General features: G+C 38.6%; 3 protein-coding genes across 3 annotated transcripts; 2 read left to right on the top strand and 1 right to left on the bottom strand.

Annotated features, from left to right (window-relative positions):
* Nucleotides 1–23,803: 23,803 nt before the first annotated feature.
* On the top strand, nucleotides 23,804–43,286 carry LOC127427957 (DNA topoisomerase 1-like). The gene is made up of 21 exons (XM_051675931.1): nucleotides 23,804–23,929; nucleotides 24,329–24,353; nucleotides 29,789–29,885; nucleotides 30,141–30,258; nucleotides 30,412–30,458; nucleotides 30,876–30,965; nucleotides 31,899–31,980; nucleotides 32,079–32,176; nucleotides 32,381–32,496; nucleotides 32,858–32,979; nucleotides 33,064–33,186; nucleotides 33,282–33,469; nucleotides 33,544–33,688; nucleotides 34,468–34,611; nucleotides 34,856–35,041; nucleotides 38,952–39,020; nucleotides 39,134–39,248; nucleotides 39,373–39,500; nucleotides 39,663–39,757; nucleotides 39,871–40,020; nucleotides 41,854–43,286. Exons 1-21 carry the CDS (start codon nucleotides 23,897–23,899, stop codon nucleotides 41,954–41,956), a joined length of 2,274 nt encoding a protein of 757 aa, XP_051531891.1. The 5' UTR covers nucleotides 23,804–23,896; the 3' UTR covers nucleotides 41,957–43,286.
* A 146-nt stretch (nucleotides 43,287–43,432) lies between these two features.
* On the bottom strand, nucleotides 43,433–54,848 carry LOC127427956 (zinc fingers and homeoboxes protein 1-like). Its single transcript, XM_051675930.1, has 3 exons — nucleotides 54,579–54,848; nucleotides 45,446–48,549; nucleotides 43,433–45,026 (listed from the first exon to the last, which is right to left on the bottom strand). The coding sequence occupies exons 2-3, from the start codon at nucleotides 48,385–48,387 to the stop codon at nucleotides 44,993–44,995; spliced, it is 2,976 nt and encodes a 991-aa protein (XP_051531890.1). The 5' UTR covers nucleotides 48,388–48,549; nucleotides 54,579–54,848; the 3' UTR covers nucleotides 43,433–44,992.
* A 4,191-nt stretch (nucleotides 54,849–59,039) lies between these two features.
* On the top strand, nucleotides 59,040–65,580 carry LOC127427986 (protein FAM83D-like). The gene is given in 5 exon segments (XM_051676007.1): nucleotides 59,040–59,371; nucleotides 59,373–59,618; nucleotides 61,663–61,830; nucleotides 62,258–62,382; nucleotides 64,316–65,580. Coding segments are annotated over 5 exon segments (1,701 nt in total). The 5' UTR covers nucleotides 59,040–59,143; the 3' UTR covers nucleotides 65,250–65,580.
* Nucleotides 65,581–72,089: the final 6,509 nt, after the last annotated feature.

Here is a 72,089-nt window from a genome sequence, read left to right as displayed (position 1 = left end):
ATGATTAGAAGCTTTTTTTGCTGACATTATCCATATACTCACTGATACGCGATAAATGGGATTATAAAAGGCTGAATATTAAGAAAAACTTAAAGGTTTGCTGGAGAGCTGAGAAAACTACATGTGCTTAGCCCGCCATCTTGTTGCCATCGTTTTCATAACAAAAGTGGTTCAGTCGTTGAAGTGGACCTTTCTCCTTCCTGTTGTCAAAACTAAGGTAAGTGACTATGTGCAGAATATATATAATAGATATCAACAGTTCTTTTTTTCACTGTTTAAAAGGCTAATTCTTGATGTAACGAATGGAATTACTACCAGTTAAAGTAATTACATTTGCACTCGTTAAAACATTATTTCCTGCAAAAAAATGACGTCATTACTCGCAGAAATAGCCTATGAATTCTGTAACTGCATTTTCACTAGTTCAAAACGCATTTTCTTACTAGTTGAAATTCCAATTTCACATATCAGCAATGCACTTTATTCTAATAAAATGATTTTTAAAATAATATATAAATAATTACATTGTTACTAGTGCAAATGTCCATTCCTGATTTCAGCAATTGAATTACAACTTCTTATATATACACTATATTGCCAAAAGTATTCGCTCATCTGCCTTTAGACCCATATGAATTTAAGTGACATCCCATTCTTAATCCATAGGGTTTAATATGATGTCGGCCCACCCTTTGCAGCTATAACAGCTTCAACTCTTCTGGGAAGGCTTTCCACAAGGTTTAGGAGTGTGTTTATGGGAATTTTTGACCATTCTTCCAGAAGCGCATTTGTGAGGTCAGACACTGATGTTGGATGAGAAGGCCTGGCTCACAGTCTTCACTCTAATTCATCCCAAAGGTGCTCTATCGGGTTGAGGTCAGGACTCTGTGCAGGCCAGTCAAGTTCTTCCACACCAAACTCGCTCATCCATGTCTTTATGGACCTTGCTTTGTGCACTGGTGCGCAGTCATGTTGGAACAGGAAGGGGCCATCCCCAAACTGTTCCCACAAAGTTGGGAGCATGGAATTGTCCAAAATCTCTTGGTATGCTGAAGCATTCAGTGTTCCTTTCACTGGAACTAAGGGGCCAAGCCCAGCTCCTGAAAAACAACCCCACACCATAATCCCCCCTCCACCAAACTTCACAGTTGGCACAATGCAGTCAGACAAGTACCGTTCTCCTGGCAACTGCCAAACCCAGACTCGTCCATCAGATTGCCAGATGGAGAAGCGTGATTCGTCACTCCAGAGAACGCGTCTCCACTGCTCTAGAGTCCAGTGGCGGCGTGCTTTACACCACTGCATCCGACGCTTTGCATTGCACTTGGTGATGTATGGCTTGGATGCAGCTGCTCGGCCATGGAAACCCATTCCATGAAGCTCTCTACGCACTGTTCTTGAGTTAATCTGAAGGCCACATGAACTTTGGAGGTCTGTAGCGATTGACTCTGCAGAAAGTTGGCGACCTCTGCGCACTATGCGCCTCAGCATCCGCTGACCCCGCTCTGTCATTTTACGTGGCCTACCACTTCGTGGCTGAGTTGCTGTCATTCCCAATCGCTTCCACTTTGTTATAATACCACTGACAGTTGACTGTGGAATATTTAGTAGCGAGGAAATTTCACGACTGGACTTGTTGCACAGGTGGCATCCTATCACAGTACCACGCTGGAATTCACTGAGCTCCTGAGAGCGGCCCATTCTTTCACAAATGTTTGTAGAAGCAGTCTGCATGCCTAGGTGCTTCATTTTATACACCTGTGGCCATGGAAGTGATTGGAACACCTGAATTCAATTATTTGGATGGGTGAGCGAATACTTTTGGCAATATAGTGTATATATATATATATGTGTGTGTGTGTGTGTGTGTGTGTGTGTGTGTTAATGTATTTTACAGATAACAAATGTATGTTAAATTCGGTATTTCAGGTACTTGGAAATGGGTTTCAGATATCAATCAATTGGACAGTAATTAAAAATATCTTAATTAATTAATTTTTAATTAAAGGGGTCATGACATGAGAAATCAAATTTTCCTTGATCTTTTGACATATAAGAGGTCAAAGTACTATAAAAACATACTGTAAATTTAGAACTCTAAACTTCCTCCTCAGTGCAAAATGAGCATTTGGTGAAGTGAACTGCCAAAACAACTCGTTCTCTACTTCCTCCACATTGTGATGTCACACTTTGGTAGACATTTGCATCTGATCACCTTTACAACAACACATACAATGTCCAAAGCCCTTTTGATAGGGAAGCCTACAAGGTTAGCATAGATAGATTAGCATAAAGCAGCCGTTCCATAGACCCTGCATGGTGGTACACTGGCGAGGAGACGAGATGCTGTTTTTTTTTTAATGTATGTCTATGGAGGAGATGCTTCACAACTAAATAAACCGCTTTTGTGAGGAAACAGCTCATCATTTAATGAATTGTTTTGTACAAAAAACATGTTTTACACTAAACAATCCCTTTGGAGTAAACTATGTGTGGAGTTTACTATGATAAAATTGCTGTTTTAAAAGAGAAGTCACGGACGATTTTACATCCGGAAGCTGTCCGTTTACAGATCTCTCCATTCATATGTATAGCATTAGCAAACTGTCGTAAAATGCTAGTTGACCGTTACAGCCATTATGCTCTCTCCAAAGATAGAATCGCGAAGGTTGTTATCTCAGGTCTATAAGATCTGTGACCATATCACTTCCGTAGCCACGGCCAGTAGCGGCGAGCAGTGAGATGGCAGGTCAGTCAAGAGCAGAGAGCCAATCATACCAGTGGGCGTTTACTGTCAAATCTTAAAGGAGAAGCAGCACCAAAACCGATATGTAAAATGTTACTAACATTATATGTGAGCCTCAAAGAATATATTTAAATACTTTAAAAAAAAAAAGACATGTTATGACCTCTTTAAAAGACTTTCTTTACTAGTTACAATTCCATTCCAGATTTCTCCAGAGAAAAACAAATTACAGATATCAAAAATGAGCATTTTTACAAGTTGCAATTCAGTTGTTGATATCAGCTGTTTGTCCTGGTACTTGTCATTGAATGTGATTTATGCGCTTAATTGTAAATCGCTTTGGGGAAAAAATGTCTGCTTCAAATTAAATTGTGAATTATTCTCATCTGTAAAAATTACAAGAGACACTGATTATATGTTGATCTTTTTTCCCACATTTGTTTTCAACAATAATAGGCTATTTTATTATGGAACTAGCAACTCTGGTTTGCTAAATGGCTGAATATTTAATTGACTTTCTTTAATTTCCCCCAGTCATTTATTTATATACAGTTTACAGTTCATACAGTTCACTGATTTGCTTCTTTGTTTCTTGGTGAGGACATGATAGCCCTGCAGCATAAACACAGCAGATATGAACAGGGCATTTGAGTGCAGCTGAGACATAATCAAAGGTGTAACAGACCCACATGGTGTGGCATCATTATTTAATACCCACCTGAAGCTGTATTTGTTGCTACATATATGCAAAACCCTTTTTCCAATATTTTGACAACATTACAGAATCATGTTACAAAGTGCAATTCATTTGCCTTAATAAGTGGTAAAATGATGTAAAGGCCATCCTCACCAATTGCATAACAATCTTTCAAAAGATCTCCCAGGACATGCTGTCACGCAAGTGTAGTGAACACCTCCCTGCTTTAACACACCTTCTTAGACATCACTTGATCATCCGATTGCAAGATAAATTTAAACATATTTCAACAATGCCAAGTGGCGTGTTTAGTTATCTGAGTTTTTTGTTTCTTTTTCCTGTTCATAGCCTCTCAGTTTAATCTTATACTGGCAGAGAGAGCAATCAGCACATGAAGTGGGTGCGTGACTTAAGATGCCTCGTGTTGGCTTGTGACAGTTGATAGTGGTGTCATATTCTTCCTAGAAGGAAGAGGATGTTAAACTGTGATAAAAGTTGATGGGGTCTACATAAATGCAACTGCATGCATTGTTTTAGATTACCAAAATCAGTTAGTGATAGTATTTTAAAAGTTAATTCCTATAATCCTCCAAAACTTGACCTCCCCTGGAGGGTAGAGTGGGGTAAAAAGAGCCATATGTTAAGTTAAAGCAAACCCAATGGAACTGTGCATAATGTTTATGTGACCATATACTACTTATTTTAGGTTATTTAGGAAGTGCCCATCATTTTCAATTCTAATTGTTTGTGATTGAGAGCACATGAAAGCAAAACGTATATAAATATGCTAAATCTATTTTATTATTATTATTATTATTATTTGCATGTCAAAGTAAATTTTCCACATTGCGCCAAATTAATAGCTACCCCACTACACTCCTGCAGTCCGGAGCGCCAATAAAGCGGCGTCCACCACCATTCTTCCAACAATCGCGATCTCGCCTAGGGTGCCAAAATGGTCAGAAACAGCCCTGTCAACAAGGCACTCAAAATATATTTCCTTTTCAAGTGCATAGCTAGTGTTGAACTTAACCTTTCATTTATGGAAAAAAAATCCTAACAACTGTTCTGTTCGGCGTAAAAAAGATTAAGTAGATATATGGCACACCAATCTTTTGATTTTAAACATGAACATTGATGTAGGCTTGTTTTTCACACTGAACACAAGAGTGCCGCCTATGTCACAGTAATGGTATTATAATTTCACAGTAGATACACAGTAAACCCTTCATTTTGAATGAAAATTTCAGAAGGTCCGGACGGCAAGGGAAAAATGAGTGGAAAAATTCCATAGACTTCTATTAAAATGGTCCCCACACATATCAGGTATCAGTGTATCTGAAATTTGGGGATGGACTCTTTTGACTTGGGCTGTAAGCAACCATCTTGCGACCATTTAATAATGCCCTAGCAACCACTCAACAACGCCCGAGTAACCACCCAAAACACCTTGACATTACATAAATAAATAAATATAAACAGGTATCATAAACATTATTATTATTATTATTATTATTATTTACTTATTTATTAATTGTTGTGGAGAATCAAAAGGCATTTTGACCAAATACAAGATTAAGATTAGTTTTTAACTTTTTTAACCTTTAAACGAGTCAAAACTGACCCAAACATAAAGGGGGTAAATTAACATTTAGAGGTTGTGTCTAAAAAACTAGTGGGATGGCTACCTAGACAGCATTCTGTTTTGTTTTTTTGGCATCATAGACCAATTCTGATTCAGCTGAGCTGGTGTTCAGAATAAAATTCATGTTTATATTAATAAATAGATTTTTTTTCAATTCAATTCATATGTAGTATGTGCACTGATTTCCTGATTTGCACTGACGTCATGAAGATAGGACATTTTTATTGTCAAATGCTTTCCTTGTTACACATGTCAACAATGGAATGTGCATGACATCACAACCAGCGCATATATAAAAGACTTCTCACTGTCTTCACAGGGCGACTGGTGTCATATAACAAGCGTACTGCGAGGAGCAAACATTGTATATCTGAATACTCATTTTTTAACATGGAACTGAATGAAGAACAAAAGGAGCACCACTTTATTGTAATAAGGAAGACCAAGAAGGGCTTAAGTCAGGGGAGTATTGGGTGTGCAGATGCAGAGACACCAGCAGGAGATCTCATCGGGGTGGTTTATGGAGGTGGTAGTGCGAAGAGTAGTGGCCCGGTAAAGAAAGAGGACACATACCCACTCTCGTGCCATCAGGCTCAGCTACTTGTTTGTTTCTCCCGCCAGCAGGCGAATGGAGGTCCTGTGCAATGTTCAGCTTTTCAGTGCAATCTGTGACCTTGCTCGAGATGATCTTGTGGTGGTTAGATACCAGAAGGGCTTTCAACCATGTCAAGTCAAGAGTTTGATCCAAATAGCCAAGAAAGGCAACGCAGGGGACTTGCAGATGCAGAGCTTGAATAAGTGGTAGGGTATTTTTTTTTTCTTCTTCATTACATTATAGACAAGTATTTCTTTTTTTGAAATGCCAATAATGACGAATACTAAAACATGCAGTTCATTTGCATCTAAGGTATTTTAGTTTAATTTATAGTGTATTAATTTAGTTGTTTTTGTTGTAGAAAATTAAAATGCCCCCAAAAAGTATTTGCACTCTTAAGGCACTTAAAGTGTATGAATGACGTTGCATGAGATAACAAAATAGAAGTGAGAATTATTTTAAAGAAAGATAGCACAAGCACACTTTTCAAGCAAAACATTAAAAAAAAAAAAAAAATAAAAAACATTATGTATTCCAACACTCTCTGGTTGTCAACCATTAGTGGACGATGTCCATAGATAATGTTAGGAACTACACCTGTTTTTTCTGCAAGGATACCTGTGTGAATTTAAAGGAATATTCCGGGTCTGATACAAGTTAAGCTCGACTGCATTTGTATCATAATGTCGATTATCTCAAAAAGTAATTGCAACTTGTCCCTCCCTATTGTAGGTTAAGAGAGAGATCCTGTGACTGCAGTAGTTTTACATTTTTTATTTAGTTTTATTTCTATTTAATTTAACATTTTTAGCTCCAATTTAGTTTAGTTTTCGTTTTGTTTGTTAGTCCGTTGTTAGTTTTAGTTTAGGTTTTCATTACATTTAGTTCTAATTTTAGTTTTTATATCAAGTGATACATACAGAATGGGGAAAACAGGCATTTGTGCAACGTGGGTCATATAGCTGGACACCCACATGTACAGTTTGTAAATAATACTTATAATATTAAAAATCAAATTTTAATAAGACCAACTGAATTTCATTACTGATATTACAGTAGAAAAAAAAAACATATTTCTGTTTTAAGAATGCATTTTTTATTGAACTTTAACCTCATAGTCCTCTTTAGTGCATTTGACATGAGAAAGTCTTGTCGCAACTCTGAAAACTGAACATCAAACAAAACTCCATACCAAATTCCAAATTAAATGAAACAAATCACTGATTGACGGTGTAAGATAGAATGAGTGAAAAGAATGTGTGTGTGTCTGTTCTTTTTATTTCAGCATCATGCATTGGCAACACAACGAACAGTAATTCCAATAAAGGTTCAGATGTGTCATAATTGAAATCCCAGACACATCTAGCGCATTTTCTATAGTGTGACCAGATTTTGTCTCAAACTGGGACACCTGGGGGGTTTGTGATACATGCATATATATATATATATATATATATATATATATATATATATATATATATATATATATATATCCATCTTCCTCTTGATCACATTCCAGAGGTTTTCAATGGGGTTCAGGTCTGGAGATTGGGCTGGCCATGACAGGGTCTTGATCCGGTGGTCCTCCATCCACACCTTGATTGACCTGGCTGTGTGGCATGGAGCATTGTCCTGCTGGAAAAAACAATCCTCAGAGTTGGGGAACATTGTCAGAGCAGAAGGAAGCAAGTTTCTTCCAGGATAACCTTGTACGTGGCTTGAGTCATGCGTCCTTTACAAAGACAAATCTGCCCAATTCCAGCCTTGATGAAGCACGCCCAGATCATCACCGATCCTCCACCTGGTCGTCTGTACATTTTATTGTCATTTGTTTCATTTAATATTTAGTCGTTTCAGATGGAAAACATTTATACATATAAATGATGTGATCCAAAGTGCATTTGAACAGCAGTGAAACACTTTCTTATAATGTGTTACATTCATACGAGCAGACAGAGAAGTAAGTTTGAAGTAAGTTTGGAGCAGAAGAAATAGAAATAAACCTTGTGTAAATTGTCAGCATTAACGCTAAGCTAAAATGCTATTTCTAGCCATTTTACATGCACGTTACCACGTATGATCATATTTTTTTATCAAGAAAATTTACGATTGATCATAATTTCTTTTTTTCTAGTAAGATCTTTGATATTAGGGCAAAAATCGTATTCTTGATAATAATTTTTGTATTTTCCTGTAAAAATATCTAAAAATCCTTAAAACAAGATCAATTTGATTTATCTTGTTTTAGAAACAACACTGCATAAGATATTTAGGTTTTTCAGAGAATGTATTTTTAACATGTGTATTTTGTCTTACTGTACTGGCAGAGTTTTTATAGTCACAACAAGTGAAAAAATCTACCAGTGCTGAAGAAGTAATCCAAAGTATTTAGAATACGTTACTGACCTTGAGTAATCTAACAGAATACGTTACAAATGACATTTTACAGCATGAATTCTGTAATCTGTAGTGGAATACATTTCAAAAGTAACCCTCCCAACCCTGTATATATATATATATATATATATATATATATACATAAGTAAATAAATACATTGTATTAAAATATGTACTTCAATATAACATCTTTTAGTATGCGAAATGTTATTTTATTTTATTATATATTGTTTTATATGATTTTAACCACATTTTAGATATTTGTAAAATGTAAAAATTCCATATAGTCTATTCTGTCCATATGATGTCATATTGCATGTGTAATAATGGTATGACTTGTCAGTGCTTGAAATTTCTTGTAAGCTACACAATTTTACACAAAATGTGCAACATTGGAAATTAAAAATTTAAATACAATTCCAAATTTTCACATTTAAGTGCTTATACTTTTGTTTTTTTGTTTTTTGTTTTTTTTAAATAAATACAGCTGTATGAATATGACCTGCAATCTCTTATTTAACACTGTGGCAATGGGAAAGTGAACACTTACAGTGACAGCAAAACATTTCAATTCCATTTTTACGTGTTGTGCAAAGAAACAGATCGGCTTCTTTCAGCTTGTTGAACATGCATTTTAATTTGCATTGGATGATGACAGAGAGCATCAGAGAGCAACAAGCGCGTGAGTCGTTGTCATGATAACCAGATAGATTCTGAGTGGATTGCTGTAAAACTAGAATGAAAGTATCGTCAAATCATCGTGTAACGCAATAAAATATCTTCCCTTCCCTGCAATCGCTACCAGATATGATACCAAGAAGGAAGCTGAGGATATTTAATTTCAAAGGAAAAAAATCAGTGAGCCTAACAGCTGAAACTGGGATATTATTAAATTTGTATGACGGGACACACCTTGTAAATCCAGGACCGATTTCTGGTCACCCTAGTTAACTATCTGCTTTGCTTCTTTCCATGATGTACTGTAATGATTCCCTCCAACTCTGTCTTTGCTCATGTAATGAGGGCAATAGACATCTGCTAGTGCCATCGCCCCCTAGTGGCATCTTCATGTTAAGGCGATAGCGAGTTTAAAGGATTAAAAACCTATCGCAACAAAAACCAAAACTAAATATTTTTACGATTATTTTTATTTTAGTTGAGTTTTTTCAAGAGCCATAAATGTTATATTATTTTAGTTTCAGTTTTTCCAATTATGTTTACGAAAATATTTTTTTACATTTAGTTTTCGTTTTAGTTTACGATAATAACCTTGGACTGTACCACGTAAAATATTGTAATCTTAAAATCTTAGCAATGCTATGTCTTAAATCATTGTGAAAAATTAATTGTCAGAGCTTCTAGCATACTTCAAACTTAAGACTTTAATGGGGTCACACGACTTAGGAATGAAGTCGCACGTGATGATACCTCAAGTATAGATATCTTTAATCATGTGATTTATCTATTTTTTACCCTTTTTAGGTTTAAACAAGAAAGCTGTTTCTCACATCAATTCAATGCCAGCTCTCAACTCACGCAATGCAAGAAAAAGAAGTACACCCTCCAACCAGGATGTGTCCATTAAGGTCTTGTCCCATTTTCCGTTGGAGGTTGGATCCATGATAGAGGTCCTATCTGGGAATGGACTGACCATATATGGTGTGAATGATCAGGTGGATTGGAGTTCCAGAAGGAAATAAAAATTGCTGGGTGGGACTTGAGTTGGTGAGCTGTTCCATCAAGTTTTTTTTATCTTTTTTTTATATGTCCAGTCCTTTCAGGACAATGAGATGACAACTTGTTTAGATGGGTTGTTGGGTACCACGTGGTATTTCACCTGTCAAGGAAACAGCATTGTTTGTGCCACTGGACAGTAGGTTTCAGCTGACTTTGTCCAAGATCCCAAAACCACCTGAAACTCCCTCAGGTGAGACCCTCAATTCTGCTGTTAATTTTTTTTAAAGTTTTCTAAACTTTAAAGATGATGTGTGTAATTTTTCAATCTTAAAATACTTTCTCATCCCAGTTTAATATGCAGAGACAACTGTAGACTATGATCAGCCATTCATAGACTGATTTCCCTGAAGAGTATAAAAACTGTTTGAGCAGCCCGAAATAGCAACCTTGGCTCAACCAGTGGTGTAAATTTGGGGTGGGTCTACTCGTTTATCCAAGCAGTAACAAAGAGGGGAGTGTTTGGGAAACCTGTTTGAGAACAAGAATTATTTTTCAATAAAGCGCAATAGTCAGTTCCAGATAAAAATACCATTTAGTTTTTCCATAGGCAAATTAAATTTAAATGATAACTTAGACAGACCTATATCAAGCTCCAAAGTTGTTAATCAGTGGTATATGCTTCTGTTAAAGCCTTCAGTCCATGTTATTTCAACTTTATTTTTTAGAAATCATGTTTAATACCGGAATTCCTGGTGAAGAACTACACTACCCATAATCCTGAAGAGAAAGCTCCACCAATCAGAGAATCGCAGCCAACAAAGTGCACCAAACAAGAACTGCAGCGACTGCCCATTCTCATGATGCACTGTGAATGATACAATCAAGTCGGTCTTCCTTCACTTATAACTACTTATATATTTGCAAATATCTGAATGCTTTGCAATAAAACTAAAATATATTGTTTCTATACTTATAATCAACAAATTTAAATCAATAGTTTTTTTATTTTTCCATAGTTTTTATTTGATTATGTAATTCGCAATGCATGATTATGTAATTCGCAATCGTGAGATTGTAGTTCATTCCCTCATGAAAGACAGTCTTGGTACCTTTGTTTTTTTTTGTCCAATTTTCAATTCCTTTTTTTGCTTCAAATAAAATTTTGTAATGTCATGATTCACTTCAGTGCTGATTGGTTTGGTTCATGGCTCAGAACTCGTTATAAATGAGTTTATGAAATGCCTATGGAATAAATGAATGGGGAAAATACTCCTGAAATCAAGATGGCTAAAAAAAGTGGGAGGGCATTGCTTCAGTTTAGCTCATCTGTTGCCAGTAGTGGACCAGAAATGACACACTGCACCTTTAAAGTAGTCTAATTGTTCTACCTACACTGCCCTGTGAAGGAAAAATGCATTAACTACACATTTTGTCCAAATTGAGTAATAACCAAAATGGGTTCATTTAGGCAATGATCTGTCCCATGACCATCGAGTTTGGCTCCACTATGCTCAGATTCAAAGGAAACTAATAAAGGCAATGTTATTATCCACATATTGCCTGGACAATCAAAAAACTTTGAAGCAATTATTTTCACTTTAAGTGGGTGTAGTTACTACATTTGGCTATGCATGATAGTTCAGTATAGAAGTTCTCTGAATGTTCAGACTTTGTTCAGGCCAAACCTTAAACCCCTTGATATCTATAGTGTGATAGTACATAAATCAAACTAGTGAAATCAAAGTGAGAGAATTAATGCATAGCCATGTGTGGACCTTGAGTAAGCTCACGTCATAGGGGTCTGTGAGTTTATAGTCATCAGTGAATTCACAGTTCATTACATGCGATCTCTGCCTCTCTCTACAGATCTGGCTTTGTTCCAGCAGAGACCGTGATGAACTTTCGTAAACAGCTTGGCTGCAAATCTTTTGCCACAGAAGAAAAAGTTATTCCTTGGATCATAGTGGGCTATTTCCTTGTTTGATTTATTTTGTTATTTGTTGGCTGATTTTACAATTGTAACTGGTCCTGCTCGATCTGCTCTGAACGGGACTGGAACCGGCATCTCTGGCATGGAAGGCGGGCACGCTAACGAGGAGGCTAAAGGCTACAGTCGCTAATGCGTCTCTAGAGGCCAGAGAAGTGAGGTTTACACACTGCATAGCTACCAAACCAGCTGGCTACCTTTACACTCACCCTCTTAAACCTCACTCCCATCCAGGTCATGGCACCACTGTAATCAATCCTGCTCAACCCGCTCCAAGCAGGATTTGAACCAGGGTCTCTGGCATGGGAGACAGGCACGCTAACAAGGAGGCTAAAGGCTACAGCCCCTAGTGTCGCTCGCTAGTGCGCCTCTTGAGACCAGGGGAGTGAGGTTTATACACTGCACAGCTACCAAACCAGCTGGCTACCATTACACAATTATTTTATGAAAAATGCTTCCTGCTCAGGGATGGAACAAAAGTAACACTAGCTAATACTGATGGAACTACTGTGGAGTACATTGTTCATTCAAAACAAGTAATAAACTGAATAAAGAAAAGTGTCAGCCCTCTGCAAATACGTATTGTGTATAGTTCCAGACAACCTGCTGCATGTGCATCACATACCTTGATATCAATAGATGAGGTGATGTGTATAAAGTTGTACAAGTTAATGGATAAGTAATTGTTTGTTTGGTAAATATTGTAGTTCCACTCTAAAAGAGCTGCAAAATTTTCAACTGATAGTTCACCCAAAAATTAAAATTCTCTCATCATTTACTCACTGTGGAGACGGGAGTGTGGTCGAGCGACACCAGAAATTTCCTTCTACTCAATTCTGACAAAACAGAGGTACTAATTACTGGACCAAAAACCTCTAAAAATAAGCCCCTAAAATATAATTTAACTCTTGATGGACGTACTGTTACAATGTCTTCTACAGCGAAAAAATTGGGTGTTATATTTGATACCAGTCTGTCCTTTGAAAAAATCAAATTTCCAATGTTTGTAGAACTGCATTCTTCCACCTCAGAAATGTTGCTGATGCCGAAAAACTATTTCATGCGTTCGTGACCTCAAGACTACATTATTGTAATGCATTACTTGGAGGATGTACTGCAAGTTCAATAAATCAACTTCAGTTGGTTCAAAATTCAACTGCCAGAGTGCTGACTAAAACCAAGAAATATGATCATATTAGCCCAATTTTATCATCATTACATTGGCTACCTGTTAAATTTTGTATTAATTTTAAAATTTTGTTAACTACATACAAAGCTTTGAATGGTCTAGCTCCACGGTACTTAAGTGACCTTCGACCATGCTATATTCCATCACATTCATTACAATCGCAAAACTCTGGCCTGTTAATAGATCTTAGAATATCAAAATCCAAAAAGGAGGTAGATCCTTTTCTTTTTTGGCTCCAGAACTATGGAATAGTCTCCCTAACACTGTTCGGAACACAGACACACTAACTCAGTTTAAGTCTAGACTAAAAACTCATCTATTTAGCCAGGCATACAACTAATTTATCCATCAACTCACAATTAGGCTGCTTTAGTTAGGTCTGCCAGAACCAGAAACATCCATCATGATCTATAACTCTGCATAAAATTGAATGGCATCTACGCTAATATTATTCTATTTGTTTCTCTGTCTCAACCTCGGGATTCATATCCAGAGGTTACCAGAGCCGGCCAGATCCAGCTCCGTTCCTGCTTGGTGTCGGACTCCACTGCTACGTGTCGTTGAGTGATGATGACAAACTACAGCCAGCGCTAGCCAGACATCACTTCAGTCTTTTATAATGGACCTCAGAGGATGAACTGATGCCAACTCCAACTGTAAGACATCGGATACTTCATATGCTACTGCCTGAACCTCGGACTTAGGATGAACCCACCGAACCTCACCGAAATTACCTGCCAGTTGTACTGCGATGCACCTCATTGATCTCTGCCTGCATCACCTTTGTTTATTGATGGACTACACTCTTGAAATGGAATACATAGACTATCAATTAATTGCCAACAAAAGCCAACTAATAAATAACATTGCATCTACAGTATGTGAACTTCTGCAGTTAATCCAGGATGGACTTCAAAGACATTAGTCATTAATCTTACAGTTCATACAAAATATTTGTTTAAACACTGGCCCTTAACATTTACTTAGTTTACTCATTTTAAACCATGGCTTGCAATGCACATAAATAAGTAATACTGGAATTATATTCATGCTGTTTAGCCAGAGGGGAACTGGCCCCCACATTGAGCCTGGTTTTCTCCATTAACCAACATCTTATGGAGTTTTGTGTTCCTTGCCACAGTCGCCTTCGGCTTGCTCACTAGGGTTCTAAATACAATTATTTTTTAACTATTTAATTATTTATTTTTATACACAATTTACAATTACACAATGATGACTCTAAGACTTTATAGATATTACAGTTTTCATTTTCTGTTTTCTGGGATAAGTGGCTCAAGTCCCTTTTATGTGCAGTTCGAGAGGTCCCGCAAGCCTCCACAGGGCTTTCCCCATTCGAATTACTATGGGCGCCGACCACGCGGCATGCTCAACGTCTTACAGGAAAATTGGGAGGAGGGACCTTCAATTAGTAAAAATGAAATTCAGTACGTTCTTGACCTGAGAGCAAAACTCCACACACTGGGGGAACTAACAGGAGAATTTGCTCCTGGCTCAGGAACGTCAAACTCGGCTCTGTAATAGGGGCACTCGACTACGGGAATTTACACTGGGAGATAAAATCCTTGTATTGCTCCCTACATTGATCTCTAAATTACTCGCCAAGTGGCAAGGGTCATTTGAGGTCACACGATGAGTTGGGGAAATCGATTATGAGGTGAAACGAACGGATAGAGGTGGAGCACGTCAGATTTACCACCTCAACCTCCTTAAACCATGGAGAGAGGCAGTTCCCGTGACTTTGGTGACGTGGTTCCGGAGAGGGAAAAGCTTGGGCCGGAGGTGAACTTAAAAGTCACGATCAGATCACCCCGGTTACTTGTGGAGACCACCTCTAACCGCCCCAAGTCACGGAGGTTGTCAGGTTGCAGAGAGAGCTCTCCAACGTGTTCTCTCCTCTTCCTGGTCGCACGAATCTCATAGAGCACCATATTGAAATGACCCCAGGGGTAGTGGTACATAGTCATCCCTACCGATTACCCGAACACAAAAAACAGGTGGTACAGGAAGAATTGAAGACCATGCTAGATATCGGGGTAATAGAAGATTCCCACAGTGACTGGGCTAGCCCAGTGGTTCTGGTTCCTAAGAGCGACAGCTCAGTTCAGTTCTTTGTGGATTATAGAAAAGGCATTGCGGTGTCTAAATTTGATGCGTACCCAATGCCTCAGATTGATGAACTGCTCAATCGGTTAGGCGCGGCTCGTTTTCAATTGACACTGGATTTGTTCAAAAGACCCAGGTATTCTCAGATGTGATGGATAATTCTGACTAATCAGATTGCTTGATGTTACTGCAGCCTCACGTGCCTGAAGTGAAAATAGAACGTGAGCATTGAGCAGATGCAATGTAACAAGTGAGAGTGAAAGGTTTGCTAACTTCACTCTAGTTTAGTTAGTTTAATAACTGTTCTTTTAGCAGTACTTTTGAGTTTACCCTTGGGATATGGTGTGTGTGCATGTAAAGTAAGTGCAAGTGGACATTCTGTTCTTAATTAAGATCAGTTGTTTGATCTGCAGCATCATAGTATTAAACTAGCGACATTCCACCTTCATTAATATTCAATCTAGAATGTTTATGAGTGTCTGAAGACTGTGCTTCGCTGTACCTTTGAATCTGTATTGCACACTATTATTTATTATTGATTACATGCAATCCAAGGTGTTGTGTTGAAGATTACTGTGTAGTTTCGCAATGGTCAGTTAGTTGCATAATGTTCACGTCTACTGTTGTTCAGATAGACGCTATTCACATTTTAGTGGCGCCACCCTGTTGGCATATGAAGAATAACCACCCAACTTATTATTATTATTATTAATACCTTTGTTCTGGTAGTCAATGTAGACATAAAAGGTATTGCTATATATTCAATTGGGTATTTATGTTGTGAATAAGAATGTGTTACTAAGTTTATTTAATGTGTTAATTTGTTTCAGAACCACACATGTATGCCCAACAAAGTGATATTCAGTAAACTCATTGAAAGAACTTGGAAACTGCCTGGTGATTCTCTTCAAATAAGTGTCATCACATACAGTTCTGACCGACTGTCTGCAGCGTTTTGAATCCATCCGAATTAGTGCCTAAATCTAAACCCCCTCTATTTCAGGATTTAACGAAGGTATATTGGCAGATCCCCTTAACTCCCATGTCCTGTGAAAAGACAGTGATTTCCACACCGTTCGGTTTACACCAACACGGTTTACATCCGGTTTGTTCAGGGCCCCAGCTACGTTCCAGCGACTCATGGACAAGATTCTCAGTCCCCATGCTGCTTATGCCGCTGCTTATCTGAATGACATCATTATTTACAGTAATGATTGGCAGCGGCACCTGCAGCATCTGAGGGCTGTCCTGAGATCGCTGAAGTGGGCGGAACTCACGGCCAGCCCAAAGAAGTGCATGATTGGATGGGTGTAATTACGGTATCTGGGCTTCCACTTGGGTCATGGGCAGGTGTGGCCCCAAATTGATAAGACCCCAGCTATTGCAGCCTGCCCGAGACCCAAGACCAAAAAGGAGGTGAGACAGTTCTTGGGGCTGGGTGGCTATTATCGTAGGTTTGTACCTAATTATTTGGATTTCACCAGCCAGCTGACTGATCTCACTAAAAAAAGGAGCACCAGACCCAGTCCAGTGGAAGGAGCCATGTCAGCAGATTTGACGTAAGTGAAAGCTGCACTCTGTGGTGGGCCGCAGCATCTGAGGGCTGTCCTGAGATCGCTGAAGCGGGTAGAACTCATGGCCAGCCCAAAGAAGCGCGCGATTGGATGGGTGTAAGTACAGTATCTGGGCTTCCGCTTGGGTCATAGGCAGGTGTGGCCCCAAATTGAAAAGACCGCAGCAATTGTGGCCTGCCCGAGACCCAAGACCAAAAAGGAGGTGAGACAGTTCTTGGAGCTGGCTGGCTATTATCATAGGTTTGTTCCTAATTATTCAGATGTCTCCAGCCTGCTGACTGATCTCACTAAAAAGGGAGCACCAGACCCAGTCCAGTGGAAGGAGACGTGTCAGCAGGCTTTGACGTGAGTGAAAGCTGCACTCTGTAGCGGACCACTCTTACACTTCCCTAACTTCTCTCCCCCTTTTATCTTGCAGACGGACGTGTCGGATAGGGGGTTGGGAGCAGTGATGTCCCAGGTGGTGGAGGGGGAGGAGTGCCCCGTGCTGTACATTAGTCGGAAGCTCTTGGTAAGGGAGACTAAGTACAGCACAATAGAGAAGGAGTGTTTGGCCATCAAGTGGGTGGTCCTCACCCTCTAGTACTATCTGTTGGGGCATGCTTTCACCCTCTGTTCAGACCACGAATCGCTCCAGTGGCTCCATCGCATGCAGGATGCTAACGTGCGGATCACTTGTTGGTATTCAGCCTTTTTTTTTCTTTTTTTTTCTCCAAATTTGGAATGCCCAATTCCCAATGTGCTTTTTTTAAGTCCTCGTGGTTGCGTAGTGATTCGCCTCAGTCCGGGTGGCAGAGGACGAATCCCAGTTGCCTCTGCGTCTGAGACCGTCAACCCACGCATCTTATCACGTGGCTTGTTGAGCACGTTGCCACGGAGACATAGCGCGTGTGGAGGCTTCACGCCATCCACCGTGTCAAAAACCACGCTCAACTCACCACGTGCCCCACCGAGAACGAACCACATTATAGCGACCACAAGGAGGTTACCCCATGTGACTCTACCCTCCCTAGCAACCAGGACAATTTGGTTGCTTAGGAGACCTGGCTCAGACCTGGAGTCACTCAGCACGCCCGGTATTCAGCCTTTTAAGTACTAGGTTGTCCACAGGCCAGGGGGCAGATGGCTGTCGTGGATTTCCTCTCTATAAATGGGAGGTAGGTGGTAGACCAGACGGCTCCCCGGTCTGAGTCAGGCAGTGGAGGTATGTGGAGATGGGGGCGAGGTCGAGCGATGCTCTGTGGAGTGCGAGGCCGGGAGAGGGAAGCGGTAAGGATTTACACATGTGGGGAATGATTTCTAACAGCTGTTTTGTGTTACAGTGAGAGTGGGAGAGAGATAAAAGCAACCAGAGCCACAGATGGGCAGGAGAGAAGGACCTGAATCCATGCACCTGCATTTGAGAGAGCATTAATTTATGATTATTGAGCGTTTGAGTTTTTATTTGTGTGTATGCTGAAAAGCGGCAATCTCAGAGCTCAAGCCCAGTCACGGGCACCTTTGTTATGAACAGTACGGCAAATCCATTTACCTTAATGATCTCTAGGATTATATGAACCAGTGAACTCATGAAACTCCAATTCTCAACTTCTCTTTTTTCCTCTGGCAGCTCCCAGAGAGTGTTTTCTATGTGGCCGTTTAGCTGAATATGAGTGTGACCAGTGCTTGACTGACTGTAAACTTCAGACAGGCAGAATCTAGCAGTACTGCTCTATCTGCAACACACAAGTAATGCACCTGAAACTAAAAGTGAATACTACAATTTCCTACCTAGAGCCTCTTTTGTATTGATATAGTATTATAGTATTTCTCTTGTTTTTTTTTTTCACTTTCATTTTGTACTGTCCCCTTACTAACTGTCAAACCCAAACTTTTTCACTCTTTCGGCAGGTTCACATGCATCCCTCCCATCAGGGACACATTCCTCACAAACTTACAGTCCCAGATCTGATTAGATCTTTTAGCAGATGCACCTGTACAGAGACACCAGATGCAGCTCTTTGCAGTTCTTTGTATTAACACCAGCCATTATGTCTCTTTTGTCAAATACGGCCCTGACCCACAATCTTGGATCTTCTTTGATAGCATGGCTGACCAATGTGGTATGTCATATATGCTTAAGCACCAACACATTTAAATGTATTCACTCTATTTATGTAATCTTCCAAGGATCCTTTGTTCTGATGTTTCATAGTTACTTATTTAATAACTATCACTCTGTTATTGGCTGTACATCTATCTTATTTTTATCCTTATGCAACGATAACAATGGATTCAATATTCCAGTGATCATGGTCTGCCCTGAGGTTGGAGACTTTCTTTCCCAGTCTGAAGAGGAGCTGTACACAGCAGATCTGAGTCAGTGTAGTGAGCTGGTGCGCAGACTGGTGTGTGATTCATACATGTGTCTACATCAAAGCACAGATGATAACCTTCAGTATCATGGATGAGCAGAGACTGTTTTCATTACAGTCTTATGATATATTTGGACTGCTGTGTCCAAGTCTCTGTTGTGTCATTGCATCATAATAGTTTACACGTGAAGGGCTCTGATGTTTTGTCTGTTCGATTAGAGTCAACAAATTGTTCTTATTTAATGGAAAGATATAGAAAACAAAGGGTTCTGGCTAAAGTATTTTATCAGGCAGATAAATAAACCTTTGATGCTGATTTAAAGGTTTGGGAAGGGGGCATATTAAAATACAATTTCATTTTGGTATGACAAAAAGTACCTTGATGTTATATGAGGTTTCAGTATGATTGCATGACTTACAGTATTTGTGATTGCATGGCTTCATTCAGATTATTTATTTGTACTGCCTTAAGAAACTATAGAATATTTTTTAGAATATTTGAGGTTTTGAATTCATTTGTGTTTGTAGTTCAAATATAAATTTTTATTTCATACAAATAATCTCATTTGTCTTAAATGTAACATTTTAGTTAATTAGTTGTAGGATGGAGTGCACAAATATGAAATTATTAAACATGTAACAGATGGAATTAGATGAATTAGATAAATCATTATATCCATAGATAAATCATTATCTAATCCATAGTTAATATTAAAATGTACTGTTGCAGGCAAAGAGTAAGTTTAACTTGCATTCTCTCTATACTTTTTGTGTCTGCCTAAATGTTGACAAATATAAGAAACGAATTGCCTGACCTCATGATAAAAATGTGACGGGTGAAATAGAAAAAAAATAGAACATAGTAATAAAATCTGAAACAGAATGAAGTGGTAGAAAACAAATACTAAAGTGATGGATTGTGAGGTTGAGTTGAAGAGACAAAATGGCTTAATAAATGTTGTAGTCTGTAATTTTAAAAACATGTCTACTTTCAGCCAATCCACCACCTATGAGCAGCAAACATTAGACCTTTACATGTGTGGTGCAATAGGAACAACAAGCAGGACTATAGTGACATCTAATGGAAATGTCAGAGCATTGACTGTTTAAAGGGTTAGTTCACCAGGAAATTAAAATTCTCTCATCATTTACTCACCCTCATGCCATTCCAGATGTGAATGACTTTCTGTCTTCTAAAGAACACAAACAAAGATTTTGTAGAAGAATATTTCAGCTCTGTAGGTCCATACAATGCAGTTAAATGGTGACAAACTTTGAAGCTCCAAAAAGCACATAAATGCAGTGTAAAAGTAATCCATAAGACTCCAGTGGTTTAATCCATGTCATTTTAAGTGATCTAATCGGTTTTGGATGAGAACATACCAAAATGTAACTTCTTTGTCAATGTACATTTTGCCATTGCAGTCGGTACGATCAGGATTTCAAGCTCAGTTACACTTCCTAGTGCTTGACACATGCACAGAGCGATAGATGGCACTAGGAAGTGTAATCAAGCTTGAAATCATGATCACCAATGAGACTGCTGATGTCAAGATTTATAGTGATCATGGAGTTATATTTTGGTCTGTTCTCATCCAATATCAATTGGATCACGTAAGGAGACATGGATGAAATCCCTGGAATCGAATGGATTACTTTTATGCAGCCTTTATGTGCTTTTTGGAGCTTCAAAGATTTGATCATTCACTTGCGTTGTATGGACCTACAGAGCTTAGATATTCTCCTTAAAAACTTAATTTGTCTTCTGCAGAGTCCTACACATCTGAGATGGCATAAGGGTGAGTAAATGATGAGAGAATTTTCATTTTTGAGTGAACTATTCCTGTAACAGCCATGTTTACAAAGGCTTGATCACATTCTAATGTTGTGATGTCCAATTCTCTTTTATAGATCAGTAGTTTTTTTCAATGAATCGGTTGAAATTAATATAATATAATTAGATATTTATAAATAGTTTGGTTTTATTGTTTTGTTAAAACATAAGCTTACCAAACATTTGGGGGGGGGGGGGGTGGCGTAAACTTTTACAGTACAAACAAAATTAAGTTTGTTTATTGTAGGCCTACATAAAGCTTGTTAGTCCCAGCTGTTCGGAAGAATCTTTCCTGATCCTTTACCTATAAGTTGTAAACTGTGTTTGCTATCATATTTAGGTTAAACATTGTTTTGCCAGTTGCTAAAGACACAAAGACCATAAATAACATAGTTGCAAAATGCTAATTTCCGCCTTTGTATCTTACATCTCTCTTCTGCACAGAAATAGGCCAACTGCATGTGCAAGACTAAATGTGCTCATTTGGCTAAACAAGGCAATATCCTAATTAGCAAACACACACAACATATCATTAGGGTGTCAACAATAGCAGATTCAATAAACAAATATTTTTACTTAAATTTGGTAAACCAATAAATAATGTGCTTAAGCCTTATTTTGTCTTAATGCATTTCTGTTATATTCTAGAATATATAAACATGCTGAATATCAGTAAAAATGGCATTTAGAAATGGCCATTGCTAAACGTAACAGTCCCGTTGGATCTGAAGAGCTTTTTTACAACTATTTTATTAATCAAGTAGGCTTATAATATTAAAACCTTTATTTACTGAGCTTACTCCTACAGCTCATTTTACTTGATATAGTATTCACTTAGTAGGTGAAAAGGTGGAGGACACATAACAGTTATTTATTAATGGTGCACTCAGTTATTTTTATATATGTAATTTTGGACTTAGACTGACACCTAGGGGCATGGATGTAGCATCATTCAAATGTAATAGTTTTCAGTTAGCATAGCAATTGTAGAAATACATTTTTCACAGTCAGCTGTGATTTATTTAATCCATGAGTGAAAGTGTCCAATAACAGGGAGGTTAGAGATAAGCATGTAGTATTATTCGGCTGGTCATGTGATTCTAACATCTCTTTATATAGAATAAAACAACTTTTATAAGGTTTCTGATATGACTGAAGTCATCATCTTGTGTAAGTGGTCATGGTTTTATGCATATTTTTCAAAATTACAATTCATTTCTTCAGGAGTAAAAGTTTTTAAATTATGAAAAAATTACAGAGTGCACCTTTAACAGTATGTTCGATACCAAATACATTTGACCTGTGAACTGAAAAGTGACTGAAGAAATCTGTTAACCCTTAAATGCATGGATATTTCACCAAACATTATTACATACTCAGGTCTTTAGAGACCCAGCACATATATCTGTCACAAAAGGATCCACAAAATGCCCAGTTAGTGTAAACTTTTCAAAGCATAAATTTCAAGACAATTAGAAATCAATAGAATAGAATATACAGTATTTTGATGTTTTATTTTTCACATATCAAAGAGATGAAGTAACAAATTAGGACAAATCTAGAACAGCATTCATTACTTTCAAACTGGAATTTAATGAGATGCAACTGGTTGTCAAACACTGAACAACACAGAACACATAAGCTATATATATATGTATTTTCTCAGGCACTTTTTGTGTCTAGATAGACGCACAACTTACATAATTTCAGGACTACACACATATAACAATAGCTAAATCATACTGTTCAAGTGTTACACTTGCTGTAGTTTACTTCCATGTTGTTTCTTCATCATATAGCAATGTCAAATGTAAATCAAGTCAATCACTGACACAACAGTGCCACCTTGAGTAACAAATAACATGAGTAATATGTGTACATGCAAGGGATACTGATAATTCACTGTTGTTGCACAGAAAATCAACATGATATTGTAGCAATTTGTATGAATTTAGTACTCATTTGTCTTGTTAATAAACAAAGAAATAGATATCCTGTGATAGTAAACTTATATAGACATGAAATAATTGTGAAAATATGATTTACGGAAGCGCAATTAAAAAGCGAGACTATTAAAGACGGGTCTCTAATGAGCCTATACACTTTTGCTACTTAAGCGATTTTAAGCAATCTATTTTTTATTATTATTATTTATTTTTATTTATTATTTATTATTTTCCATTTTTTTTGTTGCAATTTTGACTTTATTATTATTATTATTCTATTTATAAGAGAAAGTATGAGGAATACTAAAGAGGTGTGGGCACAACTCCAAAAAAATAAATAAAATAAAATAAAAAAATGGATGAGGTCAAGGGCGGAGATTTGGCTTTAACATGGGGGGGATACACCCTGGAATCCAGATACACCCTGGAATCTACACCCCTGGATGAGGTACATGGTCACTCCAGGTGTGTGTTTAAGGGTTAATAAACATTATTTCCTTGAACTGACCACTTAACCCTAGAGGACTGCAAATAGTGTATCATCATTGGTCTTAGACAAACAAGTGTAGGCTATTCTGAAGTGAGGCATTCTCGATTATTCCTATTTTTATATGAATATTTCAGGCAGTGGTGGCTCAGCAGTTTAAGGCTCTGGGTTACTGATCAGAAGGTCGGGGGTTCAAGCCCCAGCACTGCCAAGATGCCACTGTTGGGCCCTTGACCCTATCTGCTCCAGGGGTGCTGTATCATGGCTGACCCTGCACTCTGACCCCAGCCTAGCTGGGATATGTGAAAAAGAAGAATTTCACTGTATATGTGCAAATGTAAATTTGTGTGATAAATAAAGAAAATTAATTAATTATTTATCTTTATAACTTTCACCAAGCCTCTCTTATCACTGGTACCACGTGGCTATTGCAAGTGCGTGGTGACGGCGTGGAGCGGAGCTGTGCGGGCACGCTGTATGGGAGGAGCCAGAGGCCGGACTAACGTCTGACATGCGCAGTGCTTTAAATTTCGTGCTTGGTCTGTTACACAACTGTTTCTTTCTTCATTCTGCACACAGCTCCTCGCCGGCATTTTACTTTAACAGGCTCTTAACTGTGTTATTTTAAAATCATACCCATAGAAATGAGTGGGGGCCATTCCCACAACGATTCCCAGGTAAAGTGTGTGTGATTTAACGCAGTCAATTATTTATTTTATCTTGATGGTTTGAAGTCAGTAGCTCGGCTGTTTAAATTCCATCCGCAGCGGCAGTTTTTCCTCAGTATGCTAACAGACACAAGAAGTCGGCTTTGAATGTAATAATTATATCTTTTCGGTCCGTTTTTGCCCTTTACAGATTTTCTTACATAAACGTTCCCTAACGAATGCTTTATTAGGCAAACAAAAACTTTACACAGCCCTCAGTCCTTCGCAGCGGTGGTATTTAAACGCTATTTTATGAACAGGCTTGTTAGCTCGAGCGCTAACGCTCTGACTAACATCAAGTTGAAAGTTAGCAGCATTTTGACATGGCACGATTTCACATTAACTTATACACCACTATTTGTTCCGCAGATCGACTCGGGATCCAGATATAATGGTGAGTGGGACTTGTCAAATCAAAACACTATCATAACATACCATTTTAAGGGTTTTATCTCTAACCTGATCGCTCAGCAGCTTGCTTGACGACCAGTTAGTTCTAAGGACAGAAATGGCGTCCCAGAGACTAAGTCCCGTCTCGCTCTCTGACAAGCGCCTATTGTTCACATTGAGCCCTTAAAAAGCATACTTATTTGGTCTTTTTGTCCACGAGAAAGGGTGGTTTTGAAAGAGAGAGAGATTTTTTACCTATAAGTGTAGCTTGATTGTTATTTGGCGTGAGAAAAATATCGAAAAAGGCTTGTGAAAGTGAGGGTTTGGGGGTTGAGGACTTAGTCTCTGCGCCATTTTCTTTTTCTCTGTCTAGCGGTTTGAGTGAAGTGAACGTTAAGTGCACATCGTCGTGATTATGGAGGCGAAGGATTCAGAAACGTGCGTGACGCACGCACGAAAATAAACACGAAACCTCAAATACATGCTTGTTTGATTTTATGAAATGCACGTTTAACAATCAAAGCGCTAGACGAAATAATGGAGGAATCTAGCATCTATTAAAACTAGTTTCTTTTTAACGAGGTCTGTTGTGGTCTAAGCTGCATCGCAAAATTAAAACAAAATATAAATCGGCCACTACTGGGGATTTTATTGGACTTATAGTCTTCACGATTTCACACAAGTGTCGTTGTGTGGGAATCAGTGGGATCAATTTAACCATGTAGAAAAACAAAGCAGAGTGTATCAGTCAGAGGTTTGCTGAAATCATAGCTTTATTATGGGTTTAGTTTGACTTTTGCTCCAACAGATCTTGATAAATAGTGAGGACTAATTGTTTTCCCCATATCTATACTGTTTCAAACTTTGTCACGTCACAGCAAGCAATCCCACAACACCTAAGCACCGTGACACTCTAAATAGTTTTTTCTTTCATTTGCTCAAGACATTTAAGCATACTAATTTTTAAAAGTTTTTAATTAGTACATGTAAAAAAAATTTTGGTTTGAATTTTCTGTGGTGCACAAACTGCATAAGAGCACAACGTTGTACTTTGGATGTGTGCTGATGCACCAGCTGCCTACTAGCACCTCACATGAGGTTACACATTGTTTTATACACTTGGATAACTTCACATTCTGAGTAGCAGCTGCCTGTGGCTGTGACCCCACGGAAAGATTTACCCCAAACGAGTGCTTGTTGGCATATGGGCACATTGCTTCTTTTTCGATTTGTACCCATGCTCTACTATGTTTGCATGCAAAATATATTTGACAAACGATAGAATATCTCTGGGATCATATTAATATGTAGTTTTACAGTGACACCCATAAAAATAAAATGTTAAATAGCCAACGCTAGATATATAGATCAAAGCATGGCTGGGGATTGGGAAGGGCATTGCCCCTCTAGATTTAACTAGATTTGCAGATGGCAAACAACCAAGGGGGACCCCCGTAGGTCAGACAAGAAGGTAACCTATTGCCCACACTAAAGGTCAAAATGCCCACCCAAAGATCAAAGGGGAATTGCCCCCCCCCCCCCCCCCCTAGATTTTCCTTGTGCCCCCCAGTCCATCTTAGTACCAGCCCTGGATCAAAGTACATTATATGGCCAAATGTTTGTGGACACCTTCTAATTAGCGAATTTTGTTACTCCATTAAATCCAGTAATGAAAAATCTTAATATTTCTTTATGTAATGGCTTGGGCTTTGTGTGCTTCCAAATTTGTGGCAATTGTTTGGGGATAGCCCTTTTCTGTTCCAGCATGACAATGCCCCTCTGAACAAAGTGAGGTCCATAAAGAAATGGTTTACTGTGTCTGGCGTGGAAGAAATTGACTGGCCTGCACAAAGCCCAGACCTGAACCCCACTGATCACTTTTGGGGTGAACTGGAACAGCAACTGTAAGTCAGGCCCCATCGACCAACATCAGTTCCTGACCTCACTGATAGCCTTGTGTCTGAATGAGTGCAAATTCCTGCAGCAATGTTATTACATACAGTAGAGTGGAAAGACTTCCCAAAAGAGTGGAAGCTGTTATTACAGCAAAGGGGGAAATTGATGCCTGAGATTTTGAAATCGAATGTTCATCAAGCACATGTGGTGTCCACAAACTTTTGGCCATATAGTGTATGTAGCCTATTGCTTTTTTAGAGTATGCTGTATTAATGAGATCATTCTAGTGTACTTAATCCATTGTTAAGTGTATGTGACTAGGTTATGTATGACAACCTCAAACGTCATCTGCATTGCGTCAATCAATAGAACCCTTAATAGTTCTCACTTTAAGCATCGCATAGAGATCTTTGTGAAATCTAAGTGTCTATATATAACATTTAGAGCCCATTTTAGTATATAAAACAATTTAAAGTTCACTTTGTATGGTTACAGTTCACCCAAAAAGTAATTTTAGGTTGTATTTCAGTCATACAGAGTTTCAGTAACTTAATTTCTGTGTTATGAAGCTTCGATTCAGCGTATAACATTTCTGCTGATTATGAACTTGACCACTAGAGGGTACAGTTCACAAATAAGTTCTCCCTCAGTCCCAGATGTGCATGTGCCTTGCTGAAGGGCAAAATCAACATGGTAAATAGAGGCACCATTGTTACTTATTTCTTTTCATTTACTTGTGTAAAATGGATCATTTTTTTCCATATTAAGTAATGCCTCCCACCACAAAAATAAATGTATGAAAGTTAAATGTTAAACTTCTGTTATGTATTGATTAATACATGCATAAACAGGTGGACCAAATAAGTATATCTATCCCCTACATGCTTAAACTGAGGAGTGTGCATCAGTTGAGGTAGAGGAAGGTTAGTAGGATTTGTTAATGCATTAATGCCTGATAAAGGATTTGATTTCATGTCCTAAATAAAAACCCTTGTCCCTGTTAATGCTCGAGTGCATTCTAATGTAACATGAGGTTAGTTGTTTATCTGTGGTCTTAAATGATGACATTTGGGTTTGTTTGGATTCCAGAAGCCTCTGGTGCAATTCCCGTTCATTCTTAAGGTCCTCGCGACAGAATAGATGTTTTGCTTCGGACCTGTTATAAAACGCCTCCATCTCTCCTATTGTTGGCTACACTGTCTGTGGGATATGTCTGCCCCACTTGTAACCCAGTCCAGCCTACAAACTTACACATGTTCTTAGGGATATCAAAAGTAAGTCTATATTTAAATTAAAAAAAATTAAATATTCCAGTGTTTGTGCTTTACCGGTAATACTGAGCACTGACTAAATTTGGTCCCTGCCCACTGTCTTGACTGACACATGACTGCTTTCAAATGCTGACACACTCTTAAGAGCGTGTGCCGTTACTCCTTTTACACTGAGATGGACAATTAATCAAATTAATATAGTGATATGTCCTAATGTGATTATTAAACCACCAATTTAATGAATTAAATGGCCTACAGTCTGCATGTGCTGCACACTTCAGCATTTGAATGTGCGGAGCCTCATAAGCGGAAAACACAAACTGATCAAAACACCAAAATTTGAGCATCACTCGCTGTGCATGTTGTAGTAGATTGCAGAAGGGAGCACACATTTACTTTAAAGAGCACAGCACCTGCAGACAATATATTTATGTAGTTAAACTTCAGCATCTTGGGCTTTAATGATTGCTCTGGGCCATAAAACCAACGTCTTCACCAGAAGTGTAAAAAGACTGTCAAAAACATAGAATGGAAAAGCCTTCATTGCAAAATAAAAGTTGAATTCAAAATATAAGTTCACCGGGAAATTTAAGAAATCACGACAGAAATATGTTAACTGTATAGAACAGTTTTATGATTTACTATAATATAATTCTTATTATTATTCTATTTCAGCTATATCTCACAAGCCAGAGTGCTGTACTTACTGAATAGTTTTCATCAATGTTCTCATTTATAATGTGATGCTTTGTTGTGCAGCACTTTATTTGAAAAAATAAGACCAATTTTGTGTTTCGGATGTGAGGATCTTTTACTGAAGCACTTTATTTGATTAATCATATTAAAATTGAGGGGTCTGGGTAGCTCAGCAAATATTGACGTTGACTACCACCCCTGGAGTTGCAAGTTCAAATCCAGGGTGTGCTGAGTGACTCCAGCCAGGTCTCCTAAGCAACCAAATTGGCCCAGTTGCTAGGGAGGGTAGAGTCACATGGAGTAACCTCCTCGTGGTCGCGATTAGGGGTTCTCTCTCTCGGTGGGGCACGTGGAAAGTTGTGCGTGGATCGTGGAGAGTAGCATGAGCCTCCACATGCTGTGAGTCTCCACGGTATCATGCACAGCGAGCCACGTGATGAGATGCGCGGATTGACCGTTTCAGAAGCGGAGGCAACTGAGACTTGTTCTCTACCACCAGGATTGAGGTGAGTAACCGCGCCACCACGAGGAACTAGTAAGTAGTTGGAATTGGGCATTCCAAATTGGGTTGGGGGGGGTCATATGAAAATTGAACAATTACAATAAATTAATTAATTTGATTAGACACTATTTTGATGATTAAATTGATTAAACTTTAAAACACAGAATGGAAAACACAATTTGAGGAAAAAACTGAATTTAGAAAAAAAATTAAAACTGATCACATAGTGTCCTACTTACCAAAAAAACATGAATCAGTGTACACTTATTGAGAAACTCAAAGGAAATATGCAATTGTTTTATTTTTTTTTATTTGCATTGAAACATTTAACTTTGTTAAATAGACTAAAGGAGGTTGTTCAAGAGCATATTACCTTTGTATTGTGGTAATGAAATTGGTATCGAGAATCGTGAAATTTGACTAGTATTGGTTACGACTCCTGAAATTTAGATATTGTGACAACCCTACATTTCCTAAAGCAATAGCTGCCTCCAAGTAAACTGGCTCAGCTGGACCTGGCAAAGAATGGGGCCTCTATAAACACTATACATAGCTGAGGGAGAGTAAGAAATGGACACTTCACCTGAAGAGGTAAAGTGCCAAAATCTGCAAGGTGTGACTAATGTGTCTGCAGTAGGTCAGGCAAGGACAACCGAAAATGTGTCATGCTGTACTTATTTCAAACCAGTTGTCTGTAAATGGTCTTCAGTTTTTGGCAGGCTCATGCAGGTTGGTCTGAAATGGGTTTTCACATCCAAGTGCAAGCAGAGTGAGCCACTATGGTGGACTAATCTTCTATTCGGATCCGATCATTGTGACTTTGCCTAGTTTGTTGGATGGCACTTGAACACCAGTAGAAGTAAAGACTTTGCTATTTGGATCACGCCAATACACTGATTACAGTGTGGAAGTCTGTTTGTTTTTATTCTCTCTTGCATACCTCCAGATACCTTTTTCAAAGGCAGTTTGCTATGCTTTTGAATTTGGATTTCCTGTTCCAGGGACATACTATTGCTGCCAGGTGTTCTTTGGTTTTTGAATGTTCTACATAATCTTTCATGTCTTTGTTTGCAGATTCTCACAAACATAAAGATAAATACAAGGACAAAGAACACAAACATAAGGACCACAAGAAAGACAAAGAACGTGAGAAATCGAAGCACAGCAACAGGTATGACAAAACTATTATTCTCTTTTGGGCCACTGTCATCACTGTATTATTATACAGTAGATATATTTCCAGTTTACACTTTATGGGGCATTTTAATAAGCAGGGCGTGGCATTCAGTGTTCAGGCCAAAGGAAGGAATGTTGGCTTTACAGCAACTTCCTTTGTAAACAATATGATCTTTTTGGAACTGATTTTGTTGATTGAACGCACCATTGTGGCAATTAGATCATGGCGTGTTTTATTGCTTTTTGGCAGTGACCACAGGGATTCCTCGGATAAAAAACACAGAGATAAAGATAAAGAGAGACTGAAGCTCAAAGATGGATCCTCAGACAAGCAGAAGGACAAATACAAAGACAGGAAGGAGGAAAGGGTAGGCATATTTTTTAACATTTTAACCGTTTTATCTGAGCTAAATCCTCTGGATCTGGAGGAGTTGTAAATAGTATTTTGTGATTCACACACAATCGGGTGTTGTTGTTGACCTTTTTTCTTCCTTTTTTCATTTCCTTCCCTTCTGCAACAGTCTCTAGATGGCAAGCCCAAGAAAGAAAAAGAGAATGGATTTGCAAGGTCAGTGGGAGCTCAAGATATGGTGGTTGATGATGCGACTGTAGGATATGATCGTTTTTTGTTTTTTTTTCTTTGTAGCTTTGATCAGTATGCTTTAAAGAGGGTTTTTTTGTGCCACAAACTATTTTGTTTTCTAACCATTTTTTTGCAGCGCAAGTGCAAAGGGAGAGAGCACTGGTGCACTCACACACAGGCTTTTGGGTCAAATATACTTTTTGTGCCCCATCATAACAGCCTTTTTGCAACACCTGCATTACATTGCGACAGGTTCACAAAACAATTCACACCTGAAATTTCAAGAAACTCAGAGTAGACTGAGTAGAAACTGAGCTTAGTGGTCTTTTTAGACAGGTACATTTCTGGGTCACAATATGACAATAAAAAATAAAAATTCATATCTAATCTTTCTTTACACAGCCCTCATATTAAATCTGAACCTGAGAATGATGACTTCTACCACTCTCCCAAACATGAAAAGTCCCTGAAGAGAGAGCGTGATGACAATGAGTGAGTGACTTTGCATTCACAGGCCATCCTGAACTTGCATTTGATGTTAAAAAGAATAGGTCACCCAAAAAGTTTAATTCTGTCATCGTTTCAAACCTATATACTGTTGTTTTTTTTTCCATGGATCACATAAAAACACAACTATCTCTCTACAACAGCTGTCAGGTACAAAACAAACACAATAAAGGTAGTCCATGTGCACTTTATTCTTCTGAAGAGTCTTCTGAAGTCATACAATAACTTTGTCTGATAAACAGACAGAAATTAAAGTTATTTACTGAATCTTCCCCTCCATCAGCAGCTCAATCTAATTTTCCATTCCAAATATTAAAACTGGTGGTCATGTTTGGTTATGACACACTTGAGAACCAAGCTGTTTGGCATCAGTGACATCAAACTTGTGCCATTTTACAAACTGACGCCAAATGAGTTTTCAGAACTAAATAACTTAAATTACTTAAATTATCTGATGTGTCTCACACAAAGGGATTGTATGGCTTCAGAAGACTTTGGAATATATATTTTTGTTTTGTGGTTGTCCTTTTCGGGGCTTGACCACCATGCTCTCTGTGAAATATCCTTGTATGGAAAAGTGTTGCAGAAGATTTTTCAAAATTTCTTCGTGTTCCATGGGAGAAAAAAAACAATTGGGCAGCTTTGGAACTTTTTTGCATATTTGGAACAAGAGGGTAAATTAAAGACAGAATTTTCATTTTTGGGTAAACTATTTCTCTGAGATAATCTTGCATGCTGAAGTATTTATCTACTAATCTCCCTTTGTTCAAAATGTTAATATGCAAAGCTTTAGTGCACACAAGTTAAATGGTGACTAAAGTTGAAAGCGGATGAATGGTGTGTGTGTGTGTGTGTGTGTGTAAATTCCAGACTTTTGTTTAGACAGGCTTTTTTTTTTTTTCTTGATCTATCTTTCAGTGTCGAGTTCAAGCCCAAAAAAATTAAAACAGAGGATGTCAAAAGTGAAAAAAAGGCAAAGAAAAGGAAACAGGAAGAAGAGGTATGTGATCGAATTGCTAACTTATCTTGAGGTTGTGTTTGAAGAACGTTTTAGGCATTTAATGACCTTTTTTGTTTTTTAATATGCTCTCATCATAGGACATAAAGCCCAAAAAGAAAACAAAAGACAAGAAAGGAGAAGTTGCTACAGATGGCAAGAAAAAAGCAAAGAAGGAGCCAGAGGAGAAGTGGAAATGGTTAGTCTCGCATCCTCTGTAGGTCTAGTAATTGCAGGCTGACTGCTAGACCGAAGTGAACTCGTCTGTTCTGATTTATCCGGGGGTCTCTGATAAATCACAAATGTCCTCGCTATTACGGTGCTTTTGCAGAGCCGTTTTGGTTGTGTGTGCTAGGATGTTGGTTTACGTCTTTCCATCTCTGTGCGTTTTCATGGTGTTTAGGTGGGAGGAGGAGAGGTACACAGATGGTGTGAAATGGAAGTTTCTGGAACACAAAGGGCCTGTCTTTGCTCCACCATATGAGCCTCTTCCCAGCAAAGTCAAGTTCTATTATGGCGGTACGTCCTTAAGCGTCTCGACACTGTGTTTGTATGTGTATGGTGGTGCGTGTGGTGGGTAGACCATGCTGACTGCTATTCAGACATTGAGCTTATTCTGATTGGACGGACATGAAAACTGTTGGAGAAGCAGATGTTCGGTTGTTGACTTTTGTGTAAACTTAAAATGCTGTGTTTTAAACAGCTCTCTGTTCAACACACATGCCCTCTCTGCTTTTGGTTTTATTACTCTGGTCAGAGAATGGAGATTTCTCAATGTTCTTTACTCCTGGAAGCTTGCCCTTATCTTCAGTAATTTAGCTTTGTAGAAGAAACATTCAGACTCCACTGTGAACATGCATTTGTGGTATTCTGTCACCAGGAAAGCATATGAAACTCAGCCTTGATGCAGAAGAGGTGGCAACCTTTTTCGCTAAAATGTTGGACCATGAATACACCACTAAGGACATATTTAGGAAAAACTTCTTCAAAGATTGGAGGAAGGTAATGTTCCTTAACTGTCTTTTGTGTCCTTTGCTTTAAAATAAATATTATGAATCTTGCTTGATTAAAGCTTTACTGTTTTAGGAAATGACATCTGAAGAGAAATCCATTATCACAGACCTGAATAAGTGTGACTTTACTGAAATGAGTGAATATTTCAAAGTTCAATCTGAAGCCAGGAAGGCCATGACAAAAGAAGAAAAACAAGTAAGACAAAATATCTCTCCACCGAAATGACCGTTTTGGTTATGGTGACACATTTGCTGGTGGTTTAATTAACAAATGGACCTGTTCCTTTTAAGAAAATTAAAGAGGAAAACGAGCGCCTTCTTCAGGAGTATGGCTTCTGTGTCATGGACAATCACAAAGAGCGTATTGCCAACTTCCGTATTGAGCCTCCTGGCTTGTTCCGTGGCAGAGGTGACCATCCCAAAATGGGCATGCTGAAGCGTCGTATCCGACCCGAGGACATTATCATTAACTGCAGCAAGTAAGGAGCGTTCATCACAGAACAAATTTGATGGGAAAGGAAACTTGTTTCTAATCCTGTGCTTTTCATTGTAGGGACTCCAAAATTCCTAAACCACCTTCTGGGACAAAGTGGAAGGAGGTGCGCCATGATAACAAAGTGACGTGGCTGGTGTCCTGGACTGAGAATATCCAAGGCTCTATCAAATACATCATGCTGAACCCAAGCTCAAGAATCAAGGTAAATCAGCCAGCATGTGTATCCGAAAATGCCCTCTGATGGTTTCTTGAGCATTAATTTAGCCAATTTGCCAAGGATCAGGGGCTTCATTTTAGTGAGTGGTTACTTGGTACCCTTGAGAAGACATGACAGAGAATAGCGTTATTATTAAAATGATGATTTATGCTGAGGGGGGCCTGGGTAGCTCAGTGGTAAAATACGCTGGCTACCACCCCTGGAGTTCGCTAGTTCAAATCCCAGGGTGTGCTAAGCAACCAAATTGGCCCGGTTGCTAGGGAGGGTAGAGTCACATGGGGTAACCTCCTCGTGGTCTCTATAATGTGGTTCGTTCTCTGTGGGGCACGTGGTGAGTTGAGCGCGGATGCCGCGGTGGATGGTGTGAAGCTTCCACACGCGCTATGTCTCCGTGGCAACGCGCTCAACAAGCCACGTGATAAGATGCGCGGGTTGATTGTCTGGGACGCTTAAGCAACTGGGATTCATCCTCCGCCACCTGGATTGAGGCAAATCGCTACGCGACCACGAGGACTTAAAAGTGCGCTGGGAATTGGGCATTCCAAATTGGGTGAAAAAGGAGAAAAAATGTGGTATAATTTTGTTTAGCGTACGAGTGGACCTGGGCTCAAATCCTTTCCCGAAACAACATTTAAACCAAACAAAGTTGCAATGAAACTTGATCGCAAGTGATTACAATGTTCTCGAATGTACTTAACTTGGAAAACAGTACTAATCGCATGGTTTACTGTGTTTAAATCTTGAGTTAATTGATGTTCTTGCAGGGTGAGAAGGACTGGCAGAAGTACGAGACAGCCCGTCGGTTGAAGAAGTGTGTGGCTCGGATCCGTGCGCAGTACAGAGAGGACTGGAAATCAAAAGAGATGAGGATCCGTCAGAGAGCTGTAGCTCTTTACTTCATTGACAAGGTTTGTGTTGGTTTGATCAATACTTATAACATGTTTGGTCTTCAGACTGCAACCTTGAAAGCATGCAATGAATTGGTTGCTGTGATGATTTGGTATTGCTCAGTGAAAATGCACCTTGGGCTGGTTCAAATCCATTTTCTCTTTCAATTGGTGTACTTTTACTGTGAGGTTTGTGTTTGGTTATGTTTAAGCATGAGCAGAAGTTGTAATGTTATGCATCTTGTCCATATTTTCCTTGGTGTAGCTGGCTCTGAGAGCGGGTAACGAGAAGGAGGAAGGAGAGACGGCTGACACAGTGGGCTGCTGCTCACTTAGAGTGGAACATCTATCTCTTCATCAGGAGATGGACGGCCAGGAGTACGTGGTGGAGTTTGACTTCCTCGGTAAAGATTCCATTCGATACTACAACAAGGTCCCTGTAGAGAAGAGGGTGAGTTCTGTTCTATTGCAATATATCCAAAGTCAGCCCATATCACTTCACACACTTGTACTTTACTGTCCACATACAGTATAAGGGTGATACTCACAAAACTGTCAAGAAAATGTCCTGTCCATATTTAGCTCCAATATTTTTTTATTTTAATACTTCATCCTGTACTGTATAAGAGTGTAACGGTTAAAATTTCTTATGGTTCAGTTTGTATCACGGTTCTAGGGTCACAGTTTTTGTATGGTTCGGTATTTGCAATGTTCAGAAAAAAAATATTACTTCCAAATCCAAAGTAAGAATACACTATGTGGTAAACACTTCAACAGGTTTGCCCTTCATCATGGTATTACTGCAATAACCATAGTTTAATCATGGTATTTGTAGTAAAATCATAGTAACCACATAATCAACATGGTGACTGTATGGAAACTACAGTATTACTGTTGTAAAACTATGATTAATTGTATCAAAACCATGATTTCTACTTAGAAATGGTTCAGGTTACAGTCATGGTTACTACAACATTACTATAGTAAATCCATAGTTAATTTTCGTTAGGGTCCTTAACGAAAAAAACTTCATTACTAAATTGTCATTTTAACTTAGAGGCCCTATTATGCTTTTTGGGATTTTACGTTTCCTTTTAGTGTTTTTATAGCTAGCTGTTTGTGTATGTAAAAGGTCTGCAAAGTTACAAAGCACAAAGTCCACACAAAAGGGAGTTATTCTCTCCCACAGACAACACTGCTCAAGAACTACAAGAAACAGCTGGGTTGTAGTCTTGCCATTTCTTCCGTAAAGTATCTATGTCACCATGTAACACATTTGCATAATGCCTGCCTAAGGGCTACTTTGGCCTGCCCTCAAAAAAACTTAGTTATAGCAGAGGCCAGGATGAGTTGGGTTAGTTTTGTCACCATGTCAAGAAGATGCTGTTTTCTTCATTGCAAAAGCAAAACCTGTTTGTTTGGACTTCCAAAGACGAGTTGAAGAATCAGTGGGCAAATTGTATTTCAATTATTTAGCAGTACAACCACAACTAATGCCAGATTTTCAAGATGGTTACTTCTGAAAGATAGTGCAGTTCCCACTTTCTTGGGACAATCTGGCGTTTCAGAATCACAACCTGTAAGTATGCTTTGTTATTTGTGGATTTATCTGCTACCGAGAGTTCAGATGCAGAGTTTTGTGTTGTAGCTACGGTATACACCCAGTGCACAGCTGTAGGCCTCTGCTAACCTGCTAGCTAATGTTATTGTGTTTAAATAGTTTTGCTAATCAGCTGCGGGCCCACTTTTACCTACAATTGTGTAGAATTGTGCAGATTGTTTGTCGTTCTTACTATCATGAATAGTGATCAAGTGTGGAGATGGATTTATTTTTATAAACGGTAATTTTTGCAATCCACATTAGTGCACGGCTAACTTGCTATGTAATCTTATTGTTTTGGTAAGGGTTTACTATTCAACTGTGGGCCAGCTTTTACCTAAAATTGTGTAACAAAATGGTCGATCTCAAGAGTCTTATATAATTACAAGCTGTAATGTTACAGCCGCTATCCACGGTAGTCCACGGCTAACTTGCTCACTGTCTAATACACCCGGTAATGTCCAACCAGGAGTAAGCTTCTGTTCTCCGTTCATATCTGGGGCGAAAAAGGGTCGGCTACACCCATTCCATCAAAAGATGACTAACTTAGATGCACTACGTGTCTTTTACTTGAAGCTATGTTAGATTCACAATAATCAACAATGTACTTGTAAGAAAGCTACTAAATTAAAACTTACCACTGTGAAACGTCCTGCTCAAGTCGTGCTTGCAAAGGTGGTTCAGGTCGATCAGCTTATTCTTGCAAACTTTCATTATCGGACTCGTGGTTGCGTACGGCAAAAACCGACGCCACTGTTACCATAGTTACGATATTGTTTACAGCTGCTCAGAGCTGAAACTTGGTTATGGTAAGGGGTGTTACTTTTCTGACATGCTCTACGATGTTGACCAATCACTACAGACTAGGCCAACTGACCAATCAGAGCAGACTGGGCTTTTCGGAAAGGGGGGCTTTTAAGAGACAGGACCTGAATCGGAGCGTTTGAGCCAGAGGATGAAAATAGGTTTAGCAGAAATGTACAGTATGAAAATGTTTTGTTTTTTCTACATCTATCCACGGGTGATGTTGGCGTAAATGATTAATCCCATATCAATGTATTAACAGTTTATGACACTCGCGTCGAGCCATGTCTGCAGACAGTGCCTGTTTTGTCAGTTTTTTGACCATCACTGTTGTAATTGACTGCAAAAAGAAAATGTTCCAAACAGGCTAATTAAATAACGCAGGGGCTTCTCTATCAGTGGCTTGTTTTCTTCGCTTGGTGCTTGCCATTTTCAACTACACACAACGTTTGCAGAACTGTGATGTCATCAAGTTGACCCACGTGAACCACAGGTGGAGCATATCCATTCAGGTGCATTAGCAGAGGTTGTAACTGTGCGTGTCTGTTAGATGCTTGGTTTTCTTTGCCAAACCTTGTGCTCCAGTTGTGTCATTAAACTTGAGGTGAACCACAGTGCAAAATGGTTACCGAACAGTGGGTGGCTTTTTTTTTTTTTTTTAACCGAGAACAGTTACACCCCTAATACTGTTATTTTATTTTTTTACATTTGTGTCATTATTTTACGGACACTTAAGCTAATTTTACCTCCCAATTCTCATTACCATAATGCATTGAAACGTTTTACTTTTTACTGTTCCCATTCTTTGACTGTATAACAGTAAAAAAATATGCTGTTCTACACAAATGTTTTAAAATAAAATTGGCTCAAATGAAAGGCAGTAACAAAGGAGTACTGCTATGTTGTATAAATCCTTTTTCACATTGCTGTAATGACAATATTGTAACGACCATCTTTTTATTTTGCGATTTAATAAGAATTGGGTAAAATGTGCGCAACTCAAATCTCATGAAAATGTAAAATTGTAATGGCCCTTAAAGTAAGCTTTATTTTCTATAAGCAAAGTATAATTTGTTTTGATTTTGCAGTAAAATTGGGCCAAGTTTGAGAATCGCCCATAAAATCCACCACTATGTAACTGAACCCCTACTGGCACTCTCGGGTCCTCTTTTGCTTAATTACGACTGCTATGAGATACTGGAATATTTCTTTTCAGGAACTGAGACCCATAAAGATCCTTCGGACTTGAGTTATACAGATGCAGGTGTCTGCTGATCTTCTCTCACACACGCTCTTGATGTGCGCATCCACTGTTGTTGTTTCCATCTATGTCTCCTGTTGTTTAGCAGCGGTTACATATTCTAGAGCTTCCTTGTGACAGCAACAGGTCAACAGTGAGTGTTGCCATCTTGTGGACCTAATAATTAGTGCAAATAATTCCAGGCACATACGTAGATCAGAGTCCGCATGGTAAGATAAATTGGGCCAGAAAACTTTGGTCATAAGTTTCAATTTTGTCCTTCATAAGCATTAGTATTAAAGTCTGCCTCTAACTTCTTGTGGAAGTGTATTCCAAAGTCTAATCTCCAGATTTTGAAAACTCAATTTAAAACTCATTTGCTCATTGTTACTCAGATGTTTCTTGATTTGCCTCTTAGTCTGAAATCCTCAATTTCTGTCAATTCTTTGCGGTATGTTTCCAGTCTTTGTTTATTACATTATCTCTGGCGTCTGACTCTGTTTATATTTAGTTTCCCTGTTTTGTATTCTATTACTTTTGTATCTTTTTCTTTGCATTATGCATTGAGAAGTGTCCTTGGGTTTGTGAAAGGCACTACATTTTTATTGAATTCCAAGTGCAATCTATAAATGAATACAACTCATCTGAGTACTATTGATCAGCTGAAACTTGTAGTGGTTGTGCCTTTGTGTAAAATCCCATTTAAATCTGTTGCAGGTTTTCAAGAATCTCCAGCTCTTCATGGAGGACAAGGAGCCAGAGGATGACCTCTTCGACCGCCTCAATGTAAGTTGCATTAATTTCTGCTTCCCTGCTATTTGTTTAGAATACCAAGTAGATTGCCAGTGGAGTATTCAAAATAACATCAAAATGTTCTCGAATGTAAAATTACTCTGCAGACCTCTATTTTGAACAAGCATCTTCAGGAGTTGATGGACGGTCTTACGGCAAAAGTGTTCCGAACTTACAATGCCTCCATCACGCTACAGCAACAGCTGAATGAACTCACAAATTGTAAGTCCTGTTCACTTTATGTGAAGAACTGGATCAGGTACATTGCATTAAGGAGATGGACAAGTTCATGATTTGCAAATGTCGTCATGTGACTTAAGGGTCATGATGATCTCGCTTTCTTTAGCTGAAGACAACGTTCCTGCGAAGATCCTGTCCTACAATCGGGCTAATCGAGCAGTAGCCATCCTGTGTAACCACCAGAGGGCACCACCCAAGACATTTGAGAAGTCCATGCAAAATCTTCAGTCAAAGGTATGAGACATTTGTGACCCTCCTCTCATTGTTGTCTCTACCCTGTTGAGGTATCATTTTTTTTTTGTTTTTTTGTTTTTTGTTTTTTTTCTTTTAGTGCAAATGTCTGGTGGACCATCTAAATGTTTGTCTTTCCTGCATTCACTTGTTCATTAAAACCAGATTGACGCAAAGAAGGACCAGCTTGCTGATGCTAAAAGAGAGCTGAAAAGTGCCAAGGCAGATGCCAAAGTACGCAGAGATGAGAAATCCAAGAAGTGAGTGTCAAAATATTTGCTAGAAGGGCGCCCAACTGAATTTGGCCTTTTATGTTCATTGTGTTCATATGTGATTGTATGCTGCTTTAATGTTGGTTTTTTTGGCAATCTAGGGCTGTGGAGACCAAGAAAAAAGCAGTACAAAGGGCCGAGGAACAGCTGATGAAGTTGGAAGTACAGGCTACAGACCGGGAGGAGAACAAGCAAATTGCCCTGGGTACCTCCAAACTCAACTACCTGGACCCACGTATTTCAGTAGCCTGGTAAGAACACATACCTGATTACATTCTATTTTTCTTTATTATTATTATTATTATATTTATTTGTATCATATTATATTTTTTATGTGAGTGTACTTACCTATTTCTCTATTTTATACATATACACCAATCAGCCACAACATTAAAACCACCTGCCTAATATTGTGTTGGTCCCCCTCATGCCGCTAAAACAGCACCAACTCGCATCTCATAATAGTATTCGGAGATGCTCTTCTTCTCGCCACAATTGTACAGAGCTGTTATTTGAGTTACCATAGACTTTGTTAGTTCGAACCAGTCTGGTCATTCTCTGTTGACCTCTCTCATTAACACGACCAACAATCATCCTTGCAATTATCAAATCAGCCAATAGTGTAGCAGCAGTGCAGTGCATAAAATCACTCAGGAGCTTCAGTTAATGTTCACATCAACCATCAGAATGGGGAAAACAATGTGATCTCAATGATTTGGACCGTGGCATGATTGTTGGTGCCAGATGGGCTGGTTTGAGTATTTCTGTAACTGCTGATCTCCTGGGATTTTCATGCACAACAGTCTCTAGAATTTACTCAGAATGGTGCCAAAAACAAAAAACATCCAGTGAGCAGCAGTTCTGTTGATGGAAATGCCTTGTTGATGAGAGAGGTCAACAGAGAATGACCAGACTGGTTCGAACTGACAAAGTCTACGGTAACTCAAATAACAGCTCTGTACAATTGTGGCGAGAAGAAGAGCATCTCCGAATACTGTGTGTGCGTGTGTATATATTAGATTTATTTTCCAATTCATGTTCGATAAACCAGAATGTTCTCAAATTGTTTTTTTTATAAATATCCTTTTTAAGTTTAGTCAACATTTTGTCACGTCATATTAATTAATTGAATTTTACTCTAAAATAGCATATAATTTGTGTATAAAAATAACATTTAAAAAATCTCAACTTGTCAAACTGTCAAATATATGAACATTTTAAAAATGTATAAATATTAATGTAATCATATATAGTAGATAAATGGAATGCAACGTATGAAAACCATCCTATTCCAGGAGAAAAAGCTCCTAAAATAATAGCATACGAGTATACTGAAGTATTAGCTACTTAGAAAGTTACTGTTTTGTGAATTCTTTTTTTCTTTTTCTTTTTTCCCAATTTGGAATGCCCAATTCCCAATGTGCTTTTAAGTCCTCGTGGTTGTGTAGTGATTTGCCTCAGTCCGGGTGGTGGAGGACGAATCTCAGTTGCCTCCGCGTCTGAGACCGTCAACCCGCGCATCTTATCACGTGGCTTGAGCGCGTTGCCACGGAGACATAGCGCTTGTGGAGGCTTCACGCCACCCACCACGCTCAACTCACCACGCGCCCCACCGAGAACAAACCACATTATAGCGACCACGAGGAGGTTACCCCATGTGACTCTACCCTCCCTAGCAACCGGGCCAATTTGGTTGCTTAGGAGACCTGGCTGGAGTCACTCAGCACGCCCTGGGATTCGAACTAGCGAACTCCAGGGGTGATAGTCAGCGTCTTTACCACTGAGCTACCCAGGCCCCATTTTGTGAATTCTTATTGCTTTAATTTTTTCGTGTTTAGGAGATTGTAGTTTTCTTTTTCTTTTTTTTTTTTTAAGGAAATGGCGAATTCACAACAAAACTTTGTATATCTGACTAGAACACAACTTGGTTTTAATTATCACAACATTAACAATCAAAAAACCCTTTGTCAACAAACTTTTTCACTAATTTTGAGACTGACAATATTAACACTGACTAAAGTGTGTAAATGTGTTGTCTGGATGTTTGGGGTCTTATAATTATTTTTATTTTTTTTCAACCCCAGGTGCAAGAAGTTTGAAATCCCAATAGAGAAGATCTACAACAAAACTCAGCGTGAGAAATTTGCCTGGGCTATTGACATGGCTGACAAAGACTTTGAATTTTAAATCATTCTTGCGATTTTATTTTATTTTTATTTTTAATTCTCCCTCCACCTCATCCTTTATTTTTAATAGATACTTTTAGACTAAGTGATTTCCAGCAGGTGGTGACCTGACAAGGGAATAGATGTGAAGCAAGCATAAGTGTCGAGAGGAGGACATGCATGTCATGATTTGGGTGACTGTTTTTAGGCCATGACCGGGTAATCTTGCAGGTTCTGTTGGCTCGATGTTTTTAAGAATGAAGTATGGAGGGCCTTTACACAAGGTTACATGGTTTTGAGCCAGGAACTGGAGAATCAGTGGCCTGACCTTTTGAACACTTTTACTGTCTCACTAGCCCCCCCACCCACCCACCCCTCCATCTCTGGACAGAGGGGCCTAAGGATATTTAAACTATGAACTATGTGGTCCTTTAGCAACTGTATTCAACTACAAATTGCTTTGTGGATCGTTTTAATTTAGTTTTGCTGTATTTTTAGCCCTCCTGTATTAATAATGAATTCTATATTTTAATAGAAGATTAAAAAAAAAATTTAAAATACTCGCTTGAGTGCATCCACACGCCTTTTTAGGATATGAAATGTGTACACCAGGTATGATTATTTTATGGGATATATGACCATGAAAAGCTGCGTATTTGAGTGAGTGTGTTACATGAACTGTTCACTTAAGCTGGAGTTGAAACTGTAAACAATATCCAAACCAGAAAGTAGGATGCTTAGATGAGATACAGGGGACTACAGCTTCAACCGTGACCATATTTCCTTAAACAGGCAGAATGTGAATCTTTTTCTTTTTTTTACAGCATATATATATATATCTCAAGGTCTTGTTTCCAGTGTAATTGTGAACCAATATTTTTTCCTTTGTCTCCAGTATCCTACAGATTGTGTCTACATAGCTTTGAGTCTCCATCTTGTTTTAACTTAATGTGTAATGACTGTTTCCATAAGAAAAAGAAAAACTCCTGTATCTGTTACTTGAAGATATCACTATTAGGATGTATTGTTTCAGGGTATGGCGACAGGTTTTACAATTTTCCTAGAGGGTGTGTGGGGGAAATCCACTTTGCCAAAAATAAGTCCTGTGTTATGATTTAAAGCAATTTTATTTTTTATTTGCGTCAAGATTAAGGATAGAATTTACTTGAACAGGGACTTTGACATGGAATATCTATTCTTCTGTTTTACCACTCCATTCTGGAAAGAAATGTTCGTAGTGGCAGCCATGTAACCTGTCCCAACTTATGCTCATGCCATAACCTCTGATCATGTGTTTTTCTTTATTTTTGCTCAATTGTAGGTTATTTAAAAATAAAACCCTACAACATAAACACTCTTGTTTTAATGAAGACTGCAGCATTTCACTTTTTGAATCCAAGCATCTTGATGTCATAATGGAGCTTCTGATGAGTGTGGTTTTGTAAGAACTTTATGCTTGTAGATATATTCTACTTACAGCAGTGGGTTGAAGAACTTCCTGGGTTCCCAGAACCGTGTGAAATAAGCACAGAATCTTGCTTGCTTTGAGAACAGACCTCAGGAAAAACTTGAGGGGGGAGCGTAGAAAGGCCAAGCCTGTTTGTCTTTGTAGAAAGGGCTGTATGATGTATTAGCCAAGCTGTAGTCTTAGGCGGGGTTGCATTTCTTTTGAGAAGTGCACCCGGGACCTCTCTGTAACTTTAGTGCTCAGAAAAATATTCTAATCATTTATTACCTTAATGTTTTCATCAGCTTTAGATCAGCCAAGAAATCTGAAGTGACAGTTGATCATTTGCATGAAATGCATTTAGCACAAGAAAGCCATGCAGCCGTTAACATGCAAGGACAAGCATTTATGCATGGCTGCATCGAACTGCTTTACTGCATTGAAGGTTTCTATGCAATATTAATTACTGTGTGTGAATTTGAATTGCCATGAAAATCTTTCACGATGTGAGTTTTCAATTTGACATTCTCCATTTATTACCAAAAGATTATGTGTAGAAAGGATAATAACACTCCAGTGCACTGTGTTCTTTAGGCAGATCTGCACAATGGGAATCAAAGGGAAAGTAATACTGTAAGTCCAGATATTATCTTGATGTGTTAACTTTAAAAAAGAAACCACATTGAATACAAATGCATATAATAAGGGATGAAAAGCACCTGTTATTCACTTTGGATGGTCTGAACTTAGCAGCATATAAATGATGCATAATGTGTGTATGTGTATATATATATATATAGTAGCCCAACTTCATCTATAAACACACGGAATATCCAGTTAGCAGAGCATTTGTTCCGACTGTCTGAGAACTGTTATCCCCATTGGATTGTAAGCACACAGTTTTAAACTTTCTCCACCATAAATTAACATTTCTTTTGAATTTTTTCACATATAATAGTCTTGTTAATGCTTATAAAAAATCATCTCCAAAGAGATAGCAGCAGTTCTGTTGGGATTTCAAATCCCATATTAATACACACATCAACACAGTTGCTGAAAAGCCTGTTTGTGCAGCCAGTCATAGGAATAGAAAGGTGATGTTTAAGGCAATGTCTGGCCAATTTGTTGTGTGTGCAGACAGACACCACTAAAGCAAGTTATAGTGCATGATTTGTCGTTAACTGCTTAATGTTGTGCGGAAAAATAAGCCATGAAGAACTTATTTGATCTGGACATAAAGAAGGGACAACTGGTTGGAATATCCCAACAAACATTGTAAAACCAAAGGCATTGCAGAAGTGCTGATTATTTGAAATATTCTTAAGTATCACAACATCTAACTGACATTCCTAACGTCCAGTACACCCTCAATAGTGCAGTTTCAAGCATATACATCATAGTTTCCTACATAGAATTTACTGTCCCTAAATCAAATCAGGCCTACATTTGTAGCTGCTACTCTCTAGATCAGCTGTCCTCCAAAACTCAAGTCCACTGACCATCACAAACTCGTTACAATCTCGTCTGCTGTCATATTTAAACAAAACCAGAAATGCAATGTTCAGGATGAACCCGGGATGTTCGGCCCCTTCCTCTTGTGGAGTGAAGTCCTTAAACTTTCAAAAGCTCTCCTCTCAGACAGTCTCTGAAAAAAAGAAAAAAAAAAAAGATGTGAAGGGCCAAACCAAACACGGCGAACAGCATCACACAACCATCAGAATTACTTTACAAGACACTTGAGGGTCCAACACTTTGCAAAACAATTTTCATCATTTATTCACACTAAGACACACTGAGTAAATCCATAATTCATTAGCTCTGCCTCCACTAAATCCAAAAATAGCCCTTTAAATAAAGGACACAATCCTAACTGGCTTAAGCCAGTGACATCCCAAATGCTGTATCACTCCCTTGTCTTATTGACTAATTGAATATCAATTCAAAATATCAATTATTGAATGCAGATTTCCCAATTAAACAACAAATCAAGAAAATTCTCAAAATTAGCTTACTGCAAAGAATTTCTCTAATAACTGAACAATGGTCTATCACTGCAGCAATTACCTTGACTGACTGTCTTGAGCTTGATGCTCCTTATCCTTGATCTCCCAATAATCTTGTTCTCCTGCATTTGATTTGTCTAATGCATCCATAGTCTCCTTTGACTTTTTTTTTACTGGCAGCACAGGAGCTTCAGCGTCTAGACTCTGAAAAATAATTTTCCGCTCTGAGGGAAGATCATGTTTAACTTGCTCGGTTTTAAGCTCCACCAAGTTAGCCTGGTTATCAAGTCGATGTGGTTCACTGTTACCTATATCAGATATATGCTCTTCAACAAGCTGTTCCTTAGCCTCCACTGGTACATGCTGGTAGCTTTCCTGCCATTCTGAAGATTCATTGTTATGGCCACCATCATTGATCCAGCTTTCCAGAGGCTTGCCGATAAACTGCTTTCTGATGGGATTGTGCAACCTCTCTTCTTTGTTCAATGCGATTACATTTATCTTCATAGGGCTCACGGTGGACTCTTCAGGATAGGAGCTTTTGTTTTCCCATTGGTCCATTTCTTGTATGTATTGTCGCAAAAGCGGCATTCCTATTTTAGTTGTGGTCTTGTTAGTGTTATCGTTTGCGAAGGTATGTAGTGCATTAACTAGGTTGCTGTGCTCATAATTGTCAGCCTTATACAATGTGTTTGACAGTCCACTCTTCTGTTCACTGTCTCTTTGAGATATGTTTCTGTTCGAGTGCAACCTTTCAGCATCTAAGCTTGATAGCTTAGAGTCTTTATCTAAGGCAGGTAAGTGCTTGGGGTCATGTTCCTTACAATGGACGATAGTAAAGTCTGGGGACTGAACCTGAGGTGCTTCCAGAGGCATTTTTGGAGAATGTCGCTCTTGGGGATCAGAAAGGGATGAGGAGCCGTGTTGATTAGGGTCCTCTTGAAGGTGTGAAATTGCTGTAGGGATCGAATGGAGGGAGCTCTGGGGCACATTACTAAGTGATCCCACCAAAGATGACTGGGAGTCTGACAAGGTACGTACATGGTATGGTTGATTGTGAACCTCCCTTACAGGCAGACTTTGAGGAGCAAGAAGCTGCTTTTTTTCTGGGAATGACTTTTGGATAAAGCTTTGCTTCAGAGTACCTGGTTGCTCTGGCAATATCTTGCCCTTGCCAAGAAATGGATCGATGAGACTTCCAGAATGGGGGACCAGGCTATGCGAAAGGGGTGTAATAAACTCTTTAGTCTGTATGTTGGTATTGTTGCTGCTACAAATGACACTAGTGTCAGTGTTGCTTTTTATGCTGGTGTGGTCTAATATAGTACTTTTAGTGCAAATAGTACTGTGGCTGGTGCTTTTATAAGTGCTTCCATTGTTATATTTGCTGGTGGTGACGAAGCTGCTGTTGCTGTTTTCTTTAGAGTTACTGGATGCTTTTTGCGGCCCATAAATGGGAGCTGAACTCATGTTCGATTTGCTGGTGCAGTTTGCGTTCCTGTCACTTACATGACAGTCAATTTTCCTGACAATGTTAGTCAGATTCATAATGCTGCCATCGCTATAATTGCTGTTTTGACTCTTAGTAATGCCAGGCAAGCAGCTAGGACTTGTCTTGCAAGACAAGCTGCAGCCAGTCTCACTTTTTCCAGTGTGTCCATGATTGCTAAAGCTACCTCCCCTATAGTTCTCAGCTGTCTGAAAAGATAATTCATTTCCAGTTTCTTTAGCAATGGCAGCATGATGGATATTTACTTGTGGTGACTGGACCACTGGCTGCTGCTTAAGGGATGTACCTTGGGTCACGCTAGGCTGGCTGACTATGACCCCTCCTTTCCAACCCATTCCGCTTCCCTTTGGTATCTGTTGTATATAGTTAGAACTCAAAAGGGGAGAATGGACAGAGACACAGCGTTGGGAAATATGGTGATGCGACTGATTTAGTGCCGTTTTCGGTGCAGTTTGGAATACAGTGTTGAACATCTTTCTACGCGTGTCCTCGATTTCTTCAGGAGACCAGCTGATCCCTTGCTTCAGCCTTTGGGCCGTGAACCAGAGCTTGATCTGCTCCTCTGGGAAGCCAGACACCACGGTCAAGTAACAGAGCTCTGCTTTGGTAGGGTAAGGGAACTTACCGAAGGATGTCTTGAGAAAACTGCTTAAATCCATGGCTGGATCATAAGTGGGGATGCTACTTAGAGGGATCATAACCTTTGGGAGATCAGTGCTTGAATCAGGGGACGAAGGATTTGAGTTCCAAAGAAGGCTATGGTTACGCAAACCTTGTATGCCAAATGTGTTTGGGATTTTATGCACTGGGGGGGCACTAGTGCCACTGATGATTTGTGGTGATGTCGTTAGGGGTAAGGTCCTTACTGAAGTGCCATTGGTTACAGTTGCGGGCTTGTCACTGCTAGGCTCAGCCCTGTGTACCTCAACAGTGTGGGAGACAACAATCTTTTTGTGTCCCCATTTGGTCATTTTCATTATGGGTGTCTTGGTAATGGATATACTGGATTCATTGAAATCCTCTTCTGTAAACAGGGTTTGCTCCACTGTAATAACCCCATCTCTTTTGGTAACTTGCAAGGATACTTTCTTGTGCGCATTGTGGAGTTCGGGATGTGATTTTGCATTATGTAAAGCAAGACCTTCAAACTTCACTGCTGAAACCTTGCAAGACAGGCAGTAGAAGTTTGGCTGAGCGTAAAAGTCCATGTGAGAGCTGTCCATATGGTTGAGAAACAGGTTCAAGTCTCTGGATGCAAAGTTGCACGGGAGACAGCTGTATGTTCCCTGTTCCCTGCATGAAGTCTTCACCTTAAGTTTTGAGAGATCATGGAATCGTTGTGTATCCTCATCTTTTGCAGAGATACTGAGAATGCTGTCTTCAGGTATTGTGGGTAAGAGCTCAGGTAAGCATCCCAGTATGATTTCCTCTCGCATGTGCTTGCTCTTTGATGGAATCATACAGGGAACTGTGGATTTCCTCTTGCTGGCCATAGTGTAGGATTGTGCAGATGATTGGAGAGTCAGAAACAAATACTGGAATTGTATGGAGTTGAGGTGTCATCAGCCAGCCGTGATGAACCAGCAATTAGTGAAATTTTCAGCTATCAGGACTTCCCATTGCAAAAGGGAGCGAAGTAACAACTACCTGTGAACCTATGGATAGAAAACATGACATTTTAATATGAAACACTGTGATATGAAATGGAAAAACATGTCAGCAGGAGTCCTGAAAGAGACATGGTTTATTGAAATGCTCTCACCAACCACTGTTAAATGTTTTTACAATCATGTCACTACTAAAAAGTAAAAAATGTGTTCCTTTTTTTCCAGTAGTGCATAAAAACGTTGTTAGTAACTGCTGTTCTGAAATACATTCTCTATTTTTCTGCGCAGCGAAATCTAAGCAAAATGTACTTACAATAATTTTTCATAAGTTGCCTAAAATAAATTGTAAACTACTTTCTTATTATAAATATAAACTCGTTTTCAAAAAATGTGGCTGTTTGAATTCTTACACCCACTTCTCTGTGTTTTAAAACATATGTTCACACACACACACACACACACACACCTAAATCCTCTTCTTTTTGGTCCACTCCTCCTCACGCTACACTTCAGGCAGTAAGGGACCATTTTAGGATAAAGTTTGACTGTGGTTCACATTTTTCCGCCTGTTCTGTTTTAACATTTATGTAAATACCTTGTAATGATTACTACACTGGGCATCCACCATATGTAGCGTACTTTATGGAGTTTGGAACATAAAATATGATATTAGCGTCATTATGGTGTATGTATTCCTCCTTAAGCTCATCAGAAATAAACTGGCCTGAGATAAAGAATTGAAAGTATTGAAAGTATAATGTGTTGTCTCATCTAATAAGCAATTTTTTGATAGCAGAGCATATGAATTAGTTCATCTCATTTGAACAGCTTCAATAGTGTAGCTAAATACTAGCCTGTGATCAAATCAAACACATTAATACCTGATTTTCCATTCACTATGCATCGGTACTGATTAAACCACCCCGACTACTTTTTTGTGTTTTTTCTGTTTTGGGTTTAGCTCAAAATAGTCTTGACCTTTTCTTTCAACAAGCTACAAATACATTTTGGATAAAAACAATGTGGCGTCCATGTGTATATATATTTTCAACATGGCCAGCTGTCTTTTAAATAAAGGATGAAACCATTCAGGAATTAAAAAACATTGAAATGACTGCCCAAAATACACAGTGCTCCCAGACACGGCCATGACGTCCTCTTTTGCAACTGACTCTTTTATTTCTCATGACGGCTGCCTTCCTGCCAGAAAAATAAATAAATAAATAAATAAATGAATGAATACATAAAACTAGGTCACCAGCATCTTATGCTGTAGGCTAATCCTGGTTCCCTGCATCCAGACGTGGGCATTTACTGTATGTTCAGCCTGCTTAGAAGTCCATGATACTCAGATTTCATCAGACTATGGAAGTTAACCCCTGACATGAATCAGGGTTATTGAAATCCCAGCAGAAGGCTTTCATTAGAAACTACAAAGGTGATTAATAATGTTGTTTATTAACATATGTGCATTACAACATTTTTTTTAATTAAAAATCTTAAACAGGGTGGAACTTATCTTAGAGTTATATATTTCTTATAAAGTTATAGCAGAGTTGTATTTGAAGAGTTGGGCTGAATGGACAAGGACATCTGCTCTTCTTTCACGCCAATCTACTGCAAACCTAGCAATGATGTCAAAAATCTACTCACCAGATTCATATAATAAAAACAAATATGTTTGTTAAACAGAACGGATACATTAATGTCTAGATGATTCCACCACCCAAGCTTTGAACGCTAGCCTGATTAGCACCAGACAAGCGATCGTTCAAAAATGTTATGTAAAAAACAGGTCACTCATCAAAGAATGGGATGCTTTATCTAGCAACCGAGACGTGCGATTAGACACAGGACAAGAGGTTTCCAGACAGTGAGCTATTGAAAAGGGAACTCCAAAAGAGAGGCCTCGTGTTTCAGCACCGGGGTGAACCAGTCTCGCACAAAACAGTCTAACCTGCTACTGTGCATCTGAGTACTTTTGTAGCTTCAGTGGCGAAACCGGAGGCCTTTTTATCTCGGCAACCTGTGGAGTAAAGGCATGCAGTGGATTCGTTTCAATATTAGCAAAACAACGGTGACCTACATATATCTCATTCAGTTGCATCTTGTTTAAACTCTTTAAGCAGTTAGGAACTATACTATTACATTATTATATACGTATGCATAACGTTTAATAGGTCTGGCTCTGTGACAGCCTGCTTTAACTAGATAGCAATAGAGGCATTAAAAGGGATGCAAATCCAAACAGCTGGCAATAATAAAAGATCCTCTCTCTTTCCATTATTGATTAAAGGCCAAAGCTTTCCAGACTGGATGTCCTTTATTACATGGAACCAAGCTGAATAAGCCTGCAAATATATCAGCAAATACTCAGCATGATAATCTTTTATATGGCTGCTGGAATCAAATCTTTATTCTTTCTGCACAGCTAAAACAGCACAAAAGGTGCTCATAAGAATTTTTCTTGATAAGGGTCCTAAAATAAACAGATTGTAAGATAATTTTTTATGTATTCTCACAGGTTCAACATCACACCCTCTTCTCTGTGATTTGAACACACACACATCTAAATCGTCTTCTTTTTGGTCCACTCCTCCTCACGCTACTCTTCAGATAGAAAGGGGCCATTTTAGGATAAAGTTAATCTGTGGCTCAAATTTTTTTCACCTGTTATTTTTCAACATCTATGTAAATATCTTATAATTGTTTCTCTGGGCATCCACCATATGTAGCATACTGTATAAGTTTGGAACATAAAATATGAGAGTAATGCCATTTTTGTGTCTGTATACCAATATCCCTCCTCAAACTCACTGAAAAAACCTGGCATTTGTCAAAGATTTGTGAAAGTATAATGTGCCGCCTCCATCTTAGAAGCTTGATTTCTCATTTGAACAGCTTCAATATTTCAGCTAAATACTAGTCTGTGAATAAATCAAATACTGATTAAACCGCAAAGACTTTTGTTGTGGGTTTACCTGAACATTGTCTTGACTTTTTCTTTCATCAGACTATAAATGCATTTTGGATAAAAACAACGTGGTGTCCATGTGTGTGTGTGTAATATATATATATATATATATATACACACACACACATACAGACACATGGACACCACGTTGTTTTTATCCAAAATGCATTTATAGTCTGATGAAAGACTTTTTTTTTTTTTTCAACATGGACAGCGTCTTTTAAATGAAGGGTCATTCAGGATTACAAAAACATAAAATAACTGCCCAAAATACACAGTGCTCCCAGACATGGCCATGCTTTATTACATGGGAACAAGCTTGTCAAGGTATTATAAGGTAAACATTCTTTGCATGAGCATTTTTCATTAGGCTGCAGCCCGCTTGAATGTGACTTTTGTATGAAGTCAAGAAACCATAACAAAGGTCAGTACACACATGCTGTAATAATTACATTCCTATTTTTGAGCAAGATTCTACACAATAGCACTCCCATTTATAATGGAAATATGACACTAAGCCGCAAGCCATATGCAGTACCCCCAACGCTTGCATGCTACTGAAATATTTCCTGTATGTGTGTGCCAGTCCATAAGATGGGCATGTGACTAAATGCCATCATTCTACGATTCTCTATTTGTGAGATATATCGATGACGGTGCCAAACATGCATTAATTACAGTATATAGACACCGAAGTACCACTGAGACATCCTTCACTATAGGATGTGACTTGTTAGTAAAATACTAAAACGGATATTTCTAGACAGCCAGTGTTTATGTTTCAACGCCGTCAATGAACCTTATGCGAGTACTACAAAATGCTGGGTGCTATCAAAAGTGCCCGCCTTTGCCCCCCTTACCTCGATGACTGCTGCACGGACTCTTGGGAAGCCAGTGTGCACTGCCACTCATGTGTTAACATTGCCATAGCAACCCCTCTCCTTTCCCTTTCCTTGCCCACAACACACAGAGGGGACAAAATCCTGTATTCTTCATCAAAAACACACACACTTGGGGTAAAATTTTTTATACTGCTCCCACCCACAAAAGACAAAACTCCAATAATTTTATTTGACTGTGCTATTTGTTTTTGCCAGTACACAAATTGGAAACAAATGAGGATCCTTCCCTTTTTCCGCTCTGTAATCACGGCAGATTTTTTTTTTTTTTTTTAAGGAACAGAGCACCCCAAAATTTTACAATGGCCGGTATTTGCATTTTCTGAATTACTTTTGCAATTCTTGCAGCACAATAAAATGTCCATTAAGGGCAAAGAGACGAGGTTCAGAAATTCGCAAATGAAATGAGTTCTTAACACTCTTGCAAGAGGGAGAGGAATAATTTCTGATGCGATGTGCTGAGTCTGATCACCGGTGCGACGCACTCATTAAATACAAAAAGAAAGATGGCGGAGCCATGAATTGTGCCGAGTTAAGTGCCAGGTCTTGGCAAACACCAGCTCCTCCATACAAAACCGTGCTTGAACAGCTGAAATACTTGTATTGGCGTCACTCTGTCGTAAGCCAAAAGTTTCTCTCGAAAAGTACAGAGGTTAATACAGGCTTTTCAGAGAGGTTTATGGGGATATTCTCCCATCGCAGTCACTCCATGACATTCATCCACTCTTTAGATTTACAAATTTAATAAGGTAATGTGAGATATCACAGAAGGGCATTTTTGTAATTACATGTCATGCACAGTGAGTTCTTCCATTACAAATAATTTAATCGTAATCATTTTTGACTGCTCGTATAGCATGGATAATGCCAGATTAAATTTATAAATACTCCATAGTCATAATTCCACGTAGAAATCTAGCTGGCATTGGTCAGAAAATTTTCCTCTCTTAATTCGAGGAGTGTTACATAAACCACCAGCTTTTACTGGAAATTAACATACAATAAACCATTCACACAAGCAACTTATCATTTAGTCCTCAATTGTTTTGTGCCGTAATTTTTCCTTCTGTTCAAATATTACACAAAAAAAATAAAATAAACTGTGCATGTGCACACAGATCACATTTTCTTTAGTATGTACTGTATGAACAAATAGCTACTGTGGAATGCTAGTGATCAAAACGTTTTGATACTCTAATTGCTCAAATTCAAGATGAAAGGCAATATTCCCATGCTTTATTACAATACTGCAGACCAGACAGAGGGAATAACATTTTTCCGCATTCCCACACAGGGAATTGAAAAGCGCACACTCAAGAAGGACTTATAAAATCCATGCATTCCACACTTTTTTGATACATTTCACCGTTATACTGGATACTAACTTGACAGATTAATCATTTAAACGACAAAGACTACAGAAGTAGTGTACTAAACAAAAACAGTGATGCTTTTTGTATTTGGGCTGAATATATATCAAACTAAATTTAATATGCCCGCTAAGCATGAGGCAGGAGTTGAAATGGAATAGCTAAACTGAGCTCCTATCATACTAAATAATTATTTATAATGTGTGATGTCAGAGGCAGGGTTATGATTTAGAGTTGAATCGGAGTTTGAGTACATTCTGTACCCATTAACAGTTGATGATAGCGCGTGCATGTCTAGATCTGCGCCAGATTTAAACTACAGCTCCGTCATATGTTCTGGAAATCGATCCCTTTGCGTCGCCGGTTTTAAACTAGTACGCAACGCAGTCATGGAACGCGTTTTTTAAAATCCCATTTGAAGTAGAAAATCTGGCGCGAGAAGCATAGAAAGCGACGGGCTATAGTAACATCACATAGGCACGTTGTCGCGTGCGAATAATCAAATTGGAAGCAGACAAGTACGTTGGGTAACAAACTGTAACAAACTGGTAAGTTAACCCTTTCGCGTCGCATTGAGGCACTAGTAACCTCCATCCGGCTAGACGTTTCTCTGGAGTTTCAGCGTAGCGCAGCCCTTATGGCACATTTTGGCTATTACCAAAACATTTTTTAACTAAGCACTCCCATCTACTGTCGCCATTTTATACATAGAGTCGACTTCACGCGCCGCATAAATGAGTAGAATAATAAGCCACGCTCGTCTGCTACTTTTGAGGACTATTCAAGTCACCTCAACGGATCGCTTTCACTTCTTGAAAAGTCAAAGTTCCCTACCTTTTTCGTCGGCTCTGGTGACTGCGAATCCGCTATTGATACACAAATGAAAAACATTTAGATTTTGCTCCGCTCCTGGTCTCGGGGGAACAGGAGGGGCCGAGACCTCTCCTCAGATGAACCCCGTGAACTAGCGTGAACCCGTCGGGTCACCGTGATCTGCAGCATCTAGTGCTTTATGGCACACTGATGATGTGCCCGGCTGACATGGGCGCCGCTGGAGTGGAGAGAAGGGAAAGAAATGTACGCCAGGCGCTCTCAAATAAGGGCACGTGATTAAAACGCGTCACCCAAACCCAAAATCCTGATCCTACCCCTCTCTGTTCTAGGGCGGACTGAGAACACTGAAGGGAGTGACTCATGCGCAAATGTCTAATATAGCCATAAATATGGAGCAGCACTTTAGGTCAGTAGGTCGCATGGGGACGCGACTGTGAGCATGTGCTTACTACATATACTACAAACAGATATTTGTAACAGCAATATAATTAGAACGGAATGTTCACACTGTTACATTTGAATGGAATAGAATCTCAACACCGATTATTATTATGCAGTGATAAATCACGCGAAATATGTATGCACATTATGGGTAAATAATATGAGCTGCATTCAAACCTGTCCTATATATATATATCAGTTTTTACAACAGTTGGAGAGGGTCATATGAGGTGAAAGTAAATCTGAGAGTTCTCACAGCATACTGTTGTGCTCTCCGTACTGATAACAACCAATCAACGGGAGTGGAACAGAAACTGGCCTGTCTGTTATCAACAGGTTGTGTGTGATATTCCCTGTATGTGGGCACATTAAAACGTACAATGTTTCAAGGTCTTTTTTTTTTTTTTTTTTTTTTCATTTCTTTTCCTCTGTTCTGTGGTGGTGGACCTGCTATCCAGGGGCTCCCCCCTCACACCAGAGTGGCAATTACACCTTCATGAGGGCAGCTTTTCTTTTTTCTTTTTTGACACTACAGGCAGAGATGAATCTGATTGGATAAAGACGGAAAACACCTACTGTCCATTATGAGACGGTTGCCATGCGGCTAGCTTTGGCTATATTAAAGGAATATTCCGGGTTCAATACAAGTTAAGCTCAATCGGCAGCATTTGTGGCATAATGTTGATTACCACAAAATTAATTTTGACTTATCCTTCATTTTCTTAAAAAAAAAAAAAAAAAAAGCAACAAATTGGGTTACAGAGAGGCACTTGCAATGGAAGTGAATGGGGCCTATCCGTAAACATTAAAATACTCACTGCTTTATAAGTATAGCCACAAGATGTAAACAATGCGTGTGTTAACATGATTTTAGTGTGATGCAATCGCCTGCTACCCTTTTCTGTGTAAAGTTATATCCAATTTTACAACTTCATTGCCATGATGACAACATAACACTATAAACACTTTTAAACCACAGTAAAAACTGCGATTTAAATACATTCACAGCTCAAATAATACATGAGTTTTTACAGAAGAATTAATGCAAGTGCTTTTATGAAATTATAAGCTTTGCATTTGTGCCTTTAAACCCTCTGAAAATTGGCCCCATTCGTTTCCATTGTAAGTGCCTCACTGTAACCCAGATTGCTGCTTTTTTGTGGTAATCAACATTATGCCACAAATGATGTCGATTGAGCTTAACGTGTATTGAACCTGGAATATTCCTTTAAGGCTATAAGTGATTTCATGTTCACACACACACACACACACACAAAGAAATGTGCGTAAGAAACCGTTCAATATGTAAGTCCACTATTCACTGTGTGCCCAATTATTAGGCAAGTGAGTATTCTGATCTTATTATTTCCATGCACATTTTCCAACTCCAAACCATATAAACTTGAATGCTTATTAGATTCAATCATTTTCAGGTGGTATATATTTGTGTAATGAGGGAGGGTGGTCTGAAAGTGACTAACACCTTATATCAAGGTGTGCATAATTATTTGGCAGCTTCATTACCTCAGGTAAAATGGGCCAAAAAAGAGATTTAACTGACACTGAAAAGTCAAATATTGTAAAATGCCTTTCAGACGGATGCAGCACTCTTGAAATAGCTAAATTATTGAGGCGTGACCACCGGACAATCAAACGTTTTGTTGCGAATAGTCAACTGGGGCGCAAAAAAACACACTGAGAAGAAAAGGTGCAAATTAACTGCAAAAGACTTGAGAAGAATTAAACGTGAAGCTACAAGGAACCCATTATCCTCTAATGCTACCATATTCCAGAACTGCAACCTACCTGGAGTGTCCAGAAGTACAAGGTGCCAAGTGCTCAGAGACATGGCCAAGGTCAAGAAGGGTGAAACATGACCACCACCGAATATATTCACAAGTTGAAGCGTCAAGATTGGGCAAAGAAATACATGAAGACAGAATTTTCAAAGGTTTTATGGACAGATGAAATAAGAGTGACTCTTGATGGACCAGATGGATGGGCCCGTGGCTGGATCACTAATGGACACAGGGCACCACTTTGAGTCAGGTGCCAGCAAGGTGGAGAAGTGGTACTGGCATGGGCTGCTATCATTAAGGATGAGGTAGTTGGACCTTTTTGAGTTGAAGATGGACTGAAACTCAACTCTCAAACCTACTGCCAGTTTCTGGAAAGTACTTTCTTCAAGCAGTGGGCCAGGAAGAAGTCCTCAGCATTCAAGAAGGCTATGATCTTTATGCAGGACAATGCTCCATCACATGCATCCAAGTACTCCACTGCTTGGCTAGCCAGCAAGAGCCTCAAAGATGCCCAAATAATGACTTGGCCCCCTTCCTCACCTGACTTAAATCCTGCTGAGAACTTGTGGGCCCTTCTCAAATGTGAGATTTACAGTGAGGGAAGACAATACATCTCTTTGAACAGCATTTGGGAGGCTGTGGTTGCTGCTTCAGCAAAAGTTGATCATGAACAGATCAAGAAACTGACAGACTCCCTGGATGGATGGCTCATGGCAGTTACTGAAAAGAAGGGTGGCTATATTGGTCACTGAATATTTTTGAAAGGCCAAAAATGTAATTTAATTGTCATTTTGTGTTACTTATTTGTTGCACCTACTCTAAAAATTGAGAATAAACAATTGAATTGGGAGAAATTATTTTTGTAATTTAGTTGCCTAATAATTGTGCACACTTATATATTCCCCTGAGAAAGACAAAACTCACATTTTCTTTGTTAAACATTCAGGTTTGAGGTTCAATAACATTTTGGATTGACTGGGAGCATTGTGTTTGTTCAACAATAAAATTAATCCTGAGGAATACAATTTGCCTAATAATTGGGCACACAGTGTAAATGTCCACTTTCACTTTCTTCTTTTGTTTTTATCCATTCACATTCTTCATGCATATCATTACCTATTGGGCAGGGGGGAGAATTTATACTAAAAAAGGACTTAAATATTGATATGTTTCTTACCCACACCTATCATATCACTTCTGAAAACATGGATTAAACCACTGGAGTCCTATGGATTACTTTTATGCTGCTTTTATATGCTTTTTGGAGCTTCAAAGTTTTGGTCACCATTCACCTACAGAACTGAGATTTTCCTCTAAAAAAAACAAATCTTCATTTGTGTACTGCAGAAGAAAGTCACAAACATCTGGTATGGCAAGATGGTGGGTGAGTATATTATGAGAGAATTTTCATTTTTGGGTGAACTATTCTTTTAAAATATATATATTCTTAGGAGTTACTTCTTTAAGAATTGAAATTGTGACAGGAGACTTGTTTATATGTTCACCTATATTTATATACCTGCCTATTTTCAAAACTCCGCCTGTGAGTGTGCATTCACGAAATAAGTACCTGTATTTCAACAGTGGAGAATGGAGGTCTGCAACCCGACCCGGGCCCGACGGGACCCGAGAACCCGACGGGTTTCGGGTCGGGTCAGTTTTTTTCAAGTGGGACTTCGGGTTCGGGTCGGGTTTGTATGAATGAAAAAATAAACAGGCTTACCGAACTTGTTTCGCGCACGCGCACGCGCTCTCACTCACAGACACGTGCAAACGGACGAGTTAGGGGCCGTTCACACCAAATGTGTTTTTGCGCGTGTCTGTTCTGTTTAAACACATGCTGGACTAATGTTTTTGACATTTGCACCGCGTCTTGAGCAGGACCAGCACTGTTTAAACACCGTGTCAAGTTAAAAAGAACTTAAGCTTTTTAAAAACGCATGTTGAGACACCTGCGCTCTGTTTCATTCTTTGCCCTGCCTTCTAAACAAGTTCAGGCTGCATTGAGGGGACTTTTGCAGTGTTTCAAATTTTTCCAGATTGTTCTGCACCAAGAGGGGTAAGGCCCGTGCAGACCTCTAGTGAAGAATCATACCGCCTCTGTTTGCCTCCAAATTCAAACTCTTGACCAATAGGCGCAGGGCGGATCGTCCAATGGTGTGCTTACTTGGTAGACACGTGATGCAACAACACGGCTGGCAACAATGTATCAACCAATGGCCGTCTGACAGTGGGATGGGTCCTATGAAAGTACGGGATACAGGTATTAGCGAGTAATACTCATCTTAGGAAACGTTAAGTGTCATTTGATCGTGGAGGAGTGTAATGGCTCTTTCCCAGTGTCTTGAGGATTCGCCTGGTTGGCGGACACCGAGGACAGGACAGGACGTCAATGTCAAAGAACTGTACAATGAGAGACACCGACTCGCTCTGGAAGAGTTGATCGCCGGTGGGGTGGATTCCTTCATGGAATTCCTAAAGAAAGAGAGGACCCCCAACTTTCTCTCGGATGACGAGATCAGGCGGATTTCACGTGCAGCTGTCGTGCCGAAATCTGATTTCTTTGGTCGGAGATGATTCTCATTTGGACCATTCTGGCACACTGGACTGCTCATCTGTCACTTATTTCCCTGAGATCTCCGATATTGAGCCTCCAGTTTTAGAGATGGGTTGGCCAGCGTTCACTACAGGATCGTTCCGTGGAGTGACGCGCGCTGTTGCACACTTCCAACCAAGTTATGACGAGTGCATTTATAGTTGCAAAGAAGCAGCAAGGAGGATGATAAAAAATGCAAAGGAGGTAGTTTTTCACACCTTTTCAGTTTTAATCAAAAATAATTACGAGAATGCACCTCTACTTTGATTAACATGTTTTCAATTTCTGAGTTCAGTCATTTTGATAGCTTGTGTGTGTGTGTGTGTGATTTAAAGTAAACAACAAGTTGTGTAATCGTCCGAAGATAGTATAAAATCTAATATATATTATATATATATAAAATGTTTTTTTTTTTGTTTTTTTTGCATAAGTGGTTTGGCTTCTTTTATTATCATACTGGCTTCATCTAATATTATTTTTTTATATTATTATCATTATTATTGTAATACTTTACAATAAGGCTGTATTCGTTTATATTATTTAACTACATTAGTTAACAGTACTTTTACAGCATTTCATCATTTTTGTTAATGTTGATTTCTACATATACTAATACTTAAAAGTTGTCAATGTTAACATTAGTTAATGCATTATGATGAACTAACAATGAACAATTGTATTTTCAAAAATTAACATTAACCAAGATTATTAAATACTGGAAATAATCATTCATCACTGTTTAGTTCATAATACCTAATACATTTAATAATGTTTAATAATACAAACCAAATTGTAAAGTGTTACCATTATTATTATTTTGTCCACCAAATTAAAGTCAGGTGGTTCTGTTGTCATAAGACAAGAAACCCATACAACAGAGAGGACCACTTTAGACCCTGACTGTGTAAAGTACAAAAAATAAATAATTATATATATATATATATATATATATATATATATATATATATATATATATATTTTTAAAAATTATAAAGGCACATTTTGTTCATGTCAAATGGAGTTCATGATGTTTATGGTGTAAAAAATGTTTTTACTTAGAAAAGTATGTTTGAAAACTTGTTTGAATTGAATGAAGTTGTGTACAGTCACGAGTATTCAAGGTGCAAGGAAAGTATTTTCATACCTTTTACATGATGGTTACACCACTTAGCATTTTTAAAGTTATTTAATATTTAGTTTTATTTCTTATTTTTATTTTTTGTAGAAAATGCTATACATGTTTTTCAAAAATGTATGAAACCAACATGAACACGAAGATAACATTTCTATGAACTTGACACAACTTCATTTATAAAAGAGTTCTAATTTTTATAATCTCAGATAATCTCATTTTTCTACGACCTATAAGCAATAATTCAGCTGTTGTTGATTTGATTTGTGTAGCGCTTTTCACATTACATATAAAGCGATTTTACGAACCCCATGTGAATAAGTCAAATGCGACAAAAATCAAAGCAGCACATAAACACTGATTCTTGAATAGGTCTTCATTTCACCTTTTGTCCATCTCAGTACACTGTTGATTTTTGACTGAATGATTCATTAATTTCCGCAGTCTTTTGTATTCATGTTTCTCCACACATCAGATCTACAGTAGACCTTTTAGTTTTATGTTTTACACCTATTTTTCTTTGTAGAGTGTAACATCCTCCTAAATTCCTTTGCTGGGGTTTAACTGCACAGTATAAGAACAATGATGAATCGATGATGAAGAAAAGTAGCTCTTGTTCCAATTGTGCCAATGAATCAAAAAGACATTGGGTTTTCAGGTGATGCTAGGAAGGGTAAATGTGTGACATTCAGTGATGTGTGGAATGGTAAGAATTTGCTGAAGCGTCTATCGCACAGAACTGTTACCTCTAAAGTCTGAAACTGGATCATTGGATGTGCCACAACAGGCTCTTCACACCTTGAAATGAAGGAGTTTGAAGAGGCTTTTGAGTGTATTGCAGTTATAGCTGCAGGCAGCCTGGATCTGTTCCAGCTTGCATCGATTAAAAGACCATTTGTAATAAGAAATCATCAAGGTTTATATCCATTGGCTGTTCAGTCATGCCTGTCTGTCTGACTCTTGTATGGTTTTCAAGCTTGTTGGTTAATTTCCTTGTTTGGATAAAGTAGAGCCAAACTTGACCATAAATTCTCAATGACATAATCACATAATGCTGTTTCTTATGATCTTCTCTGTGGGTGGAGGTAATTAAACAGGAGTTATTTTTATCCTTAGGTGATTGCTATTGTGACAGACTCCCTGACAGACCTGGATATCTTCCATGACCTGCAAGAAGCATGCACACGCCGCAGAGTCCCCGTGTACATTCTTTTAGACCAGTCATCTTTCCCCTCATTCCTACAGATGTGTAAAAACCTACATGTACAGTTGGATGAACTTCCGGTATGAATATAGTGTGATGAAAATTCCATTTAAGGGATAGTTCCCCCAAAAATGAAAATTCTGTCATCATTTACTAATCCTCATGTTGTTCCAAACCTGTATGACTTATTTTCATCTGCAGAACACAAAATAGGCAGTATGTTTGCTTCGGTCACCATTCACTTTTATTGCATCTTTTTTGTTTACAATGAAGATGAATGGTGACTGAGGCTTATACACTGCCTATTTTGTGTTCTGCAGATGAAAGTAAGTCATACGGGTTTGGAGCAACATGAGGATGAGTAAATGATGACAGAATTTCCATTTCTGGGTGAACCCTATAAGACTTCTTAACATTTTTGTCCTATTAAATAAACTTCATGCTATGTCATTTTGAAATAATTGTTATTATCTCAGTTTTTGTGTGTGTGTGTGTGTGTGTTTTAAGCAAATGAAAGTGCGGACCATAACAGGCTCTACCTACTACATGAGATCAGGTGCTCGGATCACCGGAAAGGTTCATGAGCGATTCATGCTTATTGATGGGAACAGAGTGGCGACAGGTTCATATAGGTGAGACTAACGCTTTGCTGTACAATATGTTCTAAATATCTTAATCACAGATTGTTGTGTTATACTTTGTGTGCACAATGAAATATAGGCATCTTAGAGGCATTCTTATAAATCTGAAAGATTCTTTTAGTTTTAAAGGTGAAGTGTGTAATTTGATTAATGGTAAAAAAAAATTCTTTCTCCTATCCTAGCTTAATATGCAGAGACAACTGTAAGCTATTCATAGGTTGATTCCCCAAAATGTGTGTGTTCTCTGTGGCCCTTTAAAAGCATTGCTATCTAACAGCAATTATCTATAATAGTAATTATTTTTGCAATTCTGTTTGGTGAAGCTAGTGGCATAGAAATTACACACTTAAACTAGGGCTTTTGATTTAACATATTAATTCAGTGCGATTAATTACATAAAGAGTAACACGCAAAAAATAATTTATGCAATAAATCATGCCTCCGGACTGTAATAAGGAATTTTCCTACCATTAGAGCAATTCGAGCTTAATGGGTTAGTTCTCCCAAAAATGAAAATTCTCTTATCATTTACTCACCCTCATGCCATCCCAGATGCCTTTTTTTCTTCTGCAGAGCACAAATTATGATTTTTAGAAGAATATTTCAGCTCAGTAGGTCCATACAATGCAAGTGAAAGGGTGCCAAAATTTTGACGCTCTAGAAAGCACATTAAGACATCATAAAAGTAATCCATATGACTCCACTGGGTGAGAAACAGATCAATATTTAAGTCATTTTTTGCTAGAAATTCTTCTCCCTGCCTAGTAAGGGGGCGGTATGCATGAAGAATGTGAATCATCAAAAACACATGAAGAAGAATGTGAAAATTATCTGTTTCTCACCCACACCTATCATATCGCTTCTGAAGACAGTGATTTAACCACTGGAGTCTTATAGATTACTTTTATGCTGACTTATATGATTTTTGGAGTTTAACAATTTTGGCAACCATTCACTTGCATTATATGGACCAAAAGAGCTGAGAAATTCTTCTAAAAATATTCCTTTAAGTTCAGCAGATGAAAGAAAGCCATACACATCTGGGTTGGCATAAGTGTCAGTGAATGATGAGAGAATCTTAATTTTTGGGTGAACTATTCCTTCAAAGTACTTTACCGCCTAATCTCAGTCAGCAGGGGGCAGTAAGCGCAACTCCAGCTGGCACCACGCAGCTGTGCAGACAACAAAACACACTTACCGACAGCAGACAGCACAAGATGAGGACGCGTACTTGTGTTCAAACAATTCTGAATGCAGGGGTCTGAAGACGTGACTTTGAAGTTTCAAACTGTTTCACTCGACACAGCGTTCAAAAAACACTGTTTATGGTGCAATGCAACCAATGTGAGACGCTCCAAAACTATTAGTCTGAGCATGTGCACATAGACACATACTGAATAAAGCCCTTACAATAAGTGTACCTCAGACAGATTGATGAATCAAATTGCTAAATGGTTTGCTGTTGAGTGTAAGTCAGTGATAGGCTTATGTTTAATGATAAGGAAATAAATATTGCCTTTTAAAGTCACTTTTTGTATCAGCTAATCAATACTTTTCTCTTCTGCCACTATTATAAAATGTATTTGAATATTTATCATATATATATTATATTTACAATTATTTACATATAATTCAAATGATTTAATCATTATATATGGAATAATGTTTATTTGCAGTCCTTTCTCAGCAAATATTGATGTATGTGATTTATTGCATTTAATTCAGTTAACAAATCAGCATATCATGTAATTGATTTGATTACAAATTTGAATCGTTTGACAGCCCTAACATAATCTAATGTGTGGGTTTGACCTTTCCAACAATGCAGAATTATTATAAAGGAGTTTTGACTACAGTTCTGTCTATAATTGAGAAGAAATGTTTATGCTTAGCTATTTGCTGTGTCACATTTCTTTATCTTCAGGTTTAACTGGACAGATGGCAAACTCAATAGCAGCAATCTTATCGAGTTATCTGGCCAGATAACTGAGAAATTTGATGAAGAGTTCCGCATCCTCTATGCCCAGTCCCTACCACTGCCAGTGAATACAAGAGCTCCCTCTAGTGCCAGAAACAGCGGTATATATGACCACCTTGCCCTCAAACCACCTGGAACGCCTCCCTCCCTCTTGGCACGAACAACAAAGCCTCAACCAGAATGTCTGACGAGCACTCCAGCCAGACTTCAGACCCCAGAGATCCAACAGATGAATAAAGACAGAGAGGATCGAGACAGAAAGAGTAACCCAGTTTCTGATACTTCCACTCTAGGAGAAGACTGGATAGAGCAGGAGCTCCGGGAGGAAGTGTTAACCTCAGATGGTCCTTCTGGTGTGCTGGCAGTGAATGTTTGCGATCACATTACAACTCACACTCAGACAGTGGAAGTGATCATCACTCCTACTTTACCTTCATGCCATATCTCTACACAAACGGCCTGCCAGACAGCAGACATCAGTGTGCAGACAAGCGCAAACACCTTCCCCTCCAGAAGCAACCAGATCAGCCCTGGCACCTCATCCACCTCCAGCTCTTCTTCACCCAAAAATTGCCCAAAATCACAGGAGGTGGACTGTCGCACTGTTATTCACTGCAACGCCGCAGTCCCTCAAGATGGCGACCTGAGGGAATGCATTAGGAAGCTCACTAAAGAGCGACAGTACCGCTACTCCTCGATTCGCTCCAAGCTGGACCACATGGTGACACTGCTCTCTCACAAGAGGGAACTGGTGGACCTCACCAACCTGACGCCTGGCCTACAAAGAGGACGCAAAGGTCAGCAGGAGGGCAAACAGGTTCACAGTGCACTTGACAGTGCGATGATGGGGACTTGTCCTAGGTCAAGGTGTCTACAGTAAAGGAGGTCTGGAGTGCGGCCTGGTGGTGGGTGTATTGGTGTTAGCCTGCTTTGTTTTAGTTATGCACTTTTTGAAAAATCAATCATTTAATGTTTTATAGAGAACAAATCTATTAAAACTATATCTTCTAAAACTAAGAACAGTTTTTCAGCCCTTTGGTTGCATATTTCTTGCCTTGTCTTGAGTGAAATTGTATTGGAAAAGCATTTGAATATTTCTTTACAACAAATATACAGTTTGTTTTGTTGTTGTTTTTTTATTAGTTTTTTACATTATTTATGGTTGAGTACTTTTAATAAAATAGTGCATTTAAAGGGTTAGTTCACCCAAAAATGAAAATCCTCTCATCATTTACTCACCCTTATGCCAACCCAGATGTATATGACTTTCTTTCATCTGCTGAACTCAAATGAAGATTTTTAGAAGAATAGCTCAGCTCTGTAGATCCATACAATGCAAGTGAATGGGTGCCAAAATTAAGAAGCTCTAAAATCCACATAAGGGCAACATAAAAGTAATCCGGACGACTCTGGTGGTTCAGTCCATGTCTTCTGAAGTGATATGATAGGTGTGGGTGAGAAACAGATCAATATTTAAGTCCTTTTTCCTTCACTTTTAATTTCTACTTCTGTTTTTGGTGATTCAAATTTTTTGTGCATATCGCCCCCTACTGGGCAGGGAGGAGAATTCAGAATCAGCTTTATTGCCAAGTATGCTTACACATACAAGGAATTTGTCTTGGAGACAGAAGCTTCCAGTGCACAAACAATACAACAACAAGACAGAGATAATAAAAAATAGAAGAAAAAAAAAATACAAGTGAAGAGAAGGTAACAGTTCAAAAAGGTAGTGGGCTGAGTGAGTGGGGTCCAGAGTGATTTTTCCAGCCCTTTTCCTCACTCTGGAAGTGTACAGTTCTTGAAGGGAGGGCAGGGGGCAACCAATAATCCACTCAGCAGTCTAAACTGTCCTTTGTAGTCTTCTGATGGCTGATTTCATAGCTGAATTAATGACAAAAAATGACTTAAATATTGATCTGTTTCTCACCCACACCTATCATATCATGTCTGAACACATGGATTTAACCACTGGAGTTGTATGGATTACTTTTATGCTGACTTTATGTGGATTTTGGAGCTTCAAAAATGTGGCATCCATTCACTTGCATTGTATGGATTTACAAAGCTGAAATATTCTTCTAAAACTCCTAATTTGTGTTCTGCAGAAGAAAGAAAGTCATGCACATCTGGGACGCCAGGAGGATGAGTAAATCATGAGAGAATTTTCCATTTTTGGTGAACTATCACTTTAATAGACACTTTTAGATGCTTGTTTTATACAATGAGTATAATGGTAAGTAAAATAATTAAAAGTCATTAAAGATTTTTAGGGGGTTGGATAACTTGCTCAACTCTCATTTCTAAAGGCTTACTAAGAGTAATATCAAATTTATTTTCACTACAGTATATAAGGTTTGTGTTGATAACTCATGGTAGCTTATACAACATAAGACTGGATGTAGCTTTTCCAGAGTAGGACCCTTCCATGCAGAATAGTTTACTAACAATATTTGTTATATTAGTTTTCCAATATGATTTAGTAATTTATTGATTTTGTTGCATAATTTCTCATGTAAATAGACATAAAAACGATCCTTGTGCGTCAATAAAAAAAAGTTACTCAGAGGTACTTAGAGGACAAAAATGTCCTTGTCAAAAAACTGCCATGATAATATTACATATTAATATTATTTAATGAGTTAATTTTTTTTAACTAACATCAGTCCTTATCATAACTACCAAATATTCATTCATTTTCAGGATTTTAACCCTTTAAATGCCAGTTTGTATATATAATGGCACTGTTGTTTTTTACACACGCACAAATTTCTCGATACACACATACAAAACACGTTCTGACATCCATACCAAAACACCCACACAATTTTAGCTGCATCATTTATTCAATTGGCCTGCAGTGCTCTACAATACAGAAAACAGGTAAAAAGCATGTATTTGCTCCATAGGCTAAACATGTGAAAAATTGTGACATCTGGTGGAAAATATAAAAAATTAAAATTTTGAAGCCAGGGCTCCGGAATGAAAGCATAATATCATAGAATTCATGACTTTATGCTTTAATGGCACTGGGATCAAATATTGCCGTTTGAATGGGTTTCAATGGGGACATTTTTGTCCTTAAGGTCCTGAGTGTAACTATTTTGTGTACACAGTGCATTATAAATGTATTATAGGAACTGAGGTTGAATTATCAAAATTCCCCCCAAAATACACACTTTTGGCAAAATTGATGCCGTTGGCATTAACAAAATATCAAAAAATAATCGAAAAGACAAAAATGTCCCTAAGGTCGCACAAGGGTTAAATTAATTAGTTGCTATTTTCAGAGTGAATTACAATAAAAAGGGATAGATTTAGAAATGGGATGGTGACTTTTCCTACCCACTGTGAATTAATGGCTACGTGGCTGTTTTACCTCATTGGTGAGGCTTCACTGAAAGCCATTTGGATGTCTTAATATTAAGGGGGTACATTTTTATTAATCATTAAGCTACAGTTAGTCACATGTTTGTAATCTAATGGGCCTTTCATCAATGTTGTCCATCTTAGCTGAAGTAACTGAACAATCCTGTTAAAAAAAAAAAAAAAACTCAACATCTGTGTTCATAGATTATACTGAAAATGGTTCTAGGAATTCCACGTCACATCAGCAACAGTCCTTTGCAAACTGAAGAGGGCGCTATCATCTTGCACCTTGCAAGTTTTTCATGAGGTTAATGTCTTGCATAAACATTCTGGATTCTGGATGACTTTTAGAATAAAAACAAAACATTATTTAATTTACAGTATGTGTGAATAGTTTTTCCAAATGAGGACATCCCAAACTGTCCCCAAAGGGAAGTTTTGTCCAATTTAGCTCACTTCTGGGTAAAACTTTGTCCTCAAACCTGTAGATAAGTACACACACAAATCTACGCTACCATTACAAAGGAAGGATCTGTCCCAAGTATCTACATTTATCCTTTTTTCTCACTATGAAAACAATTAAAATTTATTGTTGGAAATCAATCCAGAATTTTAAAGATTTACACAGTTTATACTGTTTCATGGCATGTGTGCCATAATGAAAAGTGATTGCACATAATGGGTTGTATTGATGTAAATTGTATTACATTTTAGAATAATTTTAAAAATGAATAAGCTGGACAGAAATAAATGTATCCTATGAGTTTCAAAATGAGTGAAGCAATTTTAGCATAAAATGCTAGCAATCCTCAATGCTCAAACCGAATTAACATTCAGATGCTGTTTAACACCTTGAATATCATACTCATAAAAGCCACCCCTGAGGTTTTACTATTAATAGGTTGATTAAACAGAACATTAAGTGATTGTTGGCGGTTAATTATTTTTCCCGTTTTCAGTCTTTTGAACCATATTCACACCTAAGGTACCGTTCAGTGAACTTTCCAATGATCGCAGCCTTAATCACTCCTCTTGAGTAATGAAGCCTGCTTGTTGTTTCTTAAAAGCAGTTGTTCTGCATTCAGTGAAGGCTACTAAAGAAACAGTTTACCCTTAAGTACATTTACAAAAAGTATCTTTTCTCTGCCTAAACCCAAAAACACCTTACTTAAATATAATGAGTACACTCACTTTAGTCAATAACTGGTCAATATGAGGATAATCTATAAATTCCATAAAACATACTGAGTATTAATATACACCGATCAGCCACAACATTAAAACCACCTGTCTAATATCGCATAGGTCTCCCTCGTGCCGCCAAAACAGCTCTGACCCGTCAAGGCATGGACTCCAAAAGACCTCTGAAGGTGTCCTTTGGTATCAGGCAGCAGATCTTTAAGTCATGTAAGTTGCGAGGTGGGGCCTCCGTGGATCAGACTTGTTGGTCCAGCACATCCCATAGATGCTCAATCGGATTGAGATCTGGGGAATTTGGAGGCCAAGTCAACACCTTGAACTCTTCGTCATGTTCCTCAACCCATTCCTGAACAATTTCTGCAGTGTGGCAGGGTGCATTATCCTGCTGAAAGAGGGCCACTGCCATCAGGGAACACCGTTGCCATGATGGGGTGTACGTGGTCTGCAACAATCTTTAGGTAGGAGGTATGTGTCAAAGTAACATCCACATATATGACAGGACCCAGAGTTTCCCAGCAGAACGTTGCCCAGAGCATCACACTGCCTCCACTGGCCTGCCTTCTTCCCATAGTGCATCCTGCTGCCATCTCTTCCACATGATCTAAAAAAAAAAACGTGATTCATCAGACCAGACCTTCTTCTTTCATTGCTCCATGGTCCAATTCTGATGCTCACGTGCCCATTGTAGGTGCTTTCGGCAGTGGACAGGGGTCAACATGGGCACTCTTGCTGGTCTGCAACTACGCAGCCCCATTCAGCAATTTGTTCTTCTGTGGGATCAGAACAGACGGGCTAGCCTTCGCTCCCCACGAGCTGGTTCATCGGTTTTCCTTCCTTGGACCACTTTTGGTAGGTACTAACCACTGCATAACGGGAACACCCCACAAGACCTGCCATTTTGGAGATGCTCTGACCCAGTCATCTAGCCATCACAATTTGGCCCTTGTCAAAGTCGCTCAGATCCTTACGCTTGCCCATTTTTCCTGCTTCCAACACATGAAATTCAAGAACTGACTGTTCACTTGCTGCCTAATATATCCCACCCCCCACTCCCATTTAAAAAAAAATAATAATTTAAACAAAGAAACATAATATAAAACTAGACAGGTAAAGTTTGTCAAGACAAACATTAATGTTGGCTTGACAAACCTTTGTCTGAAAGTTAAAAACAGATAGTCAAGTACACCTTCAGAAAGATGGATAGATTTTGTATTGTAACCTAAAGCCATGATATGGCAGGCCTTATGTGTGTTTGTTTACATTAAAATTAACAGTTGGTGTTTGAATTAACAAGCATTCTGTTGGCCCGTTTGAACATTCTGCAATGTAAATCCATGGGATTTTTGGATTTTTGATCATCCGCTGCGCTGTATGAAAACTGGTATTGCTTTCAGTTAGAAAAGATATAGCAACTCAAGTCAGAACAGTCTGAAGTTCTGTGCTGAGTTTGGTGGTTATAGCTTGAAAGCTGTACAAGTAGTAACAACTGATGATTTTGGATTTTGGAAAAACCCTGAACAAAGTGTGTACAGAAACCATACAGTATGTTGGATTCATCAAACCAACATAAGTGACAATTTTACCTCGTTAATACAAAAGGTCAGATTTAATTTCTTCCGTTAAAACACAAGCTTGGGTCTTCTTCAAAACTTAGTGAGCTGCCTTGCTGTCTTCTACATACATTTTTCTATGTTTTCTATGGCAGCATCCTGAATGAAATGAAGTTTGCAATTTGGAAAGCTCTACAGAGCTGTCAACTTCGTGCGTCATTCATATCCATGGGAGACTCGATTCACAACAGATTTCAATATAGCAATGGAAGTGGAATGACGCGTTACTCAAATGAGCATAAATATTAGACCTGACGATTTAATGCATTCATTATAAAAATGACACAATTAATCATGTATAAACAATATATCGTATTGTCTTATCAATGCTTTACTCATCTGCCACAATAATGTAATGCTTTTTGATTATACGAATTATTATATCTGTAATATATATTATATTTATAAGAATTTAATCATTATATATTGAATTATTGTTTTGTGAGGGCCTTTCTCAGCAAATATTTATATATGCGATTAATTGCGATTAATTATTCAGCATATCTTGTAATTAATTTGATTTAAAAATGTTAGCGATTGACAGCCCAAATAAATTTACATAGTACACATTATGGGAGAAATAGTCAGTTTTCCATTATTTTAAGCTAGTTTTTATTTACTGTAAATCTTTTTTGTATCGAGTGGATTATAGGTATATTTATATTCAACATTTGGCAATACATGGGTGTATATCCATCCCTAACACAGTTATGTGTAATCCCAATTAAACTAGATTCGCAGGTGGGGACCTTTGTTACCTGACTGCCCTTGTCAGCTCTTTTGCCCCCTCACCAGGCTCTAGTAAGCACCTGACTTTCTATCAAGGGAAAGCTGAAACAGTCACCATCTGGAGGAAGATGTTTGGCCTGAGGATACAAAACAATGACATGAAAATACAAGTCAGGGGAAAACAATGTGATGACGCGTGCCAAAATGGCCCAGCCACGTCTTTTGTAGTTTACAGGAGAGATTTCAGCTTTACTGCCCCCGCTCCTATTTTCAGCCTTCAAATGCTGATGACACATCATTGTTTTCATTCCCTGTGGAACTGATGGAATGCAACATGTTCAAGTAAAGTTTTCTGCTCGTTCCCTGATGTAATGTGTTCTAGCCCTTCATATGTTCTCCTAGCGCTCACCAGTTCATTTCAGACTGTTCCATTGCCCATAAAGAGTGGAGATAAACAGCATGATATCTAATGCTTTCCTATGATCACTGTTTTAGCTTTATGACCTGGGTTTATGCTCTCAGCACAAGCAGTAATTCAAGCCACATTACAGTAACTGCTGTTGGTGAAGATAACCACTGCTACTCCTAGATCTGTGTCAGCACCACTGTCAAATTGTGCTATTAATAGAAGCCAATGTGTGTGCTAATGTGTAGGTGAAAGCAGTCTTTTTTTGTCCTGTGGTCTTTGCTGTGTGGGCTGCTTGTGTGTCCACAAGTGCGTGGAATGGGGAAGGTGACAGGTGCAGCTCATCTGTTTTGCAGTTCTGTCTTTTTAAACACTGAAAACCCTACTAAGTTGACTCAACTGATTGAGT

This window comes from Myxocyprinus asiaticus, chromosome 37 (genome assembly GCF_019703515.2).
Source record: "Myxocyprinus asiaticus isolate MX2 ecotype Aquarium Trade chromosome 37, UBuf_Myxa_2, whole genome shotgun sequence".
Lineage (NCBI taxonomy): Eukaryota > Metazoa > Chordata > Actinopteri > Cypriniformes > Catostomidae > Myxocyprinus > Myxocyprinus asiaticus.
The sequence above is the reverse complement of the archived record's forward strand: the minus strand, read 5'-3'. Positions and strand labels throughout refer to the sequence as shown.

Coding starts and splice junctions, on each gene's coding strand:
- LOC127427957 (XM_051675931.1), top strand. CDS start 23,897: ATGAGTGGGGGCCATTCCCACAACGATTCCCAG. Junction 30,966..31,898: donor AGAGAGCGTGATGACAATGA/GTGAGTGACTTT, acceptor TCTATCTTTCAG/TGTCGAGTTCAAGCCCAAAA. Junction 32,177..32,380: donor CCAGAGGAGAAGTGGAAATG/GTTAGTCTCGCA, acceptor CATGGTGTTTAG/GTGGGAGGAGGAGAGGTACA.
- LOC127427956 (XM_051675930.1), bottom strand. CDS start 48,387: ATGGCCAGCAAGAGGAAATCCACAGTTCCCTGTATGATTCCATCAAAG. Junction 45,027..45,445: donor GCTCAAGACAGTCAGTCAAG/GTAATTGCTGCA, acceptor TCTTTTTTTCAG/AGACTGTCTGAGAGGAGAGC.